Genomic DNA, 72089 nt, shown 5'->3' with positions numbered 1-72089 from the left:
CATTAGTTCCCTTGAAATTCTTAATCTTTTGTTCTTCCAGATGAATTTTTTTGTTATTTTTTTAAAGTCAGTAAAATAGTTTCTTGGGAGTGTGATTGGTATAGCACTAAATAAATAGATTAGTTTAGATAGTATTATCATCTTTATTATATTTGCTCGGCCTATCCAAGAGCACTTAATATTTTTCCAGTTGTTTAGATCTGATTTTATTTGTGTGGAAAGTGTTTCATAGTTTTGCTCATATAGTTACTGACTTGACAGATAGATTCCCAAATATTTTATACTATCAACAATTATTTTAAATGGAATTTCTCTTTGTATCTCTCACTGTTGGATTTTGTTAGTTATGTATAAAAATGCTAATGATTTATGTGGATTTATTTTGTATACTGCAACTTTGCTAAAGTTATGGATTATTTCTAATAGCTTTTTAATAGGTTCTCTGATGTTCTCTAAGTATAGCATCATGTCATCTGCAAAGAGTGATAATTTGGTTTCCTCATTACTTACTCTAATTCCTTTAATCTCTTTTTCATCTCTTAATTGCCAAAGCTAGCATTTCTACTACAATACTGAATAGTAATGGTGATAGTGGCAACCTTGTTTCACTCCTGATCTTATTGGTAATGGTTCCAGGTTATCCCTATTGCATATGATGCTTACTGATAGTCTTAAATAGAAGCTATTGACTATTTTAAGGAAAAGTCCATTTATTCCAAACTCTCTAGTGTTTTTAACAGAAATTGGTGTTGGATTTTATCAAATGCTTTTTCTGCATCTATTGAGATGATCATATGGTTTTTGTTAATTTGGTTTAGTTTTCCTAATATTGAACCAGCCCTTCATTCCTGATATAAATCCTACTTAATCATGATGTATTATCCTGGGAATGATTTTCTGTAATCTCTTTGCTTATATTTTATTTAAGATTTTTGCATCAATATTTATTAAGGATATAATTTTTTCCTCTGTTTTCAACCTACCTGGTTTAGGCATCAGTACCATGTCTGTGTCATAAAAGGAATTTGGTAGGACTCCTTCATTCCCTGTTTTTTCAAATAGTTTATATAGTATTGGGGTTAATTATTCTTTAAATGTTTGATAGAATTCACATGTAAATCCATCTGGTCCTGGGGATTTTTTCTTAGGGAGCTGATTAATAGCTTGTTCTATTTCTTTTTTCTAAAATGGAACTATTTAAGCAATTTACTTCCTTCTCTGTTAATCTAGGTAACTATATTTTTGTATGTATTCCTCCATTTCACTTAGTTTATCAAATTTATTGGCATAAAGTTGGGCAAAGTAACTCCTAACTATTGCTCTAATTTCTTCTTTATTATTTGAAAGTTCTTCCTTTTCATTTTTAAGACTAAAAATTTGATTTTCCTCTTTCCTTTTTCTAATCAAATTTACCAAAGATTTATCTATTTTGTTGTTTTTTTCCATTAAAAAAAACTTTTGGTTTTATTTCTTAATTTAATAGTTTTTTTTTTACTTTCAATTTTATTAATATCTCATTTTATTTTTAGAATTTCAAGTTTAGTATTTGATTGGGGGGGTTTAATTTGTTCTTTTTCTAGCTTTTTAAATTGCAAACCAAAATCATTTATCTTCTTTTTCTCTATTTTATGCAAGTAAGCCTCTAGAGATATAAGATTTCTTTTTATTACTGCTTTGGTTTTTTTAATCAGAAATAAATGGAATTCGCCTGTTTCTAATGCCCATATTCTTCCCTAGAAGAAAATGCTCCCTTTAGTGGGATAGTTTATTCTTAGTTGCATTCAAGTTCCTTTGCCTTTCGGAATATCAGATTCCAGGCCCTTTGATCCTTTAATGTGGAAGCTGCTAGATCCTGAGTAATCCTTATTGTGACTCCTCTGTATTTGAATTGCTTTTTGTTTTTTTGTTTTTTTCTGACTGCTTGTAAATTTTTTTCCTTAGTCTGATATTCCTTGGAGTATTCATTTTGGGGTCACTTTCAGAAGGTGTTTGATGAATTCTTGCGATAGTTATTTTACCTTCTGATTCTATGACATCTGGGCAGTTCTCTTTGATGATTTCCTGAAAAATAGTGTTTAGACTCTTTTTTTCATCATGATTTTCAAGGAGTCCAATAAACCTTAGATTATCTCTCCTAAATCTATTTTCCAGGTCTGTTGTTTTCCCAAGTAGGTATTTAACTTTTTTTCCTATTTTTCATTTTTGGGGGAGTTTTGTTTGATTGATTCTTAATGTCTCATTGAATCATTCACTTCCATTTGTATAGTTCTGATTTTTAATGAATTATTTTCTTTATGTACTTTTTTATTTCTTTTTGTATTTGTCCAATTGAGTTTTTAAATGAGTTGTTTTGTTCGTTGGAATTTTTTTCCATTTCACAAAATTTTTTTAAAGAGTTTTCTTTTTCCAATTCACAAATCTGTTTTTCTGGGAATTCTTTACCTTTTCCATTTCACATTTCAGGGAATTGTTTTCTTTTTCCACTTTATCAAATCTTTCTTTTATAAATGCCTTTTCCAAACTCTCTTGCACAGTTTTCATTTCCTTTCCCCATTCTTGTAGCTCTCTTTTAATATCCTTTAAAATTTCTTCTAGAAGAGCCTTGTGTGGTGGGGAGCAGATTATATCCCCCTATGGAGATTCATCTGGAGACAATCTGCTTTTAATCTCCTCAGGTTTTTTTTTTAATTAATTTTATAATTATAACATTTTTTTTGACAGTACATATGCATAGGTAATTTTTTTTACAACATTATCCCTTGTATTCCCTTCTGTTCTGAATTTTCCCCCTCCTTCCCTCTACTTCCTCCCCTAGATGGCAGGCATTCCCATACATATTAAATATCTTATAGTATATCCTAGGTACAATATATATGTGCAGAACCGAATTTTGTTGTTGTTGTTGTTGTTGCAAAGGAAGAATTGTATTCGGAAGGTAAAAATAATCTGGGAAGGAAAAAAAAATGCTCACAGTTTACACTCATTTCCCAGTGTTCCTTTTCTGGGTGTAGCTGATTCTGTCCATCATTGATCAATTGGAATTAGATTAGTTCTTCTTTATGTTGAAGATATCTACTTCCATCAGAATACATCCTCATACAGCATCATTGTTGAAGTGTATAATGATCTCCTAGTTTTGCTCGTTTCACTCAGCATCAGTTGATGTCTCTCCAACCCTCTCTGTATTAATCTTCTCAGGTTTTGAAGTCTGTTCTCTTTCTCTATAGAAGTTGTCTATAGTTAGAGCTCACTTTGCTTATTTACTCATTTTTTTTTTAAGTTGGGATTTGCTTTTTGGGCAGATTCTAAGCTTCCTCTACAGATTCCTAGAAGCGGCAATGGCTGTTCTGGGATGGTGCTGAGTCACTCCCAGTGGTAGGTGGATGTGGCCAGGTTCTAAGAGACTCTGGTATTTTGGGGTACACTTTTTACCCTCTGTCTTTGTGTTGGATTATTTTATAACTTCTCTGCTGATTTACTGGGTTACAACCAGGGCAGAGTAGCCAACACTGTGGTAGAGTCCTCTCCATAAATTCTCTGCTTTGCAGAGCAGATTCTCTGCTCAGCCTGCAATGGCTTCCATGCTTTGTCTCTCTGACTGTGCCTAGCCACCTCTTCCTGTGTCCACATCCAACCTAAAAAGACCTTTTATGGTGATCTTCAGAATTATCTTCTGCTGGTAATTTGCTGCGCTCCCAAAATTTGTGAATTCTGTCAGTCTAGCACTAATTGAAAGACTGAAATTTCTTAATTAGTGTGAGGGTAGCAGGAGAGCTCAGAAAGAAGCATGTATCCTCTCTGCCATCTTGACTCTATCCCTGAAGCATTTTTAAAAACTTTATTTTTCTTGAGTTTTTTGGGGGAGAAGGAGCAGAAGAGGGAAATCTATGTTTTCTTTTGCAACATGAATTTTATGGAAATATTTTGCCTTATTTCTTGTGTGCTTTCTCAGTGAGGTGGGGAAAGTATTAGGGATGGAAGAAGAGAGAATCTGAAACTCAAAAATTTAAATCAAATCTTAAAAATTGTTTTCCATGAAACTGGGGAAAATAAAATATTAAATAAATGCACTTTATGATTCAATTAAAATGCTGTTTGGTGATAAACAAATATAAATCAAAGTCATCAATAAAAAAGAAAGAAAAACAAAATCCTATTAAATAAAAAGAGAAAGAAAATCAATGCTTGCTAATAGAGGAAAAAGTAAATAAAAGTTTAAAAAGTTAAATTAAAAAAGAGTTTGTATGTACTGTAATATAATATTGTACCTAATGTACCTACCCATTGATCTATAAACAAAAAGTTATAAAGAATATTCATTGACTTGAAATGAGTAGAATCAGGAGATCATTATACATGGCAACAAGAAGACTATACAATAATCAATTCTGATGGATATGGCTCTCTTCAATATTGAGATGATTCAAACCAGTTCTACTTGTGCACTGATGAAGAAAAGCCTTCTACACCCAGAGAGAGAACCATGGGAACAGAGTATGGAATATAACATAGTATTTTCACTTTCTCTGTTGTTATTTGCTTGCATTTTGTTTTCTTTCTCAGTTTTTCTTTTTCTTCCTTTTTGTTCTGATTTTTCTTTTGCGACAAGATAACTGTATAAATATGTATACATATATTGGATCTAACATGGATTTCAACATATTTAACATGTATTGGACTACCTGCCAGGAGGTGGGGGGAAGGAGGTGAAAATTTGGAACAAAAGGTTATACAAGGGAAAATTACCCATGCATATGCTTTGTAAATAAAAAGCTTTAATAAAAAAAATATTCACTGACAATAATACTTTTTCAGTGTTACTGGTAAAAATTGATCATCAAACCTAAGATAAAATTTTGTATTTACTAGCAAACACCCTAGATTCAAAATTTCTCTGTTGAAGTTTATCTTCTAATGAGCACTAGCTGTATCAATGTCCTCTTGAGTTCAAATTTACAGCATTATTTATAGTTGAGGTCCTCTTGCCAGAGGAAAATCTTGAGGATTATTAGAGTCAAATCCCCTTAAAAAAATTCCCAGTCCATATAATTCACAATACTTACTGAAGGTCCAAATTTCTCCTATAAACCATAATTCTGTCCTTTGCGTTTCTTGATTCTCTGTCCCCTGCTTGGTCCAGAAATTCCTCTCTAGTCTCTCCAGGTGTCTCTGAAATCATCCTGCTGGTTGTTTCTTCCAGAACAATAATATTCCATAACATTCATTTACCATAATTTATTCAGCCATTCTCCAACTGATGGGCATCCACTCAGTTTCCAGTTTCTTACCACTACACAAAGGGCTGCCACAAACATTTTTGCACATGTGGGTTCCTTTCCTTCCTTTAAGATCTCTTTGAGATATAATCCCAGTAAATACACTGCTAGATCAAAGGGTATGCACAGTTTGATAATTTTTAGAACATAGTTCCAGATTGCTCTCCAAAATGGTTGGATCAGTTCACAATTCCACCAACAATGCATCAGTGTCCCAGTTTTCCCACATCCCCTCCAACATTTGTCATTATCTTTTTCTGTCACTTTAGCCAATCTGAGAGGTATGTAGTGGTACCTCAGAGTTGTCTTTATTGCAAGCAATACTCTTTGCCAGAGGATGATATCATCCCCAGCACAAGCAGATGTTGAAGACTGACTGTATTAATACATTAGGGCATTTTGTTATATAGTTGTTGATAGTTTGTGATAGTTGTTGAAAACTATTAATATCATTTTGTTTAGTTATTGTATTAGTTTTATATGATATATAAAATGTCATATTAAAATATCATTCTTCTTATTACTTTTAGATATTTGAAGTAGTTCCCTTTATATCTAAGAAAAGATTATTGCAAAAATATGTTTGCCAAGTTTTCTGTTTCTCTTCTTATTTTAACCACATTGGTTTTACTTGTGTAAAAGCTTTTTAAATTTTATGTAGTCAAAATTGTCCATTTTATATCCTGTGCATGTCTCTAATATTTGGTCATGAAGTCTTTCCCCATCCATAGATCTGACAGAAATTGCTTCCCTGTTCCACTGATTTGTTTAAATTGCTATCATACTTTAGATCTAAATTATGTACTCATTTTGAGGTTGATTTGGTATTTGTTGTGAAATATTATACCGTGTTAATATTAACAATGAATAATAATTTTTACAGTGGAGATATTGAGCAGACCACTCTCTCTACTTTCTAGTTTTCTTTTTAATTAAATGATGTGATTAAACTGGATGATCTTTAAAGTACTTTCAAATAGTGATTGCTCTTTCTGTAAGACCTAAAGTAGAAGAAAATGGAAAATCAGATGACTTATTCATGCTGTTGCTGACAAAACATATTCTTATGTTTTATTCTGTGATATTAATTTTTAATATCTTAATTTATTGTATTGACTTTTGCATGCTGATCTTATGGAGTGGGCAGAGTATAGTAGGTACAATCTGGCAAGACTGTTAGTAGAGATCCTCCAGTATCACTGCTCAAGAGAAACTTATCTCTTACCTTTCTTACAATTCCTTTGCAGTTCTTTTTTTCCCCCCTGCGGTAATTGAGGTTTAAGTGATTTGCCTAGGATCATACAGCCAGGAAGTATTAAGTGTCTGAGGCCACATTTGAACTCAGGTCCTCCTGACTTCAGGGCTGGTTTTCTATCCATTGCTTTATTTAGCTGCCTCCTTTGCTGTTCTTATTTATTCTCCAGAAGACTATGAGGTTGGTATTCCCCTAGGTTCAGACTTCTTTTTTTCCTATAGATTATCATGATTTCAATTATAACTTCCTTTTAAATGACTCTCAAATTTACTTCTCCAACTCTGATACTGACCTTTTTTTCTGTCTACTAAACATCCACATTTAGATATCACAGTGATATTGCAAACACATCTCAAGAACAGAAATTACAATAATATAATTTACCAAATATTTATAAATTATAAACATCAGTATAAATCAACTCATCACAGCTTTCCTATTTCTGTCAATATTACCACCATCCATCCAGGTACAGACTTGAAACTGGAATGTAGAATCAGAAGTATATGCCACCTCAGAGGTCATTCTAGTAGAATATAAAATATTTAAAGACAGGGACTATTTTATTCTTGCCTTTGTATTTCCAGTAACTATCATTGTGCTTTGCAGAAAATAAACATTTAATAATATATATTGATTGAAATGGGAAAATCTCGTCCAGTGGCATCAAATTCAAATAGAAACTGGGGCCTTTAAACTGAACATAAGGGTAATTAACTTAGGAACCCACATATAAAATTATCTATCCTTTATATATTTTATTTATTTTATGAAATATTTCCCAATTACATTTTAATCTGATCCTTCTCATATGAATGGCTATCTAGCCATATCTATACCTCACTAGAGGTTTCCAAAAAGATTGGATGACTAATTGTTGGAGAAATTGTTAAGATGAGTCTCAAGTTATGGATTGGATGAATCTGTGATTTTATAGAGATTTATATTCTAGTGAGATTCCCTTATTTTACACAGGAAGAATCTGTGTGCCAAAAAATTTATAACTTAGTCAACATTCAATTCTTGGTAGGGTTGGGACTTGAATCTGTTTTTTTTTTTTTTAAACACTTCCAGATCTTCCTTAAGTTAGGTTCTCTGTCACCACTCCATCCCCTCCCCCCAAGAATACAAAGTTGATATACCCAAATGAGCAGTCTTATGTAGGAGGGTCAAGACAAGTGTTATGTGGCTCCAAAATCTCTTTGCTCTCTTTTATATACACATTGAAAAGTCCAATTCTTTGTAGTCTCTCCTGGTATCTGTAAGGTGAGAAATCCCAGTGAGTCTTGGAATGCCTTTGTGTAAATTGTTTGCTGAGAATATTGGAATGTATTTGCAGTTATCTGATCAGGAAACACAAAAGAAAGGTCAGCCATCTTTCTGGTCCCTTAATTAACGAGTATTCTTTATTGTAGGTCTCTGTTTACCCCAGAAACCTGACCAATTCCTGGAATAAATATAATCCTCCTAAAGAAAATAATGGGTTTCCTTCCCCACCTAACCTCCAGAGAAATGAAAAGATCCTCTCACACAAATGGTAGTACCTCTGCTTTTTCTCCTTCTTCTCAAAACTGTAGTATCTTATTGTCCTAACTTTTGAAGCTGATTTCAATTTGGTGTGATAATCTCCTGGTCCATTCCATATTCCAGTTAGAATCACAACTAAATTCTTTTTTTTGGTATTAATTTTATAATTATAACTTTTTTTTTTTTTGACAATACATACGCATGGGTGATTTTTTACAACATTATCCCTTGCACTCCCTTCTGTTCCGAATTTTCCCCTCCTTCCCTCCACCCCCTCCCCTAGATGGCAGGCATTCCCATACATATTAAATATACAAATAAATTCTTAACAAACTCCTCCTAAATCCTTGATCTTTTAATTCACTATTCCTTTTAGATCCTCATTTAAACAGAAATTTGATTGTCCCAAAGGATACATCTCTTATAAAGCATAAGTCCCACCCAATTCCTTTGCTACTTACAGTTTTGATTTAACTATTTTGGCTAACTATTCATGCAACTCATAGCTTTAACCTTTTTTTGGTATAACTATTATAAACCCAACCAATAGTAAAACCATTTAAGATGTGAAAAACTTGTACATAAGAAATAAACCATATAATCATTTTTCTCCCTCCCTACATGCAAAAGAATACAGGAGAATTCTAAGCCCATTTCTCCTTTATCTCCTAAGAGCTTCCCAGAATCTTAGGATAGGAACAGTTACTTCAGAACTCACAGCCACAGCAGTATACAATTAGGTGATGTGTCGTCTGTCTGTGTGGTTTCTGTAAGGTTTGGGGGAGGCTGGAGAATGATTGAAGTCTCTTGCCTTAGAATTATAATTAATAGAACACAACTGGGAGTCTTCTGTCTCAAAATCTCATTCTCTGATCATTGCCCTAGATTCTGCAAATATTATGGCCAGGTTTTTCTCCACCTTCCCATTTCTTATTTCCTTTTTATTGATTTCCAAATTCTTACCTGATATCTTTCCAGCAAGGAAGAACTCAAGGCTGTACTAGTGCAGTCTTCTGAACGCAGGCTCATCTCCTTGCCATGATGATGTAATCAGAGTTTAAGGGTATGTCTTGTAGCTTGATTAACTTTTCCAGACTCTCCTAATCATCCATCTATACTAGTTCTGCCTTTTGGGATCAAGAAGAATAATTCTAATCCCTCTTCTACACGATGGACTTTCAGTTATTTGAAAACAGGTTTGGTTTTTTTTTTTAATTAAATAGTAATTTTCAAAACATATGCATTGATAATGTTCAACCTTCACCCTTGTAAAATTTGTGCTCTAAATTTTTCCCTCTCTTCCCCCCACTCCTCCCCTAAATGGCAAGTAATCCAATATATGTTAAACATGTGCAATTCTTTAATACATATTTCCATAGTTATGCTGCAGAAGAATAATCAGGTCAAAAAGGAAAAAAATGAGATAGGAAACAAAATGCAAGCACACAACAACAAGAAGGTGCAAATACTATTTTATGATCCACACTCAGTCCCTACAGTTCTCTGTTTGGGTGTAGATAGCTCTGTTCATCACAAGACCATTGGAACTAGCCTGAATCATCTCATTGTTGAAAAGAGCCACATCCATTAGAACTGATCATCGTATAATCTTGCTGTTGCTGTGTACAATGATCTCCTCATTCTGCTCATTTTACTTAGCATCAATTCATGTAAGTCTCTCCAGGCCTTTATGAAATCATTCTGCTGGTCATTTCTTACAGAACAATAATATTCCATAACAACTCCATCAACAATATATTAGTATCCTAGTTTTTCCACATCCCCTCCAACATTTATCATTATGTTTTTCTGTCATTTTAGCCAATCTGAGAGGTGTGTAATGGCACCTCAGAGTTGTGAAGACAACTCTTATGAAATCTTCTATACAATGAATATTCTCAATTCTTTCACCCAACCTCTCCTAACATTTATAAATGTGCTGGATCCAGAGAAATATTCTAAGAGAAATTTCCCAAAGACTTCATTTCTAATGAAGTTTGGGATTAAGGTAGAATAATTTGATAGAAGGAATTCTCCAGGCCATATTTCCCAGAATACTATATGCTTAGTTGAAGAACAATGGCATTAGTAAGTGGATAATGTGAGAAAAAAGGATGAGTTTATTGAGTTCACCAGCAAGAAAGCCCCATTTCTACAGGGAGATTCCCTGAAAGAACAAAAAGACAAAGCTCATATAAATTTCAATTTGGGCAGGAAGTGAACTGGGTATAGGTTACCACAGAATTAGGGCTTGCAGGGTAGGAATAGGGGATGTATATTCCTACTCTTTTTGGAGTTAGTAACAGGAAAGACATCTTCAGATTAACTATCTCTTGTAATCTCATCCTAATAGAATGGATTGTCCTTGTTCCAGCAATAAGGAAGATGGTAGACAAGGCAGAGTGTTACTGGATCAACTGACTAGTGGCTGCTGGGGATCTAGGATCCATTCATGTGAGAGGATGATAACAATACAAGGAGTCTAAGAGACTGTGCATTCTCTGACCTTTCTCCTCTTCCCTCATGTCTCTAATTTATTTCATTCCCAATTCACAAGCAACATTTGCGTTAGTAAAGGCTGCTTTGCTACTGCTTCGGATGTTATGATCCACAGCTGTGGGGGCTTTTGGAGAATCATCTTGCTCCTTCACACTTAGGTGTGGTCCTTAACATATAGGCATCTTAGAGAAAGCAATGCCTTATTGCCCCTAATAGTAGAGGTTGCAATTCAATAATAGTCAGGGGTAAAAGAGAGGAATTGCAGAAAACATCGAGTTACTTTTAGTTTTCTTTGTTTCTCATAGTCTCTAAAAGGACAGAGTGGTCAACACTATAAACACTATACTATAAAATATTGCTAAAAGATCAAAGCATGTGAGGACTACTAGCATAGTAGGTATGCAATAACTTTTTGAAATGAAGATGTTGGTAGGAATTCATCAAATTAATTGTTATATAGTTAGGGATTACATAGAGTTTCAGCTTAAAATTTAATTGATATAAATTTGCTCAATTTTTCATAAATATGTTTTCATTCTTAAGAAATCATTTAAATTAATATCATCACCTGTTTTCCCTTATTAGTTTGTCTCTATCAAAAGGAAAAAAGAAACTTTTTAAAGCCTGAGGAGTTAAATTTATTCCTCTGTCAGATAAAAAGTTCAAAGGGTAAGTAAGTGAGTCAGCATTTCTAGTGGTCACAAGCTTTCTTCAAAGTTCAGCTTATTATTAAACTTGCAGCTCTCCTTTCTTTGTAAGAAAGTTACACATTACACCATTCATTACCATGATGCTATGAGGGGTTTAACTCTGTAATTAGAAAGAAAAACCTTCCAGTTTTTGTTAAATTTTAAAGGAAGGGATATTTTAATGTATTTATTCATCCTTATCTCCTCAACTAAATGACTATCTCCTACTCGTTTATATACATTTGAATACAAATTTGAATCTCCAGTAACTTTTTATATCTTTAGTTTTGCTATCTTTAAGAATGGTCACATTTGAGTAGTTTCCAATGTTTTCCTTAAATTCAACCAAAGACAATATTCCATACTATGTCAAGGACAAAAGACTAAGATAATGACTTGGGCTTTGATGTCTACCTGTGAGACTATGAGGGTGCTAACAAAGCACTCTTCGTGCTTTTCATCTTTCATTAGAGTTTTCTCTACTGAACCAAACAATTTTTCTGGTTCATTTATTTTGAATAGTTGCTAAAGGACTTAATTTTTATACTTCTTAGTCACTGTTAGTCCAGTATAAATTGGGTTTTGGATGACAAATCTTGTACACCCTTTTTCCACCAACACCAATGTCAGTCCAGAAAGTCTGTGTTAGAGAAGAGATTTAGAGAGGGGAGAGATTAGAGAAGGGAGAATGCAGAGGATCACTCACATGCTAAAATCGTGCAGATGCAATTGGATATGCAGAAGGAGACTCTATGGAGCATCATAAAGATCTTGTAAGAGATCCTTTGAGCTTGAAAAATACAGAAAAAAGGAAGGAAAAGCACTAATTCTGCAAAAATGAGTTAAAATTCAATGATTTATGACAGTTTATTTTACTTTTTAGACAATTGGGGTTTTAAGTAAGTGACTTTCCCAGGGTCACATGGCTAGTAAGTATTAAATATCTGAGAACTGATTTGAATTTATGTCCTTCTGACTCTAGGGCCAATTCTCTATCCATTGTGGCACCCAGCTGTCACATTATGACAGATTTTAATGGCAAAAAATCTTTGTATTTTAGAGAGCTCCACAGTCCCTCCAAGTTCTAGTCTACACGGACATTCTTAGGTTTTTCTTCTTAAGGGAAATCATAAGCTACCACAAAGGAATCCTTTTCTCAAGGGAAGTTGTATTACTGTATAAATTACTGTATAGTATTACATAATCCTGATATAGTAGCATATAGTATCATATATACATATATATATGCCATATATTAACAAATGTAAATATATATGAGAAATACAGACATTTTAATAAGAAAGCATGATTAAAAATCAAGATTTAGTAGTTCCATGACAAAACTTAGAAGTTCATAATAAAAAAAGGAAAAATGAACATTATTGTTCTATTAGAAAATTACCAAATAAAATTGTTGTATTTGAGGAATGTTTTGTTGTGCCACAATTTCCTTTTATCGTCCTTGCCTAATTGTCCTACCTGTTTCCCTAAATTGTTCTGCCTCAGTTTCCCCAATTGTTCTGCCTCAGTTTCCCTGAATTGTTCTGCCTTAATCTCCCTGGTTTACAATCCCCCTCCTGATCATTAGGGCAGTGGAGATCTGGCATTCCAAAAAATAACAACAGATGACCTCTTTCAGATACCTAATGGGCATTGTTTATACTTTTAAGTTTCCTGGCTCTAGTTAGACTCCTCCTTAACTCCCAGTTAGTAAGAATTTATGGTCCTACTCTCAACCTGTCAGAACTGGGTTGATAGTCCCTGCCTGGACATTCCCAATCACCAGAGTTTGGACTCCCCCCCCCCCCCTGCCTTGTTTTTAGCTACTGGAGCTTAGAGCCATATGTCATTGAGAACTCAGCTGGATGCTTTGGACATCAGCCCTGGGGATATCACGCCCCCAGCACAGTCTCTCTCTCTCTCAGAAATCCAAATAAAATATTAAAAACTCTCTAATCTTTATCTTGCCTCAGTTTCTCCAGCATTACATTATCATTTGTTTTACTTTTTTTTTTTTTTTTTTTTTTTGAATTACTGAATCCTGCTATATCTGCTGGAAGAGCACTTAAAAAACAAAACAAATCAAAACAAACAAACAAACAAAAAACCACTGGTAATTTGTGTTATTTAGGAGTTTAATTATCTTTCTTCTTCCATATTTGATAGAATTTGTTTCAGTTATCAGTCTTCTTTAGTCAGTAGAATTCTTTCCTCCACAAAGATTCTAGATCAATATATTATAATGGTAAAGGAGGTGAGCCTGGGTTTCAAAGGTTGCACCAACATGGTCTGGAGTTCTTCCATATTAGAAAGGCTTTAGGTAAGGGCCTGGAAATGAATTCTTCATCTCTTATGCAGGGACCAGTCTTGCTGCTCAAGGAAGCTAAGCATTAGAGGAATGACCACCAAATGATGACTTTTGGAAGGTACAAAGGAAGGCAGGAATCCATTAAGTTGCTACTCAGGAATAGTGCAGCTATAGATTCTTTGATTTATTGAATTATAAGAGTCTTATCTTAGTGCTACAAAGTGATTAAGTGCCTTGCAGCCCTGACTCTGTGGCTATCCCTTTCCTTTAGGGGGATCTATATAATGAAAAATATATGATTAAAGAGACAGCCTAGTATTTTTGTTTATATGAATCCCATATTATTCTGGTCAATTATGAAAAAAATGCTACTAAGAAGACTGAATAGAAGAACAAATCCTCCCACCCCATACAAAGAGCAACCTCAAGTTGCCATTTTAGTGGTCATAGGACTTACACTTTTCTTTTCCTGAGCATGTCTGTAATTGAAAGGAAACAAAAATTAGCTAATACTTTTGAAAATTCTCCTTTTAAGTCTCCAGTTAGTTGAACTACAGAAAAAAGTGGGAATACTTAAAATTTATTTGTAGAATCCCTTTTCCCTTTTTAATAGGGAAGATAATACATAAAAGGAAGCTGGAAAGGGGACAGAGGAGAGAAAGGTATTTGTTGTTTACCAGACTATATCCTTTCCAAGTTGTGTTCTCATTCAATTGGAGATCTCAGCCTGACAGTCCTCTGTTGAGTGGCTCAAACTCCCAGTTAAGTAATCTCATTCAATTCTGAATCGAATTGAAGCCCCAAGCTTCACATGGCTAATAAAAGACAACTCCGAACCCTGAATCTTCACAGATCCTAAATAGGACCATGCCCACTGTTGAAGATATTTTCTTCTCAATGTAACCCACCTTTGCTATATGCCCTGTCCACTAAGAAGGTTGACTTCCTAGCAAGCTGTCTTCTTAGGGGAAATAAAATTCCTTTTTCCACAGATTTCAGGCTTGTGAATTCTTTAGCATAGGACCTGAGGCTCTGACCAGAAGGGATCTCCCACCCCAATTCTCACACTTATCAGGGAGGGTAGGTAGCCTAGGGTTTTTAAAATTTTTTCTACTCTCAACCACTTTTCATCCAAGACATTTTTATTTCTTATTCCAAGAAATCTGAATATTTACATATTCAGATATGTAAGTATATAAAATAGGTATACAAATAAAACATTTACTGATAATACATCATAATTTCACCATTTCAACATTGTTACAAGACCTCATTTGAGGTCACAAACCACAATCTAAGAAACTGGGGATAAAAAGAGTCAGCAGATGAGACCTGAGAATGTGTGGAATTAACTGAGTGAAGAGACTCTCATAGGAATATAGCCTTAAACTATAGCTTAATTGTGATTTCTAACTTTATAATAACAAGTAGAGCTATAAAGTTGTAGGTATTTGTCCTCTCCTATTTCCCACCACCTTTTAATGAGAGCTTAAATTTCTCTTTTAAAGGAAATTATTTTATTTCTGGAATAAATTTCATTGATTAGAATGGAAGTCCAGATTTCCCCAAACAATGGGAGAAAATGCCAGGTGGGAGTGAGGGCTTCTATGTTCAGGCTATTTAATCTTGTGCTTTGAAGTTTTTACTTTGCACTCCTTTTACTGAGAGAGAGAAAGGAAATGTACCACAGTCCAGGGGTGTGGTGAACTTTTAGGGTCAAGGAGCTGTTTTGGCATGGTAGAGAAAATACTGAGTCAGTCCTAAGACAAATGAAGACATGGCACTTGTATAAATGTTTCAAAAGTATTTCTTGTAAACAACATATCACTGGATTCTGTTTTCTAATCCTTTCTTCTCTTTTTTTCCATTTTATTAGTGAGTTTATCCCATTCACATTCTTAGTTTTGATCATTAATCATGTATTTCCCTCCATTTTATTATCTTATGCTTTTCTTTCTCTGTGTTTTCTACCCCATCTTTATTAAAAAAAAAAAAAAAAGAATATGGTGAAAAAGGAGTATGCTTAAAATTAATGGTCTAGATTGGGTACAGCCTGTTAATACTTTACTATCATTCTTATCTTTCTTTCACCCAGAGTCCAATCACAGATTCTTATCTCAAAGGATATGAATAGACAATTTTCAGATGACTATGTGACTAATCTTTTTTTTTTTTAAGCATTTTTCTATAATGTTTCAAATACAGATTCTAAGATGTCTGCACACTGTTCATTCTGGTTTATCATTTTCACATCTTTAAAAATGTTAATATTCACTGTTTAAGAAGAAATATGACTTTAGAGTGAACATCATGTTCTTTTAACTTGAAGCTATCATCATAGTAGAAGGTACTAATTATCCTAGTTCCCTTCTTGGAAAAAAAAAAAAAAAGTAATAGATAGCATATATATATACTATATATATATATCAAGATTTGTAAAACATTTTACAAATATATATATATATATAAATATATATATATATACTTGATATATATATATATATATCAAGATTTGTAAAACATTTTACAAATATTATGTCATTTGATATAACAATCTTAGGAGGCTGATGCTATTGTTATCCCTATTTTGGAGGAAACTAAAGCAGAGATCCATCCAATTGAAGTGGGTTGTGGTCCCTTTAAGAAACTGTATTTTCTATTGATCTGTGATTCCTTTCAGATTCTCAGCACCTCCTGGCTGAGGCATATCCTCCCCAGACAAGTTGTCTTTCCAGGATGCCAGAGTCTTTGATTCAATTACAAATCCGGCTCAAAAAACATCCCTTTGAGTTCCAATAGGAGATCTGGGCTCTCTCAGCCCCTACTAAGACACTCAATATAAAAGAGCCAAACTAAAATCCTCTATTTGCAGAGGTTCCAAACATGCCAGCTATGCCATGCTTGGGATGCCAAGGAGCTTCTGTCCAGAGGAATATTTTTTCCAGTGCCACACTCTCTTTACCGTCACCTATATCCTAACCAGACTTTATGCCTCTATCAGGATTTCTAATCTCCAATCCCCATAATAAACCTCTTTTATCAATCTAGGCTTTCGAGTCTGTAAATTCCTTTACAGAGAACCTCTGCGCTGCCAGAAGGGAGTCCCCAAAGCTCCTACCCTTGCGCCAAATCCCAAGGAGTTGCAGGGGAGCCAAACCTCTCCATTTGGTTCCCTGAACCCTGAACCTGCCACTTGATCTTATCATTTAACTTTCTGACCATCAGAAATCCTAATCTCATTTTGTTCCCTAAACCTAGACTTTATCATATTTTGGTTTCTTGACCGGGAACCCCAAAAAACTAGACATCATTTGGTGACCAAACAGAATCCCAAAACTCTGGACACTCAGAACCAATTTGGGTTTTGAGCTGTTGGAGTAGTATTCTCCCAGGGAGATTATCTGCATTTTCCTCCTTTTGTCACATCACTCTATCTCTAAAGATAGTGGGCATCCAGTCTGGGTCTGGGTTTGTAGGCAGTATTCTTCCGGGAAGAATATCTGCATTTTCCTGGTAAAGGGCCTCCTTTTGTCATACTCCATTTTTTAGAGATAGTGGGACCAGGAAATCTGGAACTCTGGACAAGGTAAGAGACCTTTTTTTCTTTCCCTATTCTGTAGTGGACACTCAAGGCACCCGGCTCAGGCTTGGGTCGTTTTTAGATCCCTGCTCTCGTGCACAATGCTTTCTCTGGGGATGACCCATAGGAATTGCTGCGGATTGACAAAAGGCCTCCTTTTGTCTTACTCTCTGTCTCTAGAGACGTCTAGACACAGGAGAGATGCTGCAAGAATTTGGGAAAACTAAAAGCTTTAATCTTTCCACAATCTAGAAACACCTCTACCTCTAAAGATCCTTTCTTGAGCAGAGATACTTGGCTTGAGGAAACTCCCTCTGTGCAGCCCCTCCAGAAACAAAAGACCATCCTTTGCATCTTAAGGCACTCCTAAACTCCTTTTTCTCTCATCAGAAAGCCCTGTCCTCACACAGGAACTTTTGAGACAAGAGAGGAAATGTCTCTAAAAAAGCTGAAACTCCTCCTCCCCCCAGACCAAAGAGACACATGGCCATTCCAGGGACCCCTCTCAGGGGTCTAAGGCCAGCACTTTCTTTGATCTGTCTTGGGGAGATAAATGGAGAAACTTAAGAGAAGCCATGCTTGAGTCCTCCCACTCCACTGTTATATACACTGGGGTCTTTAATGATCAGGTTGTAACCACGAGGAGAAAGGAATCACAGATCAATAGAAAATACAATTTCTTAAAGGGATCACAACCCTCTTTACAATGACTTGTCTAGTGTAATACAGCTAGTAATTATCTGAGTAAGACTGTGAACTCAGCTCTTTCTGACTCCAAGCCCAACATTCTACCCACTGAGTCACCTATAATGCTAAATTTGGGAAAGATTAATGCTAATCTAGTCCAGCCTTTCTATCTTATATGGGTGAAGAAGAAGGCCCAAGAAAGATGAAATGACTTTTTCTAAATTTATACATCCAGAAAGTGGTGAAGCTGCAACTTGATTCCAAGTCTGCTATTCCATCTTGGTGATCTTTCTAGTGCAACACAATGCCTCTCATGTTGGATTATATTTAGTTTTCTGTTAATTTGCAGGATGGGTTTTCTGGGGTGTAGCAAATCAATTGCAAAGTATTGCTCTAATTAGGCAGTAGTCAGTTTTGTTTTTTTTTAATGCATTATATAGTTAAAAATCATTCTTCATTCATTGATCATGCTTTAATGTTTAGTATATGCAAAGAATTCTCACTTGATTTTCACAATTACCTAATAAGCAGACTGGATCCTTATCCACTACATGTTTTTCAGGTTAAGAAAACTAATGCTTAAATTATTCACTTAAGATCAGTTTGCTAGTAATAAAATTGGACCTAGAATCCAAGTGTTTTATCTCCTAATTCTGTGCTCTCTTAGTCTGATGATTTTCTTTAAGAATGACCAACATCCCTCCACCCTCCAAGATAAGACAAAGCACTATAATCTCACTTCCTTGTGAGTTGTTTTTGCATGCTCCTGTGCTTTCTTTGGCATGGTGAACTCCAAGTAATGAAATTCTCTCTTCTAATATAGATTGACATCTTTTCTGTAATTTAGCTTTAGGAAGTTGCCTAGGGGCACTGAGAAGTTAAGTGAGCTGCAAGAAGTCACACAGACAGCATGCATCAGATGCTACACCTAGAGATTGGCTTCTTTTCCATTACTATTACGTTGCTTAATTTTTTTGGTTGATATAGTAAATCAGAGATTTCTTTTTTGCCCCTTTTTGTTGAGAATCTCAAAAATATGTTAGCATAGATGTTTGCCTTAATAAAGTTCGATATGAAGAATTTAATTTAATATTTTACACTATTCCAAAGGCTGCATGATCTCTTCCATGCATTGTTGTTCAGTCATGCCCAATTCTTTGTGACCTATTTGGGATATTCTTTGCACAGATACTGGAGAGGTTTAGCCACTTCCTTTTCCAGATCATTTTGCAGATGAGAAACCAAGGCAAATAGTGCCTTGCCCCAGAGTGAGTAACATTGCCCAGGGTTACACAGATGTCTGGGACCAGATTATAATTCAGGTTTCCCTACTGCAGGCCTGGTACTCTACTGCACCTTCTTTATGGGGACTCTTCCCCATTGAGATAGCAGTGCATCCATGTTTTCTTGTGCTTTGAAATTCTTGTTCATATGCTTCCATAAATCTGTCCCTAGGGTTTCACACTACATACGAAAGATATTTTGATTCTATGGAATTAATGCTCATTCTGTGACAGACCCATTAAATTTCTGATCATACATTTCTCCCATGACATAAATCCTTTATGTTGCTTCTCCTGCATAATTTTTAATTTTTCATGTCCCATGTCTTCTCATGGTCACCCCAACCTTTGGGTCATTATCAATTTCAGTTCTTAGGAGACTATGGTATAGCATGACTCATAGCTACACAACATAAACACTGATAAATTGGGCCTTTATTTCAAGGAGAAATTTGGGATAATTAAGAGAACTGTGTAAGATTACAAAGTCAATTTAGCCTGTTCTCCCACAATCGTGGGCCATACTAAATGTCCATTTGTAATTTTATTCCAAATATGTGTACTGATGGAAAAGGATGTGTGGTATATTCAAGAAGAATTAGCACCTCGGCATGAGAATTGCTGAGCCCTTTTCAGGACTGTTCATCTATCTTTGCTGTCTGTCTGGTACTCATCTCTTATCTATGGCTCCAACACAGCTGTAGTATGCACAGCAGCTACATCTTGGTAAATCATTTTGCCAAACAAGTTTGAGGATAATCAACAGTCCTCAAACCCATTGGTAAGTTAGGGTTGTGTCAAACCAAGCAGTTGAAGACTTCCTCCTGCTCAAATGAGCACACAAGAGTAGTTTGTTCCATGAAAGTAGATAAAGCAGGAGATATGGAATCCACACCAAAGATCCCAAGGCCATCCATTACATCCTGGACCATTCTGACTTTTGTTTTGCTACTGTATTTTGATGATTTTGGAAAAGAGAATGAGGTTGATCACTATGCACAATTCTGCCTAATTTAAATCTGTGATGCTCAAAAAGTTTGAGAAATATGATTTCTGGATATATTAGTCATTTTATTCATGATGATAGAATTTTAAAAAGAGGTCAATATCACTCTTGAATCTCAAAGACTCTTATGGCAATGGGCTTACACTTATATGTCCTTGGAAGAGAGGTGTTCCTGAGGATGGCAGTCAACTCTAGCTGGAGGAATATGAATGAAGTGGCTCCTCAGAATTGTTTTAATTTACATTTCTTTAAGGAATAGTGGTTTAAAGTAGGGCCTCTTAAACTTTTTCTAATTTCAATCCCTGTTTGCCTGAGAAATTTTTATATGATTTGGGTTATATTGGTATATAAAATAGGAACACAAACCAAATATTTACTGAAAATAAATGATAATTTTGTGACCCCCCACATTCAACTATGATAACTTATGTGGGGTCACAATTCACAGTTTAAAAAGCTGGGGTTTAGAGCATTTTTTCATATGACTATTGATAAGTTTGAATTTTTCCTCTGAAAACTGTCTGTTTGGATCTTTCAACCATTTATCAGTTGGAGAATGGCTCTTATTTTTGTAAATTTGGATCAGTTCTCTTTGTTTTTGAAAATTGAAACCTTTATCAGAGAAACTTGCTGTAATTTCCCCCCCAATTTATATTATTATCATAAAAATGTTATGTATATGGGAAAATTGAACATGGAATAATAGTTATAGTTATTCTCTTGGTCACATTCTTAATGTAGTAATCAAGTCCCAAATTTTTTTCTTTGCCTTTGGAATCTTCTTTTTGAGATATACCTACTGAGGATCAGTCCTTCAATAACCTCAAAATTGTGTTACCTTTAGCACATATCTCTTATGCATATATTTTGTTCATCTTCATTTTTAGTACTAAGCCTATTTATTTTCTTCATACAGCACATTTGGGCTATGATGATAGGACCAAATGAAATGACTCTGTCTTCTGTTGCATAAAAAGAATCTGTTGTAAACATTCTACATGGATGATCTCCCTCCATTTTCAGTATTAAATATCCTCAGGTTGATTTGTTTAGTTGGATATCTCTCCAAACTTATTAAAAACTTTTTTCCCCTTCTATTGCTTCTTGCTATTATCTAAGCAGTAATGTTTATAATTTTTCACTATCCTTGTCAATAAGATTTACATATAATCTTAGTCTAAAAATTGGTGCTTGTTTTTGGATTCCACATTTTCTGTTTAATAAAGTACTAAGTACTTGATGACTGATAAGTAATTTCTGATCTATTTTGCTTTCCAAATTATGGAAGTTAATTTACACTTGGGCTTTTTAAAGAAGTGCTTGCAATCAGTATTAAAATCAATTCCTTCATTTATTATTATATTTTCCAGATTAACAATTTAACTAAATAGGTTAGGTTGGAGTTGTTTCTAGTCATATGCTTTATATTTATCTTATTTTTGTTCTTCAATTTTTATGTGAATTCTAAATTTTGCTTTAACAAATTAATGACTTGACTATAAAAAAGCAGATAACTAATTTGGTAATAACTTCCATATCTATAATGAATGATTACTTCTCTATTAAAATATAACCAATTTAATTAAAAATGTTATTTGGTCCTAGCTATATCTGTTATCTCTCAATTCTTTCCTTAAAGAAAGTATTCATAATCTACAAATGTGAAGCTTGAAGCTTTCTCATTTCTTATTCTTAAATCATATTTTTAAAAATATTTTTCATTGTTTTTCCCTATACTCATCTTTGTCAAGTGAGATATTTGAAAAAAAAATTAGTACAGGAACAGGTACATGTTAGGTGCAAGCTATATAAAAAATGCCTAATACATTCTCCCCTTTGTTTTGAAATCACTGTTATCAAGCATATATTGGTTTAATTTGGAGGGTCTTATCAAGATGTCATAGAATTTCTTTTCCTCTTCATCTTCTGTAACAGATGTTGGCAGGTAAATTTCAATTCTTTCATCACTAGGAAAAAAGGTTATCTTTTATTAAGACTTTTCATGAACACTACGAGAAGAGTATTATTTGAAATGATGGCTTTTTATAGTTTTTTAATACAAAATTAAATTAATTTTATTAATCCTTCTACTTGCCTATCTAAAAATGATCTCTGGGACATCCTATTATTTACCTATGACTGCCTTTTGTCTTTTAGTTTCAACTGTAGAGTGAATGTGAAGATTGATACTATTTGATTTCTCCATTTATAGATACATTTTTTTTGAGGCATTGGACAAAGATTTCATGTAGAGCATAGGCTTCCAAGTTAATATTCCAAGTTAATAATCTTTTCTGTCATTATCACAGTTACAGCAGCTAATTCATAAATCACTGATATCAGTGATTAAGATATAGTCAATTTCATATTTTGTGATCTTCCTTATATCCAGCACTTTCTGACACTCTTCTTTTTTCCCCCTTAATAATAGCATTTTATTTTCAAAATACATGCAAAGATAGTTTTCAACATCCCCTGTAAAACCTTGTGTTCCAAATTTTTCTCCCTTCCTTCCCCTTTCCCTAGACAGCAAATCTATATATGTTAAACATGTACAGTTTTTCTATATATTTCTACATTTATCATGCTGTGTAAGAAAAAATAGATCAAAAAGGAAAATAAATGAGAAAAAAAGCAATCAAATAACAAAAAAAGGTGAAAATACTATGTTGTGGTCCACATTTAATCCCAACAGTCCTCTCTCTGGATGCAGACAGTTTTCTCCACCACAAGTTTATTGGAATTGGCCTGAATTACCTCATTATTGAAAAGAGCCATGTCTATGACATTTGATCATCACATAATCTTGTTGGTGTATATAATGTTCTCTTAATTCTACTCACTTCATTTGTTATTAGTTCATGTAAGTCTTTCCAGACTTTTCTGAAATCATCCTGCTTACTGTTTCTTATAGAATATTCTGTAACATGTTATAACTTATTCAGCCACTCCCTAGATGAGGGTCATCCATTCAGTTTCCAGTTTCTTGCCACTACAAAAAGATTTGCCACAAACTTTTTTTGCACATGTGGGTCCTTTTTCCTTTTTTTGTGTTCTCTTTGGGATACAGACCCAGTAGAGATACTACTAGATCAAAGGCTATGCACATTTTGATAGCCCTTTGGGCATAGTCCCAAATATGCTCTCCAAAATGGTTGGAACAGTTCATAACTCTACTAACAATGTATTAATGTCCCAGTTTTCCCACATACCCTCCAATATTTATCATTATCTTTTCTCATCTTAGCCAATCTAAAGGTTACTGATACTCTTCTTGAAGAAAATATTGATGACTCCTTCCTACACATGTATTTCTCTCTGCATTAGACATTTCTTTTCTTGAAGTTCTTTCTTTCCAGCAATACATTTTAAAAGTATAGGAGATGAGGAAGAGTTTTATTGGGTTGTGGAAGGTATTTTATTTTATAAGTCAATTCTCCAAATTATTCTATAGATTATTTTCCTGATGAAGGCAAGGAGATTTACTGGTCCATGAGGGACTAGCCCTTAAAGTATGCATAGATATTCTCTTCCTGTTAAATACTGAATAGATAAAAGTAAAAACATTGACTGGTTATAATCATTCCTCTGATGTACACAACAAGAAAGCTGAAACCTCCCCAAACCATCTGAGCCTGTAAATAATTACCTTGTCAAACAGAGAAATAATGCAGCTAACAGCAAGACTAACTTAGTTTCTTTTTTTTTTTTTTTTTTTTTTTTTTTTTTTGTATTATAACGTTTTATTGACAGAACATATTCCTAGGTAATTTTTTACAACATTATTGCTTGTACTCACTTCTGTTCTGACTTTTCCCTTCCCTCCCTCCAACCCCTCTCCTAGATGGCAGGCAGTCTTATACATGTTAATTATGTTATAGTATATCTTAGATACAGTATATGTGTGTAGAACCGAACAGTAGAGATAAGTTTCTTAAACTGATTCACATCCTCATATAAGGCCTTGTAACAATGTGGGTGGTTGTGAAATTATGATTTATTATCAGTAAATGTTTTCTCTGTATAACTATTTCATATACCTACAAATCCAGGATTGTATAAAAATTTCTCAGGCAAAAAGGACCTGTGAGTGGAAAAGGTTTAAGAAGCCCTAACTTAAGAGTACATTTGAAAAAACTATGTAAGATGATGATGGAAAACTACAAGAAATAAAAGATTCAAACAGAGTCTATGTTTGATTCAAATAGAGTTAAACAGAGGGAAAATAGTAGATGGAATGATTGTTCTGCGCTGGATTTCAAATTAAAATCTCAGTTCAAATTCCAGTTTTGTGAATTGCTACTTGTCAAGGAGATTGGATTAGATTATTTCTAAAATGCCTTCTAGATCTTAATTCTATTATTCTAATTTGGCATGAGAAGCTAAACCGGATCATCCCAATCAACCAATCCAACCCACAAGCACTAAGACTATAAGCCAGCTCCTGTGCTAAGTGGACACAAATAAAGTCAAAATAGTTCTTTCCCTCCAGAGCTTACATTTAAATGGAAGAGATAGTATATGTAGCACATATCTTAGAATTTCTCTTCCAACTCCTCATTTTACTGGCAGATCAGGTGCCAAAAAGCATCAACTGTATCTACTCTCAGGGTTATAGGGGTATCCCTGGAGAGTTAGAGCAGCTTTCTATTGGTGGTATTCATAAGCCCCCACCTCCAGGCTTCTGTGCCATTATTATCAATTCATATAAGTCAGCCGGACTTAATAACATTTAGAGATATATATTTACAAAGTAATATAGTAAGAACTGTTGAAATGTATTCCTGAAATATCCATGACCCATTCTCCTATAATTAAATAGCAAATCCAACAGAAAGTGGGTTCAAGTCTAGCAAGTGCATGTAGCAAATGGATAGTTCCTGGAAATACTTTTCCTAGAGTCCTTAAGATGCTCTCTTTTGGTAGGATGTAGCTTTTCTTCTGAAATCTTTATAGAGCCTTGAATTTGTCGCTCCTCATCATATCAAGTCTGTCTTTGGGTCCCAATGCAGGCATTGCCCTCAGCTGTTACTGAACTGGGAACACAAGTAGGACAGTTGTGTCCCTTGTCCACATTGATTTCTCTCATGGATGATGGCTGAACTGAAAGGAATGATATTCTTGAGAGAAAGGTATCACCACTCCCAAAGCACCTGAGTTTTGGGTCCTGGACTATCTCTATCAGAGTATAAGGAGAAGTAGTGGTAGTAATTTGATTTACCTGAGATAAGCTACTTTTTTCTCCCTTAGGGTGCCTTGCTTCTTAGAGCTAAGTTAGCTTGTCTGTCCTTTTTGTGCCATTGGTTGGCAGTTGTTGGATACGGCTGGCCCATTCATCACAGGGCCAGCTCCAGGAACTGCTTTCAGGGATGATGACTACAAGGGCTAGGTTGCAAGGACTGGTGATCCCATTGTACATTTTTGAAAGTTTTTTATTCTTTGCTTTCATAAAAATGCCCTTAATAGATGATAACTCAGTAAATAATTCTCATGAAAATTTTGTAGAGTTGAGAAAGTAGGCATCCAAGCCAGTTTTAGTTATATTTTGATTTCCTTTTTGGATGAAAATGACATCTTTGTTTTTTTTTCCAAGTTGGTAGTTTCTTATCTTTTGATTATCTTGGGAATCAATTTCCCATGCTTTCCAAATTATGTCACCTCCATACAGATCTTTTCTGTGTATACTTGGCCTAGTACACCTTTTCCCCCATATATTAAAAATGTCTTTTCTACCACTTCATGTAGAGATCAGGGTCTGTGATAGGAGAATTCAAATGTGATTACTTCACTGCTATTTATGGGAGGGAAAGTTTGCTTAAGAAATCTTTACAGACCTTTTCTATTTTGGGTTTGTTTATTGGAGTACTTTCTAATTTTATCTTTACTCTCTTGGGATAATATGAGTTAATTGAATCTTTATCCAGTTTCCTCTGAGGGTACTTTCTTACCCCACTAATTCTTGCAGATAAATATTCATAATATTTACAACACAGGTAAATTAGATAAATTCACTTTACTGAGGGAGTACTTGTAAGATTTCTTAAAATCCAGCTCCTTTTAAATGTAATTTGATTTATTAAAATGTGACTTGATTTCCTAAAATCCAATTCCTCTTAAATGTGATTTAATTTATAGAAATCTGATTTTCACACACATTTTCAGGAACACATTGCCAAGAAAAAGACAAGCATATCTTCTGTGCAGAATTATGAAGTTTTGTTGCAAAATTAGAGATGTATTAAACACAATTTTCCACTAGGTGGCAATACTATATAATTAGTACCAAAATTAATGAGCTTTAAACTAGATATCAAGAATTTTTCATATTTATTTTCTCCCCCCAAAAAAACAGATGTAAATTGTGGGAAAGAGACATTCATGAATTAAAAAACAATGTCAAATTACTTCAAGAGATATATCTCTTTATGCCTGATGTAATAAAATTGGTTCTCCAAAAATATTTGAGAGTGTAGAAGAATAAGACCTCAACTAAAAGCCTGTTTTAGTATTTTATCTTAGTATGAAGGTAATCCTCGATTCTTTAACAGCATGCTAGTTGAATGCAAGGTCTATAAAATCCCACCAAAATGAGAATACTCTGGGCATGGACTGAGTGATACACTTATCATTAGAAGCTCAACCTTCTAGAATCAGAGAAGCCTAACTAGAAGTTTAGCTATTAGTGATAGGATTGATTTTTATTTCCCTTCAGTTACAGAAACTTTCAAACTTACTTCTATTAAGACACACAGCAAAAGAAGAGTTCAAGATAGCACTCAGCTGAAATCTCCCAGCATTCCTCTCTAAACAAATGTAAAATGTAAAAAAGAAATTTGAAAGAAAGGTCTATAATATAAAGAAGCAGGGTTCACAATTCCAGGGGAGCAGGAGCCCTTCTTGGGTAATGAATGACCAAAGCACAGACCAAGAGAGCAGTGGCTATACCTCTCTCAAGATAACATTTTCAGGATAACTCTCAGGATAAACCAAAAACTTGCAGACACCTAGAACTAAGTTTGAAAATAGCACCTGCATACACACACACACACACACACACACACACACAAACAGTCCTCAAGCTTAGCCTAGTGTTCCCACCCTCAGGTGAGTAGGATCCAATTTAACAGAGTTAAAAGTGAAGAAACAGGCTGAAAAAATGAGCAAATACCAAAAAAAGCACTTGACCCTAAAAAGCTACTACAGTGGTAGGAAAGACCAATACAAAAACTTGGAAGAAGAGAACAGTGTGAAAAAAAAGTTACAAGAAAAGCTTCAAGGAAAAAATACTATTTGAACTAATTAAACAAGAATTCAGCAAGAATTCTTGGAAGAGTAAAAAAAAAAAAAATAGAGATGAGTGGTAAAGAAAAAAATGGGGAAAAATAAGATGCAAGAAAATTATGAAAAAATAATTGACAGCTTGGTAAAAGAGGAAAGATAAAGAAAATATCACCAAAAGAATTGGCCTAATGGTTAAAAAAAAAAAAAAAAAAAAAAAAAAAAAAAAAAAAAAAAAAAGATACAATAATTCACTAAAGAAAAGATTTCTTTAAAAGCAGATTAGGTCAAATGGAAAAAAGAAGTACAAAAGCTCGCTGAAGAAAAAAATTCTTTAAAAATAGAATTGGATAAGCAGAAGCTAGTGACTCTATGGGACTTTAAGAAGTAATAAAACACAATCAAAAGAATGAAAAAAAAGAGAAAATTTGAAATGTCTTATTGCAAAAAAAAAAAAAAAAAAAAAAAAAAAACAACCAAAAACTGATCTGGCAAATAGATTGAGGAAAGATAATTTAAGATATTTTATACTACCTAAAAGCCATCATTTAAAAAAAAGAGCCTAAACATCCTTCAAGAAAGTATAAAGCAAAACTACTCAAATAACTTTAATTCAGAAGGTAAAATAGGAATTTAAAGAATGCACCAATCCCCTCCCCAGATGAAAACTCTGTGAATATAGCCAAATTCCACAACTGCCAGGTTGAGGAGAAAATATTGCAAGCCACAGAAAGAAACAATTTGAACATCATAGAACCATAGTCAGGATCACACAAAAATGAGCAATTTCCACATTAAAGGAGTGGAGAACTTGGAATACTGTATTCTGGAAGGTAAAGGATCATAACCAAGAAAAACCTACCCAACAAAACTGAATATAATGCTTCAGAGGGATAAATATGTTTAATGAAATAGAGGACTTCCAAGCATGCCTGATGAAAAGACCATAGCTAAATAAAAAAAATTAACTTTCATATAGAAGACTCGACAAGCATAAAAAGGTAAATATGAAAGAATAGCTATAAGGGACTTAAACAATTAAATTGTTTATATTCCTATATGGGAACATGATAAATGTAACTCCTAAGCTTTATCATAAGGCAGTTAAACAGAGTTTACATAGACAGGAGACAACGGTATTAGTCAATTATGTTGGATGATCTCCCAAAAAAGAATGTAAGGGTGAGAAAGAAAGATGTACTAGGAGAAGGGGAAAGAAAGATGTAGAATGGGACACATTTTCTCATATGAAAAACTCAAGATGAAAAAAAATGCTATCTACCTATAGAGAGAATTGAGATTCTGAGTACAAAATTTAGGTATATTTTTCACCTTATTTTTGTATTTTTTTTTTATATGGCTACTATGGAAATATATTTTGCACTATTTAACATGAATAATTGATATTGTATTGTCCATGTATTCTCCAAATCCTTACAATTCATACACTGATTACTTTATAAACTAACTTTTATAACAAATTTTATAATTTATGATAATAAATGCCCCAATAAAAAAGTTTTAGAGAGCTTTTTTTTTTGGGGGGGGGGGAGGTGTTTGTTTTGTTTTTGTTTTTTAGTAGTTGCTTCTTTTTTTTTTGACAGCAAAAGCAACTGACATGGCAACTGCATTCATGAGTTCCTTAACCTCTCTATAGAGAAGAAGGTTTACTCTAACATAAGTCTTCTGGAACTAACAATGATAATTGTCTTTTATTTGACTTCTATTTACATCTTAATGTTCTCCTACTTCACACTATTATAATCACTGTATAAATGTCACTTTGTATCATGTTTCCCCATGATTCACTGAATTAATCATATTTGTTATTCTTTAAGGTGGAAGCCATCATGTATATATATATTTCACAATTTGTTCAGCCATTCTCTAATTAATTGAAACCTTCTTTGTTTATTTTTTGTTTTGTCACTAAAAAAAGTACTGTGATGGCTATTTCAATACATACAAAACTCGTTCTATTATTGAACTCCTTGAAGAATGTGTCTAACAGAAGGTGGAATTATTGAGACAACAAATATATGCAGTTTAGTAATTTTTCCTGCATGAGTCTGATTTTATTTCCAAAATGATTGGACTAATTTGCACTGTATAATTAATTGATGAGTATTTACTAATCATTTGCTATATTCCAAACATAGCACTAGGAATTCAAAAGGAAAAAAAAAGAGATTCTTTCTTCCAGTAAGAAGCCTGAACTCTACTGAGGGAAACAACATGTAAATCCATATGCATACTGTACATCAAATCTGTACATAATGAATTCAAGTCAGCTTTGGGAAGTCAGGAACCAGCAACTGGAGATAAGAAGAAAGATTTTATGTAGAAGATGGAGCTTGAATTGAATCTAAAAAGTAGACTTCCAGGAGATACAAATCCAAGATATCTAAAATATTGAAGGAGTGCATTTTAGACAGAGGGGACAACCAGTGCAAAGGTAACAGAAGGTAGGTGAGGAAGAGCAAGGAGGTCAGTAGGCATGAAATCACAGCTTATGTAGAAGGGTGTAATGCATATGAAGATCAGATAGAGTGAAAAGGGATGAGAGATTTATGAAGAGATTTGAAAACTTTAAATCTTTTTAAAAATTTTTTTTAGATTTTATATTTGATCCAATAAGGTGGAGGGGTGACATAGTCTAATTTCCTACAACTTTATTTCTATTAATTTTTTTACTGTTTTTTTTTTTGCCAGATTTGATAGTATGACTTCATATTACATCTTAGTTACTCCAGTTGAAATTTCTTTTATAAATAATTTGGAACTTTTTTGTTGGTAGATTACATTTCTTCTTACAAGAACTTATAATCTTTGACCACTAACTTGAAATAATACATTTATTAGAGATATTTACCAGTATCTAATTTTTCTTTTTATTTTAGAAATATAGATTTTCTTTATGCCAATATATTACAAGTTTTTAATTTAAAATTTTCATCTTTTGAAATGCCCTATAGCTTCTGTCAAGTTCTTATTCAGTAATATTTATTAAATGTACCTCTATCCAATAGCTTCTCTTTTTTTTGCCCTTTAATATTAAGGTCACTTACCCTTTGGAGTTTATTGTGGCATACGTGCTAGTCTAAAGTATTCTACTAAAACTTTTTCCAGTGTTCCCAGAAATTTTTTCTTCCAGAGGGGAGTTCTTTTTTTAGGAAAATGTTCTTGGCAGTTTTTTTTTCTTTCACATATAACTTTGATCTGATAAACTCATCAAATAACCATATTTCTAATAATACCTTATCACAGTCACTCAGGAAAGGATAGTTGGGGAAGGGGAATGCCAGGACCCTGTGGTACTGATCTACTTGCTTCAAAGCTAGAAGGCAAACTACAAACCCTCACTAAAAACCCTGCTCTACTCTTTTCTACATCTTCCTCTCAGAAATCTCTGCAAAAGAATCTCCAAAAACTATCACAAAGAGTCTTTCCCAGGAATCTCAATTTCAAATGTCAGTAGCTAGTGGATTTATGAGGTGTATCTCCATAGCAACCTAGGGTACACTTAGAAAATTTTCTCACTGAGCAGTATGATTTCAGAGAGGACTGGAGAGAGATACATGAACTGATGCTAAGTGAAATGAGCAGAACCAGGAGATTACACATAGCAACAGGAAGACTATATGATGATCAATTTTGATGGACATAGTTGTCTTCAACAGTGAGATGATTCAGGCCATTTACAATGATTTTGTGATGATGAGAGCCATCTATACCCAGAGAGAGGACTGAGGGAACTGAGTGTGGATTACAATAAAGCATTTTCAACTCTTTTTATTGTTTGCTTGTATTTTGTTTTTGTTCTCTTTTTTTCCCTTTTTGATCTGAGTTTTCTTGTGCAGCATGATAATTGTATAAATATGTATACATATATTGGATTTAACATATATTTTAAACATGTTTAACATATATTGAATTACTTGCCACCTAAGAGAGGGGATCGGAGGAAGGGAGGGAAAATTTTGGAACACAAGATTTTGCAAAGATCAATGTTGAAAAATTATCTGTGCATATGTTTTGAAAATAAAAAGCTATAATAAAAATTTTTAAAAGAGAAAAAAAAGAAAAAAATCTTTCTTGTTGAAATCCTTTAAGTCCTCATTCAGATTATATTTCTTGAATAAAGTTTGTGTAAGGTCCTCTTTACCCATTTCCCAGCACTCCCAATCCTCAAATTTTCTTAGAGTACCTTATCCCTGTCACATTCTGCCTTGCATCATAATTATCTGGGTGAACATTATATCTTTCTACTGAAGTGTAGTCTTGTTAGGACTGAGATAATTTGCTATTCCTAGGGTCTAAAACAGGTTACTTAATAAAAGCTTGTTGAGTACAAGAGAATGGAATGAAATAGAATTGATTGTTTTCTTTTTATTAAATTGACTAGTTAACTCAATTAACTAACAATTTTCAAGTTGCTTGTGTAAACAAAAGATAAAATTGTGACAAAGGGGTGTTTTTCCCTCCCTCCCACATACAATATGTATAACATGTTGTCTATTATAATTAGCTTTATAGTATGAATTTTAGCTTTATAGTATGAATTTATTTGTTTGTTTGTTTTCTTTTCTGGTTTGCTTTGCCATGATTTTATTAGTTTAGTCAGACACTTGGAGTATTTGACTCAAATCTTATATCTTTCTGAATCCTAGAATAGTTTATATTTACTGACTGACTGGGTATTTTAGTAGCAGCAGTACTAGTGCAGCTGAAATTATAGGGGTACTAATTATATTGAAATTCATGTATACCTAATCATTTGTCCAGGTTTTTAGCAAGTAGGTTCTTTAAAGATTTAAAAAATAAGAATGCTTTGTTTTTCTGTCATCCATTTAGCTTGAGGAACGAAATGGAAAACCAGTCCAATATCTTTGCCCAGAAAAGCCCAAATGGGATCACAAAGAGTTGGACACACAGAAAAAGACTGAACAAATTCATTTAGCTACCCAAAATGGGAATAGCTAATGAAAAAAAGTCCTCTGGGTAGTTAAAAGAAATATCACAAAATCCTTGCATGAAATCTCATGTAAGAGAGCTCAGAGAAAGAGGATCAGTTATCTTGGTTTAATTTAGCTCTTAGTTTATTGTTTGATTTTTTTTTTTTTTTGGTTAGGCAATTGGGATTAAGTGACTTGTCCAGGGTCACACAGCTAGGAAGAGTTAAATGTCTGAGGTCAAATTTGAACTCAGGTCCATTCTGACTCCAGGGCCAATGCTCCATTCATTGTACCCTTTAGCTTCCTCCAGCTCTTAATTTAGACATAACTCTGACTTTGTTCATTGGGAGATAGATAAACTCTAAGAAGTGATACAAAAACTCAAAAATCACAGCATTCTGGGGCCATCATGGAGAGTCAAACAGCTCCTCTTAGCACAAAACCCTGTAATTAAATCATTGTATCATTGCAGCATTTGAATACATTATTAGGGAACGCAAGTTTTTGTAATTAATATTCAACAATGGGCCACATCTTTATTCTGTTCTTATAATTAACTGTAAGTTATAATACATATTTCCATTGTGCTTATTGTTTGTTGATTACAAAAAATCAATTGAAAACTGCAAGGCATCTCCCAAACTATACATTGAGAATACCTTGGAAGATGTCATAACAGAAATAACTGTTGGTTGATTCTCTGATAATAAATATCAGAGAAGGCATAAAACAGGTGTGCTTGCCAAAGGAATTTGTCATTGTTCTGGAAGAGATCCAGGTAAGAAATACATTGAGGTGGGTTTCTTGGGGGATGAAGTAAAATGAAGTCTTTCCGACATTTATTTCCTACAGGACACTGTAGAATGTCCTGGTGCAGATACATAATTACCCAAAGGAGTTTGACTTATTCATTCATGCAAGAAAGACCAAAATTTGAAGAATATCTGTTGTCTGATTCCAACGTGCAAATTGGGTTGTTTTTGGGAAACTGACCACATGTTTTCCATGAAAGCAACGATCCCCATATTCAATAGCAACATTTTACTGGTATTGCTTTATATTAGTTAGATAAAATAGCATTGTGTCCAAAGAAGCATAGAGGTAAAAGAGAGGCTCATAGCAAGTATGAGCAAGCTACAACAAGAACAACAACCAGCACTTGTATAGTACTTTAAGATTTGTAAAGTACCTTACACTTATTATTTATTCCCACAACAACCTTGGGAGATAGGTGCTATTATTAATCCCATTTTATAAATAAGGAAGTTGAGGCAACAGGGTTAAGTGACTTGTCTGGTGTCACACAGCTATGTTTGAATCTGGATTTGAATTCAAGTCCCCCTGATGCCACAGAGAGCACTCTATCTGTTGCGTCATCCAAGTACCTCATGGGAACTTTAAACAACAGGAGTAAAGGATACCCTAAAGAATTGTATGACAGGAAAAGCAGATGGGCTAGATATGTAGCAAGAATGAGGGATGCCAGATAAATAGAGTGCCCCATTGAAATGTCAAAAGAAAGCCGGAAACACTTCTAGCATTGTGGGCAGACTTTCTATGGCATACTGTTAGCAGTATCTGGACTAAAGTCTCAAAAGGTGGTAATGGCCAGACATAGAGTGGGATTTGGGAAAATACCAAATCAAGAAGATCATAGATTCAATTGAACATTTGAGCATATAATGATTAATGATCCTAGTAATGACTCCAAATCACCCCAAAAGTTAAGTTCTGAGGGATTCATCAACAATAGTTTAGGAGCAAATAGGTGCCGCAGTAGGTAGAGCACTGGCCCTGAAATCAGGAGGACCTGAGTTCAAATCTAGCCTCAGACATTTAATTCTTCCTAACTACGTGACCCTGAACAAGTCACTTAACCCCAATTGCCTCAGCAAACAAAACAAAACAAAACAAATAGTTTAGGCTTTGGGTTATGAATATATCTAGGCATGGCAATTCATGAAATTGTCTATTACAGTATGAAAGTTTAGAAATCTGTGTTGATAGAAGTTTGACATGCATCTGTGAAATAAAAAGTTTTTGAAGCTTTAAAATGAGGCAGGGAAGTATGGGGCATATTTTTAAAAGATTCTGATTAAAAATGTTTTGCTACAACATGTTATCCCAAAAAAAGCAAAACATTTTGTGCAATATAGTAAAATGTGTTGATAAAAATTCATTAAGGAGAGGAAAAAAAAAACATGTCACTGAAATATAGACACATTTCACTAAGTTCTCTTTCCTTTGAACTTGACCACTAACTCCCTTTGGTCAATCAGATAAGACATTTTCTTACTTAAAAATCAAAGGATTGACAAGTCAATCTCCAATTGATAAATGGTCAAAGGATATGAACAGACAATTCTCAGATGAAGAAATTGAAACTATTTCTAGCCATATGAAAAGATGATGAAATTAAAACTATTTCCATTCATATGAAAGAGTGTTCCAAATCACTACTGATCAAAGAAATGTAAATTAAGACAACTCTGAGATACCACTACACACCTGTCAGATTGGCTAAGATGACAGGAAAAAATAATGATGAATGTTGGAGGGGATGTGGGAAAACTGGGACACTGATACATTGTTGGTGGAGTTGTGAAAGAATTCAGCCATTCTGGAGAGCAATTTGGAACTATGCCCAAAAAGTTATCAAACTGTGCATACCCTTTGATCCAGCAGTGCTACTACTGGGCTTATATCCCAAAGAAATACTGAGGAGGGGAAAGGGACCTGTATGTGCCAAAATGTTTGTGGCAGCTCTTTTTGTTGTAGCTAGAAACTAGAAGTTGAATGGATGTCCATCAATTGGAGAATGGTTGGGTAAATTGTGGTATATGAAGGTTATGGAATATTATTGCTCTGTAAGAAATGATCAGCAGGAGGAATACAGAGAGGCCTGGAGAGACTTAAATCAACTGTTGCTGAGTGAAATGAGCAGAACCAGAAGATCTCTGTACACTTCAATGTTGTATGAGGATGTATTCTGATGGAAGTGGAAATCTTCAACATAAAGAAGCTCCAACTCACTTCCAGTTGATCAATGATGGACAGAAACAACTACACCCAGAGAAGGAACACTGGGAAGTGAATGTAAATTGTTAGCACTACTTATCTACCCAGGTTACTTATACCTTTGGAAGCTAATAATTAATGTGCAACAAGAAAATGGTATTTACACGCATATATTGTATCTAGGTTATATTGTAATACATGTAAAATGTATGGGATTGCCTGTCATCGGGGGGAGGGAGTAGAGGAAGGGAGGGGATAATTTGGAAAAATGAATACAAGGGATAATGCTATAAAAAATTACTCATGCATATATACTGTCAAAAATTATAACTAAAATGAAAAAAAAGAAAAGATGCTCCAAGTCATTATTAATCAGAGAAATGCAAATTAAGACAACTCTGAGATACCACTACACACCTGTCAGATTGGCTAGAATGACAGGGAAAGGTAATGCAGAATGTTGGAGGGGATGTGGGAAAACAGGGACACTGATACATTGTTGGTGGAATTGTGAATACATCCAGCCATTCTGGAGAGCAATTTGGAACTATGCTCAAAAAGTTATCCAACTGTGCACACCCTTTGATCCAGCAGTGCTACTGCTGGGCTTATATCCCAGAGAAATCTTAAAGAAGGGAAAGAGACCTGTATGTGCAAGAATGTTTGTGGCAGCCCTCTTTGTAGTGGCCAGAAACTAGAAACTGAGTGGATGCCCATCAATTGGAGATTGGCTGAATAAATTGTGGTACATGAATATTATGGAATATTGTTGTTCTGTAAGAAATGACCAACAGGATGATTTCAGAAAGGCCTGGAGAGACTTACATGAACTGATGCTGAGTCAAATGAGCAGGACCAGAAGATTATTATATACTTCAACAACAATACTACTGATGATCAATTCTGATGGACGTGGCCCTCTCCAACAATGAGATGAACCAAACCAGTTTCAATAGAGCAGTAATGAACTGAACCAGCTACACCCAGTGAAAGAACTCTGGGAGATGACTATGAACCACTACAGAGAATTCCCAACTCCTCTATTTTTGTCCGCCTGCATTTTTTATTTCCTTCACAGGCTAATTGTACACTATTTCAAAGTCCTATTCGTTTTGTACAGCAAAACAACTGTTTGGACATGTATACATATATTGTATTTAATTTATACTTTAACATATTGAACATATATTGGTCAACCTGCCATCTGGGGGAAGGAGTGGAGGGAAGAGGAGGGGAAAAATTGGAACAAAAGGTTTTGCAATTGTCAATGATGTAAAATTACCCATGCATATATCTTGTAAATAAAAAGCTATAATAAAAAAAATCAAAGGATTGAGTTCATTAGGCTGCCAAATAATTTATTTCATTCTTCACTCCAAGTGTTATATTCTACATCTCTACTGAATATAATTCAATCTAAAAAGTATTATTCACATTTATTTGTATTTATTAGGTTAAATCTGTACTGTTAATTACAGTGGCTAAACTTAGGTGATAGGTCAACATATTTCAGAGAGACCTTCAATTTATCAAGTATTGCAGCTCTTTGTTTGTTTTGGAACCTTTCCTTATACCTATGGACTTAGTTCAAGGCCACTCTAGTAGTAACTGTCCAGCAGATACAACTTTTTTTTTTTTTGATCCAGATAGAACAAGTAGTAAATTGTTTGCTTTGGCCATTTAAGTTCAGGTTAATGAATCTATGTTCTCCTGTATATAAAAAACTTATGCTGAGGTCTTTGTCCAACATTTTCTTATTCATTTGAATTCAGGTTCTTCAGCTTCTCAGAAGTTCTCTGTAGGATTCCAAAATGTTGACAATATCAATATCTTTGATCTGGGGCATTGTTGTAGCAATTTGCTGTTGCTTATGGCTTATTATTGGAATAAGGAGAAGGTAAGTAGTGTTTTACTTTTATGTTCCATTTAAGTTTATTTCATTTGAGACTTGTTTATACTTGAGATCATATCATGTTTACTTTTTTGCTTAGACACCAGTGTTTTCTAGCTTTTGTTCATTTTTAAAGTCCTTTTTACTAGCTTCTAAAGAGTCATAGGTTTTCTCTGGGCAGTCTTCACAGTCTTTGGAGTGATCTCAATAAGGTGAGAATTCCATTTTAATTATAGATATGTTCAGTGGAGGTGATGGAAAAAGAAAATATATCAATAAAAATGAAAAACAACTCATGTACACATGCATAGATCATAAGAATATATAAAATTAGCATGAGATAGTGAATAAAGTTTGGCCAAAAATAGAGGCAAGAAGATCTAAATTCAAATCCTGCCTCTAGCACATACGACCTATATGCTGTGGGGAAAAGTTATTTTTCCCCTTGGATCCCAGGCAGTTCTCTAGGATACAAATTATAGATTATTTGCTGATCTGAATTGATTAAGGGGTTTTCCATAAATAGTAGCAATTCTCTACACTGAAAAAAAAACATGGGTCTGTGTTCTGGATCATAAATCTACATGTACAGTCATATTTACATATTTACCTAGAATATATTAAATGCATTGGGTAGAGCTTTATAGAATGTTACTTTTTTATTCCAAAATTTCTTTTGGTAATAAGAAGAAACCAGAAATATGTTAGCAATTTGTTTGGGATATAGTGCAAATGATAGAAAATCAGTCTTGAAGAATCACAGGGAAGGTTTTCTTCCTCTGTGATCATAACTTGTGAGTAACAAGAATTTAATAAATGATTATTATGTCCCAGGGACTGTACTAGGTGACAGAGATACAAATACTATCAATTAAACAAGCACTAATCACAAAGATCTTGTATTCCAATAATGGAGATAATAAGGACATAAAGAAGCTGATGGAGAATAAATAGAAAATAAGTACAAAATAGCTCAGTATAAGTTAGTTTGGGATGGAAAGTACCAGCATTTAAGGGGATCAAGAAAGATTACTTTAGAATGTAGTGGTTGAATTGGTGACTGGAAGAAGAGAGGGATTTTATGAGATTAGAGTTCCTTTATGAGGGGAGAATTCATTCCAGACTCAGAACAACCAATGCAAAGTTTTTCTATTTCTATATAGATCTAGTGATATATACTGAGACTTGACAGATTTGTACAAGGTCATGGAAGCTTTAAAAATTGAATAGAGGAGTTTATATTTGATTCTAGAGGTAATAGGAAGAAGCAGGCATGTTACATAATTGGATCTATATTTAAGGAAAATCATTTTTCCAGTAGTGTATAAAGTGGACATAAGTGAGAAGAGACTTGAGGTAGAATAACCTATTAGAAATCTAATATAATAATCTAGGTAAGAAATAACGAGAGCTTGAAATAAAGAGGTAGCTTTATAAGTTGAGAGAAGGAATAAGTTACAAGATGTGGAGGAAATTACAGCAAGATTTGGATGTGTGGGAAAGCCAATGAGTAGAAGATTTTGTTAAGGTTACAAATCTGAAAAACTGGAAGAATGTTGGTACCTTTGACAGAAATAGGTAAGTCTGGAAGAAAGCTAGATTGGGGGGAAATGATAATGAGTTCAATTTTACAAATGTTGAGTTTTGAGGCAATTCTAGAACATCAAGTTCAAAATGTCTAATAGTCAATTCTAAGGCAAGTTAAAGATCAAAAGAGAGGATGGAACTGGATATATAGATCTGGCAGTGGACACGGAGATGTTAATTAAACCCATGAGAGCTAATGAGGTCACTCAAAGAGAAAGCATATATGTTAGGTCAAATACATATTTTGATACAAGAATAGTACCACATTTACATACGAGATCTTCAAGCAGATTTTTGGAAAGCTTATACTGAATTTTATGGTTTGAAAAAATTAATTGGCCATGCTCAACCTCTCTGGTATGTATTTTTCTCTTGCAGGCGTGTAGGAGAACCACCTCTGGATAATGGACTAATTCCATATGTAGGCTGTGCTTTGCAGTTTGGAGTCAATCCACTTGAATTCCTCAGGACAAAAAAAAGGAAATATGGTCATATTTTTACATGCAAACTAATGGGAAAATATGTACATTTTATTACTAATCCTTTTTCATACAATACAGTATTGCGGCATGGAAAATACTTTGACTGGAAAAAAATTAACTACGCTACCTCTGCAAAGGTATCAATTTTTAAAATTTCATTTCAATTTAGCATTGTTCTTCATATACATCCAGTTGACTATGTGACTATGTGACTATTTCTATCCTTTACCACAAGAACCTCTTCTTAGGTTTCATCCTAACATTATGGAGTCTCTGAAATCAGCAAAGTAGAAGCTCTAACATGGTCCATCAAGCTAGAAGTCTTTGAGAAGAGGCCGGGAAATAAACTGGATTCTCCTAATCTGAAGGCCCACCCAACTAAATTTGGAAAGCCTTCTTATAGGCAGGCTTTCTACCAGTGATAATTTAAAAAACTTTTTCTTAGTCACAATGATTTACAAAGATGGAACAGTGGCAGGCTTGTTTCAAATTTTATTTTTGAAATTGACTAGATTTATGAACACAATCAAATCACTTAACTTCTCTCAATCTCAGTTTATTCATCTGTAAAATGGTAGACAGAAAACGCCTGTGGGTAGATACTAGAATTTCATTAGGGAGCTTAAAATTCATTGATGAACAGTTTGCCATCTATTAGATAAAGAGAATGTCCTCATTGATGAAATCCTTTGAATTATTGAACTATCATATATTTAAAATATTGCTAAAATCTCTTAAAGTTCCCTTACTCTACCACTAATTTTTTTAAACTTCCAACTAGGAGTAATTTCAATCCTTAGGAGCAAATAATAAATATCACTGATCACTGTGATACTGATCCTATGGTTTTGCCAATGTGAGTATTCTTTCCATAGATACATACCTCAACCCTTTCAGATCTTTACATGCTGTGTAATTTTTAATTGATGCATCCTCTGACTTCCAAGATTTTGTCATGACAACATTTTGGGGTTATTGAGTTTTTTGTCATGATAATATTGAGATGATGAATTACATGACATCTTCATCGCTATCATTTATAATCCACATTTATGCAGTGCTTAAAGGCTTTGTAAAACATTTTTTTCATTTTATAAGTGAGAAATTTAAAGTTTAGAGGAATTGTGGTTCCACAGTCTCATATTATAACAACAATAATGAGCATTTAATAGCATTTTAAAGTTTGTAAAGCATTTTATAAATATTAACTTATTTTATATTCACCATAGTCCTGGGAAGTAGGTGCTATTTTTAACACCCAAATTTAACAAATAACTCTGAGGCAGAGACTGATAAAGTGACTTACCAGGGGTTGCACAGTTAGTAAACGTGTGATATCAGATTTGAATATAGTTCTTAATGACTCCAGAACTAGGGCTCAATCCACTGCCTCACCTGGCTTCCTTAGAGTCTAAATTCTAACCCAGGCCTTTTAGCTACTGGTCCAACACCCTTTCCACAACATCAAGTTGCTTATAAATAATAAGTCAGGCCTTACAGAAAGTTGAAGGCAAATTGCTTTACACGAAAAAGGGTGTAATCTTTTTTATTTTACTTCTATGATGCCTGATTGCTAATTAAAAATAATAACAGCAACAGTAACATAAAGCCTTAAATGTAAGTTTATTGGGTTAGGTGTTGTAAGAGATATAAAGAAGCAATCTTGACTTCAAGGAGCTTAAAATGTAGTTGAGGACAAAAGACATATGCAAGACACATAAAAGATAACTAACAATAGAAGACAGTGTATCCCAAGTTCCAAATGTTTTTAAGCTTTATTTAGAGGAAACAAAGCTGCAAATAAATTCAACAAGAATCTAAAAACATTGTCTAATATTGCAGGCACTGTCCTTAGTGCTGAGGACTCAACCCTCTTATATTCTGCCATGAGAAATTCAAATAAGGAAAGGCAAAATATAACACAGCAAATTCAAAGTAATTTGGCAAGATGAAGACAGAAACTAAGAATAGTTAGTAATGAGGAATAGGCATAGCAATGGTATCCAAGGGAATAAAAAATCATGGATGACAAGGATATCAGAATAAAGTATGACTAAGAATCAGTAGGAAGAGCAGTTTAGCTGTAGTAGAGAATATGTTGCACAAAGTATGAGAAATAAAATTGTAAAGGTAATGCCTTTTGAACAGTATAAATTCTGAGCAAAATTATAATTTACTAATTCTATAACCTATATAAAACATATGACCTTGCATGTTCAGGAAATAATTTACTTACATAAAAGAATCACTTTGACTATAGAATATTTGGGGTTCTTAATTTAAAGACTCCCCATCTTTACAATATTTGTAACCTCTGAAACTTTATGCTTTTCATGCTTTGTGTGCAAATATCCTTGGCTATCATTTCTACTTTTAACTTATTTATTCACTGGTATTATGTTAGGCTTTCATTTTCTCACACATATTTTGTTTGATGACAGGCATTTGGGCACAGAAGCATCGATCCCAGTGATGGAAATACTACTGAAAATGTACATGAGACTTTAATTAAAACCTTGCAGGGGGATGCCTTGAATACCCTTACTGAAGCCATGATGGAAAATCTCCAATATGTCATGAGGCCATCAGTTCTTTCCAAAACAAATTCTGACAGCTGGGTAACAGAGGGCATGTGTTCCTTCTGCTACAGAGTAATGTTTGAGGCTGGTTATTTGACTCTCTTTGGCAAAGATCTTACAAGGCAAGAAGTACAGAGAACATTCATCCTAAACAGCCTTAATAACTTCAAGCAATTTGACAAGATATTCCCAGCCTTGGTGGCAGGGCTTCCAATCCATGTGTTTAAGAATGCTCATAATGCAAGGGAGAAATTGGCTGAAACCCTGAGGCATGAAAATCTACAGAAGAGAGATAATATCTCAGAACTGATTACTACCCGCATGTTCCTAAATGACACCTTGTCAACCTTTGATGACATGGAGAAGGCAAAAACTCACTTGGCCTTACTTTGGGCAGCTCAAGCTAATACACTCCCTGCCACTTTCTGGTGCCTATTTCACACAATAAGGTAAAATAACATCATTGATGCAGAAAGAAGGAAATTGACCTTTTCAACTATTAGCATTATACTTAGAATTCTTGTCATAACATCAATCAGGGACTGAAAGCCATAAGCTAAATAAGAGTGCCTGCATTTAAGTCCATGATGCATTTTATAGCATTTACTTTTTAAAACCTTATGTTCATCTTTTTTAGCTTGGAGGGACTGGGCTAGATGCTCTTGAAATCTTAAAGGAAGGGATATTTCAGACAGGTACTGGGGTCATGTTTCATTTTTATAGGTTTTCACTTCCCCCCCTCAAATATCCATTGTGCTCTTATCATTCATTCTGTTAATTATATAACTCTTGATTCATTATCATCTTTTAGTCAATCTTGTAGAATTTAAACAATCTTTTCCATATATATACATTATCCTCTTACATTTTTGTTATATGTTATTCCTTTATGTTTATGTATTATGTATGTTGACATATATGATATAGTCATCATATATAATATGTGCTTGCTTACTACCCAAGGAAATTGGCAGAGTTCTTAAATTCTATGAAAATACTCTGTGTCCAAATATCAGAAAGAAGAACTGACTCTTCAGTAAAGTAAAATCATGAAATGAATATTGTATAATTAACACAAGTAACAACTTACATTGATATGGCACCTTGAAATTCACAAAGTGCTTTTCTGATTACATATTTTACATTGATTGTCTTCTTTTTTAGGAGAAAGAAAACTGGCTCCAAGAAATTAAATGATGTGCCCTAGGGTCTCAGCTACATTATGCTTTCTCCTGACACCAAATCCACTGCTCTTGACCATGCTGCAGTTCCTTACAATTGCATAGGCAACATATAATACTCTTCAGCCAAATATATCTTGTCAACTAACTTCTATTTTATAACACACACCCTTAACATGGAACTCATGCATAAAATGAAGCTATGTGAGAAATGTTGTGTGTTAGTTATCCTTTGGCAATTCAGAGTGCTGTTGCATAATAATTTTGTAACAGCAGAAAATTTCTTATTCTGGATGAAACCATAGAATCATAGACTTTGAGAGGCAATGAGGCATGGTGGATTGAGTTCTGGATATGGAGTCCCAAGACTTTTATTTAATACTCTTTTTGGCACTTCATGGGCAAGTCATTAATGTCCCTAATCTTCTGTTTTCTCATCTTTAAAATGACAACAATAACAGCAACAATAGCTATAATACCTAGCTCAGAGTTGTTGTGAGGATTAATTGATATAATATTTATAAAGTGCTTTAAAAAGTCTAAAGCACTAAATTGATATCTGCTATTTTTATTCCTATAAATTTCTAGGAGGGGAAAATAACCTTAAAGATTTTAAGATCTAGCCCAGTCTCTTCATGCTAAAAAAAAAGATGGAAATAGGGTTTTAAAAGTGAATACTGTTTTCTATTTGAAACTTCTGCAGAATAATATAGGACATATAGAATGACATTCTTATAGGGTTTTTTAAAATCTTAAGTAAGACCTTTTCATAAGCTACTTAGCTTCTCCTACCCCTTATGAGAAACAAAACATTTCAATGACGATACTATATTACTATATTACAAAATTACTTCTAGTCAATGACAACTAAATTGGAATATCATGTATTTTCCCAGGATTCGCTTAGTTTTGACCAAATATTTTAAAGAAGACAAAAAAAAAAAACAACCCAATTTAAATCAACATTTCAATATACATTTCATTTTGACATAATGAAAACTAACATTCTATCATCTTTTCTTTCTTTTGTTTTTTAATAGGAGTCCAGAAGCAATGAAGGCAGCTACTGAAGAAGTCAGAAAAACTTTAGAAAATTCTGGCCAAAAAATTAGTTTTGAAGGCAAACCTATAAGCCTGAGCCAAATGCAACTAAATGATATGCCAGTACTAGGTATGCTGACCATTTGCATTGCCAGAACATTTTCCCAATATTTTACTTTCTATCTTATTCAGCTCAATGAACTGGACAATGATAAGAAAAATTCTTTAAAAGACAAGACCTTTGACTTTCAACCAAAAGCAATCAAAAGGCAACCAACAGATAAAAATGAGAGCAAAGGATTATCTGCCAAGGCTTACTTTTTCTGCTTAATATAGAATAACCTTTAGTTTTTTATTACCTATTTCTTTTTTACTTTTATTGCTTTTTTTAGGCAGGAAGAATTCCTATATGACTCCAAATATTCATTTGTAAAGCCTGTAACAAATTAATTTTCCAAGCTTTAGGTTAAGCACATGCCAAAATATCCATCTGTATAAAAATGGAAAAATTCAGTTTTTTTTTGTTTATCCAGGGCCAAACAACTGGATATTTATAAATACTCACAAATAATTGGCTGAAATTTAATTTTTTATCCAGATGTTTGATATAATGCACATATAATCATGTATTATCATTCCATATATTATTAAGTCCAAATTCTTATTGACTGGAATTTTGTCTTTAAAGATCCAAAGATCACACTGAACCTTGACTTTCAGATTCAAAAATTCATCCAAATGATGTTGTACAATAATCACTAACAACAGAGCAATGATAAAGAGGAGTCAGAAAAGTCTGAGGAAAAGCTTATCTTGTCATATTCTGTTTTTAACTTCAATCTTCTATGTTCATTTGCTTTTTATTTTGTCTAAGTTTTGTTATGAATTTGCAGACAGCAGGACCTAAATAAATATTCATAAGATTGTAGAAGTACAGTTGGAAAGGACATTAAAGGATATCTAGTCCAATTCCCTCCTAGATAAATTAACTGAGGCCCAAAGAAGTTAAGTGATTTGTCTAGAGCTGCATAAAGATTGTCAGAGCCAGGATTCAAGCCAACCCAAATAATCTCTTTCCAAAGTCAGAACTATTTACATTGCAAAATGCTTGAATTGAATTGTTGTGTATTATATGAGATGATTATACCTTGTTAAGTTCTTGAAACACTTGGTTTCTTTATTATACAGATAGTATAATCAAGGAGGCTTTACGACTTTCTAGTGCATCTTTGAACATCCGAGCTGCTAAGGAGGATTTCACTTTGCACTTAGAAGAGGGGTCATATAGCATACGGAAGGATGACATAATAGCTCTTTATCCCCAACTGCTGCACTTTGATCCAGAAATCTACCCTGATCCTTTGGTAAGTAATTTTTCCTTAAAGCTACTATCAAAACTGATCACGGAGCAAAAGCAAATTGAGAATATAGCATTGCATAGATGATTCTTTAAGATATTTGATTTGTGTGATGCTAAAAATTTGGATTATGAAAACATCTGAACAATTTTCTCCCTGATTTTTTTTCTGACAGTCAGCTTTCTGCATATAAATAGTTCTGTCATAGATGTAGTACTGGTGATAAGATTGAAACTTCTTTGTTTTCTCCAAAATGGGAAACATCAATCAATTTTTATTCACAATATCCAAGAAACTGTGTTTACTTTAATAGTATCATTTGGTTTTTGGTCATGATTCCAATCTCTTAATTCAATCCAACTCAGAAAGCCAATCTACCAGGAAAAGACAGAATAGGAGAGTGATTTAAAAGGCCTTATTATCTATCTTTTCTCATGTGTATTTGTCCTTGTCATTGGATAAGTTTAGCTCCATTGTAATATTCTTGAGTTAACTAAAATACCATTGTGAAGTAAGAGATAAATATAATTCACAACCTTAAAATTCAGGTCAACAAAGTGTGATTAAAGATAATCTAAAGTTATTTCAAACTAGTTCTTGAGATATTTTTTTTCTCCATTGTAATTGCAGGTTTTCAAATATGACCGTTACCTTGATGAAAATAGAAAACCAAAGACCAACTTCTATTATAATGGCATCAAGCTAAAATATTACTATATGCCCTTTGGATCAGGACTGACATTGTGTCCTGGAAGATTGTTTGCTGTTCATGAAATCAAACAATTTTTGATTCTCATGCTTTCCTATTTTGAAATGAAACTTGTTGATTGTCAAGTTAAATACCCTCCTTTAGACCAGTCTCGTTTAGGTTTGGGCATTTTACCACCAACAAATGATGTTGATTTCAAATACAAACTAAAACACCTATGATTGTTTTACTGCTAGAAGGGAACACTAAGTGATGTTATAAGTCTAGAAAAAGCCATTGCTTCCAGCCGATCTGATGGCAGGCAGAATGAACAATGTTAGACTATAGTACAATAGGAAAACTATAGGATGTGGAGCTGGATCCGTATTTGAGCCTCAACTCTGTTATTTACTACTTGTTTAGCCATCAGCAAGTAAATTATTCACTCTCTAATTCAATTCCCTCATTTGCAAGAGGAGGGAAGGGATATTGCAAAAAGTGATTTCAAAGTTTTCTTCAAGGTTTAAATTTGGGTGACAAGGTGGGCTCAAGTGTTTCAATAATTCTGTTTTTATTTACTAGTACTTGCTAATTTGAGGAATAATTTTAGTTATAGTATAGAATTGTGTTTCTACAGAGAGTAGTTTACAACTATTCTTGTTTAAATTGATGAATCAACTTTCTTTCAACCAAGGCCTATATTTTATTCAAAGGGAGAAGGAGCAAAGAATTAGTATTTTTTCAGGAGGATGGAATTGCAGTTGGTTGAGGAATTTTTTTTCCTAAGGAAACTCCTTTTGTTTTTACAAAATCATTTTTTAAATAAATTTTTTGCAAAAATTTTTACAAAAATCAGCCAACTATTATTTAGAAAAACAAAAAACAAATTTGAAAAGCAATTCACGTTTTAGTGAAACTAGCCATCTGGCACACTGGTTGCTTCTTCAGTTGTGAAAACAGTTTTTACAAAGGTTAAAATCAGATACTAAAACTAAGTGAGAGAATATCTTTCAACTGTCTTTGGATCTTAAAAATTAAGGTAACATAATTTTACAGTTTTAAAAGATTTCAATGTACTGATAACATTGAACTTTGTTGTAACATATTTTTTTTCATTATATATTAATTTATTTTTTCAGGAATACCTAGTAGTGTAAACAGGTATAAGTGATAACATCTCACTTATTCTTATATTTGAACCAATTTTGGCAAGGAGAACTCTTTAGAAAACAAAAGATAATTTTCATTTTTCTCTTCAACGAAAAGCATGTGACTTTCAAATAGTGTTTTTTGAAGGTGAATAAACCAGTCAAAACCTGCCATTTTAAGTGTGTGGTTATAAAAATACCATGAAGATAACAATAATTTATTTTCAAAAACTTAGTTTTTAGATTTCATTTTATCATTTTCTACTGCTAAGTGAAAAGATGTAGTATAAGTAAAAACATGATAATTTATGACTATGGATAATAGTGTTTTAACTATTGTGTATAACCTACATTTGATTTAATATTTTAAGTATCAGCTATTATCTATGATAGTGTTATTCCTATATGTGTATATATATATATGTATAATTTATACTTAGTACATTTCTTGTATATTGTATAGAAAATATTAAGTGACAAAAGTGTATTTTTCTGAAATGACATTCATTTTAACTTGTATGAGTTCATTAAAACTCTTTAAAAATAAAAACTACTTCAGGAGTGCTTTTTAAAAACATTTTTTATATTTTGTATATTAAATTATGTATATTTATATTGATTTTAATATTTAAATAAATAGCTTTAGATCTGCAAAAACAATGACTGCCTTCACAAAAGACATCACAAGATAAAAAGCAAAATAAGTTGACTAATAATAATAAATATTTATATAATGCTTTCTATATGCCAAGCAATGTGCTAAATATATCATAATTTTATCTCATTTGATTCTTTCACTGTTACTATTATCCTCATTTCATAAATGAGGAAATGGACAAGCAGAGGTTAAATGACTTGGGTAGGGTCACACAGTTTATAATTGTGAACCTGAATTTGAACTTAAATTTCCCTAATCTAGCACCCTGTCCATTGTGTCACCTAGCTCTTCCTATCTATATCCTATGAAGGCAATGCAGTAAAAAAAATTTAATGCCTCTACATGATGCACAATTTAATAAATATATCATTTCTATTACAAAGCAGTATGTGCTGCATTGGAACCTTGATGAAACAGAGTTTTCAGTCATGAGACTCTCTTTAGAAGAAAGTTCATTTTCATGCAATAATAGACTTGTAGAACTGAAAGTACCTTTGTCAGCCAGATAGATACCCAAAGGATGATTACCCCAAAGTAATGGTCATTCAGGACAAATACAATGTTAGGAACTAGTTCATTAGGATATATTAGAATCCATTTCATTTCTCGTTAAATCCCATAGCTGAGAAAGTCTTCCTCATGTTGAGTAAAAATATGCTTGTCTTTTCTTTCAACCTGTTTACCCTAATTTTTCTGCACTAAAGCAGAATATTTCTAATCCATGTTTTATGTGACAGTTTTTTTTTAAAACAATTGATTTTTTAAAAACAATAGTCTCCCTCTATTTTATAGGCTAAATGGTATTAAATGTTTCAAGTGATCATTGTATGACATGGTTTCCAGTATTACTCATTATTCTGTCTGTTGAACATGCCTGAGTTTTTCAACATGTGGTACCCCACAATGTGCCCCCCAGAATAATAATGATAAGACTAATATTTATGTGATACTTGAAGGTTTTCAAACAACAAAAACCAACAAACCTCTTAAAATGCCCAGAATAAAAGTAAAGCTAATTTTACATAACACTAAAAGGTTTGCAAAGAATATATTATATTATTCAATACTTCTACCAACTCTGTGAGGTAGCCATTAATACTCCAAGTGGGGTCCACTCAGGAAAAAGGGATGGTTCTAATTTCTTGAAGATAAAGTATAAACAACCATAAATAATCTAAGACTTGAATGTCAATCAAAGAAAACTTTTCACCAAAATGGCTGCCTAAATGGATACTTTTGCACATGTACTTCAATAAAACCCTAAAGTTCACACAAGATCAAATAATGATCAAGAAATCCAATAAAGAAAAAGTTAAGCCAAATGCCAGAGGGCAATAGGAAAAAACGTGGTTAACAAAGCCAGGACTAGTACAGGGTAGCTTCATTATGGCCAGAGACATGTGTAGCCTACTAGTCTATGTGACCAAGATTGAAGAGCCTCTTGAGAAAACTCTAAGGTGGTTAGAAAGTCTCAGGTTGGGAACCTTGAAAGAGTTAAAGTTAAGGAACAGGAGGGAGCAGCAGCTCTCAGACTGAGGCACAAGTTTTTCAATGTCCCTAATACAAATCTGAAATTCCAGAAAATGGCCTTAAAGGTCAAACCCTTTGAATCTCAAAGATCTAGTATTATACAATCAGGACATAGAAGCTAGCAAAGAAACTCAGAAGACCCAAGCCAGGTCAATCACACTAGTGGTTGGCCTAAAAATATAACTAGAGAAGAACCTGTCCTTGGCACAAAGCTCTAAATTAGAAATTAAAGTTGGAAAGAAAATATTGACTTGTTAGTATAAAAAACTATTGCAGGCCTAGAGATATCTAAAAATTAGTAGAGAGTAATTCTCTGACACCAGCAAAAACTAATTCATCAGGGGAAAAAAGGGATATCCATTTGAATGGTCACCAGATTAGAATCCTAAATCCTAAATAAGGGCAATGCCAAAGAATCTTCCAACTATAGAACAATTGTGCTCATTTCACATGACAAGTTTATGCCTAAAATTTTGAAAGCTAGGCTTCAGCAATATTGAATACCAGCAGTCCTCTTTCAAAGAGGCAGAGGAACTAGAGACCAAATTGCCAATATTCACTGGATTATGAAGAAAACTAGGGAGTTTTAGAAATAAATTTTCTTCTGCTTAATTGACAATATTAAATCTTTGCCTGTGTGAAGCACAACAAATTGAAGTGAGTCCTAAAAAATGGGAGTACCAGATCATCTTATTTATATCCTGATGAAATTATATGTGTGTCAAGAAGCAACAGTTAGAATCTCAAATGGAACAATTGATTGGTTCACAACTGGGAAAGGAATATGATAGGTTATTTTTTGTGAACTTAGGTAGAATTGTCATTTTTATTATGTTGGCTCAGCCTACTCAAGGGCAATCAATGTTATTTCATTTGTTTAAGTTTGTCTTGATTTGTATTAAAAGTATTTTATAATTGTCTTCATATACTTACTGTGTACATCTTGGTAGTAGATTTCCATGTGGTTTATATTATCTGCAGTTATTTTAAAAGAAATTTATCTTTCTATTTTAAGTTCTGTTTTATTGATAATATGTAGAAATGCTGATGATTTATATGAGTGTATTTTATATACTACAACTTTATTTTCAATTATTTGATTTTTTTTAGTTGATTCTCTTGAGTTCGTTAATTATGTCATATTTCAGAACAGCAATTTCCTCATTTCCAATGATTATTTCTTCAAGTTCTCCTTGTCTTTTTTTGCTATAGCTATCATTTCTAGTACATTGGTGAATAATAATGATAATAATGGACATCCTTGTTTTACCACTCATCTAGTGGGAAGGCTTCTAGTTACAAATAATTGCTTTGGTTTTTAATAGAAACTACTTATTTGGAGAAAAGCTCATTTTATTCCTATGCATTTTAATATTTTTAGTAGGAAGGAATAATGTGTTTTATCAAAAGCTTTTTCTGTATCTATTGATATAATTATGTGACTTGTTATGGGCATGGTCTCATATTTAATTAGTTCCATATTCTTGTCATAAGTTTTACCTGTTCATATTATGTGATAGCTATGATACAATCATGTAGTCTCTTTGCTAGTATTTTATTTAAAATTTTTTGTGTTAATATTCATTAGAGAATTGAGCTATAGTTTTCTTTCTGTTTTTGCTCTCTGTGATTTTGGTATCAAGTTTTCCCTCAAATATTTAGATTGCCAGGATATCTCCCTTTTGCCTTCTATTGTTCATCCTAAATATCCCAGTTCTTTCAACCATTGTATTATATACACAATAAGAAAAAAGATTCAAATCAGGAAGGGACCTTAGAAATAATCTAGTCCAACACTCCATTTTAAAGCGAAGGAATTTGAGGCTTAGAGACATGAAATATCTAATAATAAGAAGGGGGAGCCAGTTCTTCGACTCTAAATTCCCCATTCTAATTTCCCCTTGTCTAATGATTAGGTTTTGTGGATTTCTCTAACTATCCTTGTCAATATTTTTTTGGATATATTCTACCTTGTCAATGCTTCTCCTGAATGTAATACCCAAACCTGGACCCAATATTCCAGATATTCTCCTAGCTGGTAATTATACAGTTAGACTAATTCTGAACTCATACCAGACACTATAACAAGTAATCAACAAAACATTTCATCCACTTCTTTTGACTGCCAAAATCACACTATTGGCTCATAGTTTCTAAGGAAAAATAATAAGTTTGATTTAAGAGAGGATGAGTCTGAGATGCTTCTAGGACATCCAGAAATATAGATGCATGGACAAATCTGGACCTCAGGTCAGCAATTTCCTTACCCATTTTAGTCCGGTCTATAGGATAGCAAAGGGAGAGAACCAAAATGATTTAATATTTGTGGATTCCTGTAAAAATCAGTATACTCTACATGTCCCCATCCTCTCCATCTCTTGATCATTTTGGTCTCCCCAATTCTAAAATATTGGGAAACAACTACATATGGAAACCAAAGTACATGACTAACTTGTTCAGCACCAAATTGCATGATGAAGCGGGGTTTATTATTTGCTAAAACCTACCAGAAGGTGGACAGGTTCACAGACTGTACCTGGCAAGGTAAATTGTTGACTATCTGAAAGAAAGATAAAGCTATTTTGATTAGGTCAATATTGTTACAAGGTTCTATGTTGTACTAGAAAGAGACAATGTAACAAGGGGATGGGACTTTGTAAGGTCAGAATTTTCTCTTAGTATTGTTTTTCTGTCACAGATGCACTGAGCGGCTTTGGGTTAACCATTTAAATTTTCTTTTACCACTAGTTTGGATATTTTTTACCTAGAAAAGGAAATGGACTATCAAGTATTTGCTTTATGGCAAATGGAGCTAACCCAGTCATCTTGTAATTTTATGTTGATTAGAGTAATAACAGCAGTGGCTAATCACCATTGGGAACTTTTCCTAGTAACTATTTCATCTGGGAATAGCCCAGATTATTTCCAAGTATAGTTCCTCATCTCTTCCCTATTTCTTAAAAGAAGCATTAAAGTGAAAATACTACCAGCAACTCCTAAACTCTTTTGATCTTTTTTTGTGATCCTTTTAAAATCTTGCCTCAGAATTTTACTTGGTACTGAAAAGCTGTTTATTGTTGGTGCTTTACACTTATATTGTACAGAATTAATGAAGGTTGAGAGAGATACTGGTCTTCTAGCTTGTGGCTTTGATAGAGAAGACAATTTTTTCTTTAGGTTTCCTTGGGTGAGGTTTTTAGATTCTCTCTCTCTTGGTTAGTTTTCTTGGTTTCAATGGGAAAACTCATTCACCCTGTATATTATCTGATATGTTCTCATGTGATTCTTGCTCTGATTTCTGTTTGAATGCCATCTGTTTGGATGTTTGGATGAATGGATTTATTATTTTGAATGTATATTCATTGTGGAACTAGCATTTGGTTGGAAGGAGGTCAAGCCTTGGATTTGTAACTTGGGATACTTCTACATCAATAAGTAGCGTTCAGGGGCATAGCTTGAACCTAGACTAGCAATATTTAAAGGAGCAGATATAATTCTAGCTCTGTACTCTCTATTTCTCCTCAGAGAACAAAATACCAGTTTTAGGTCCCAACCTCCTGCTTTTCCTCCTGGCAGGAATCAGTCTCCTTTGGAGAAGGGTTGGGGAAGGAGGGAATATTCAAGAGATATCATTCTTGCCTCCCTGTGAGAGCTAACTAGATAGATCCATGTGGGGACACAGGTCTACAAAGGCAGAAGACAGCACTCATTTCTTTAGAAAAATACATTTAATGTCATAGGAAAGAACAACACAGCAGGATGTAGAGGCAGGAGAATTACAGGGGGTGGAGAGTAAGGATATTCTGGACAGAGGGGCCAGTTAATTGCTTCTACCCTTCTTTCTAAAGGGGTTGCATCAGAGATTTATGGGAAACAAATAATGGGAAGTCTGCAGTAAGCTGTGGAGAGCTTGAAAGTGAGGATAGAATGAAGCAATTAGTTGCCAGGTAAGGCTGTGGATGTGGTCATATAGCAGAGCTCTTAGGACCCTTGCCCATGGCCCACTTATAAAGTATGATGCTTTGGGGAAGAGCTTTAGAGAACTTTTGGTCCTTGTGATCCTGAAGCGCCTGGGCAGTTTTTAGTAACATTGCCATTTGTTCTGGTCCATTTGCATCCAGAGGAGAGGTTGAGATAAGTTGGGAATGAGGGTTAGTAAATGCTGCTACCCTAAACACTTTTTGTTTTAAAGCCATGGGCATCAGAGGTCACTAGGGCTCAAATATCTAAGTCTACATTGGGGGATCATAATGAAAAAAAAAAAGGACCCATTAAACATTTTTAATGCATAAAAGAGAACAGAGGGCAATTCAAAAGGAAGCATAGACAAAGTCAGTTTTGAAAAGAATATTTAGATTTTATTATATGCTTTGTATATGTGGTGATATTAAATGAAGACCCACAATTTCATAAACTTTCTGTATTTTGCTATGTATATAGAAATGCCTTTGTTTTGTTTTTGTGGGAGAGTGTGTTAAGCTCAGAATGAAAAAAAATTTGGAGGGAGGAAAATGTCTTTATTGATTTCTCTTATTCTTAAAGCAAATTTATTTCTTGATATAGCTTTCCTACTCCCTTACACAGAGTTATTCATTACAACAAAAATCCAAAAAAAAGTAGTTCAGAACAATTAAACAAATTATCAACTTAGTCTGACAGTATATAAAAGATACCATCCCCATAGCTGTACCTCTGCAAAAAAGGGAGAGAAGTACTTTTTCTTAACTCTCTTTTGGGTCTAAGTTTGTACTTTGTACTTATACTGCATTCAGTTTCAGTTTTGTTGTTCTTTCTCTTTGCTCTGTTGTGTATCTTATTTTCTTGATCATTTTTATTTCACTTTGCATAAAGTTATGTAAGTTTTACCATGCTTCTCTGAATTCTTCATATTAATCATTTCTTGCAGGTACAAAAATATTATATTAATATACTACAATTTGTTTAGTTATTCTCCAAAAGATAGGCAATATTCTCCTTTCCAGTTCTTTGTTAATATCAAAATTAAAACTACTGCTATGAATAATTTGGTACTTATGATATCCCCTTTTTGCTTAATCTTTGACCTCCTCAACTAACTGCAATTCCATCCTCCTGAAAAAAATACTAATTCTTTGCTCCTTCTCCCTTTGAATAAAATATAGGCCTTGGTTGAAAGAAAATTGATTCATCAATTTAAACAAGAATAGTTGTAAACTACTCTCTGTAGAAACACAATTCTATGCCCTAAATGGCAGATATCTTGGTAAGAAGATATGAACATTTGGTTCATTTACTTAGCATAATTCCAAATGAATTTCAGAATGATTGGATATTAGTTCCCTTTTATAATAGATTTGATGTTAAGCTTATCTCCACTTTCATATTTTAATCTACAAAGTTCAATGCATTAGAGACAACTTAATGAAATAATAGAACATCTGAAAATTCTTATCCATTGCAGTTTTATTTTTCTTTTTAAATTTTTAAAATGTTTTTATTATTATTATAGCATTTTATTTATAAGATATATGCTTGGATAATTGTTCAGCATTGACAATTGCAAAACCTTTTGTTCCATTTTTTTCCCCTTCTTTCCCCTACCCCTCTGCCAGATGGCAGGTAGACCAATACACGTTAAATATGTTAAAGTATAAATTAAATACAATATATGTATACATGGCCAAACAGTTATTTTGCTGCACAAAAAAAATCAGACTTTGAAATAGTGTACAATTAACCTGTGAAGGAAATAAAAAACGCAGGCGGACAAAAATAGAGGGATTCGGAATTCTATGTAGTGGTTCACACTCATTTTCCTGAGTTCTTTCTCTAGGGGTAGCTGGTCCAATTCATTACTGTTCAATTAGAACTGATTTGTTTCATCTCATTGTTGGAGAGGGCCACGTCCATCAAAATTGATCATCAGATAATATTGTTGAAGTATATAAACATCAGTTGATGTAAGTCTCTCCAAGCCTCTCTGTATTTCTCCTGTTGGTCATTTCTTACAGAACAATAATATTCCATAACATTCATATACCATAATTTACCCAACCATTCTCCAATTGATGGGCATCCACTCAATTTCCTGTTTCTGGCCACTACAAAGAGGGCTGTCACAAACATTTTTATTGCAGTTTTATTTCAAGATGGTAGATTTGCCTACTAGTCAAGAAAGTACATCTTTTAACAAAAACTGAATTTGGTCAAAGTCAAACAAAGTTCTAAGATATTATGGAATAAATAAATAGGTAAAGGAATAGATTGCAATGTTGAATTGAAAAAGACTATAATTCAGTTAATTTATTATTCATAAGTTCTGATCTATAAATCTGGCCAGAGCAAAGAAATTTGTTGCAAGTGAAAATTGTTTAATAGTTTGAAAGTAGGCCCCACAGTTCTAATAATATCTTTTGTTCTATTTTATTCACACAATCATTGAGAATAAATGCTTGCTGATAATGTCCAGAAATAGCACACCTGCAGTACCTAAAGGTTTAGGATGGCTGAAAGAATTCTTCATAATTACTATGGCCTTCAGAACTTTCAGAATTCATCTGCAAAGCTGATTGATTTAAAGTCACCTTCATATGAAAGAGAAGGACTGATTCTCTGTCTCTGGCCATCACTAGACATAAGAAACTAAGATTATTGTTACAGGATTTAAGAAGAGGGGCATGTGAATATTCTGGCTATAACTTATGAAATAAATAATTATTTCTCTCTTGTATCAATATCTAATTATTGAATCAGAACCAAGGTTTTTCCTTTTTTCTGTTTCCTCATGAAGAAATCAACAAGTCCAAGAAATCTTTCTCAAAGATTTACTCAGACCAAGATCTAATCAGACTGTAAAAGAAATTCTAAGTTTGGGTTAATGGGAGGATTCTCATTGTGTTTACTCAAAACAGGTCTGGAAAAATGATGATTCTTCCTTTTGTCAGACAGGAGACTTATCTCTCTTTGCCCATAGTATCTTTGACTAAAATGTGGGTGATCTAAGTCATATATATCAAAACCTTTGTAATATTCTTTCTCTCATTAATTTTTAACCAATCAGAGTTGATGACCACCCTCAGGACTATCTGCACTTCCAAGGGCATATAAACTGGAAGCTCACTGCCATGAAGGGTTTTTGGTTTAAGAGAGATAGCCAAATGATCATCTTTTTATTAATAACCATGCTAGCATTATGTCTTTTGAACTTTTCTAAATGCAATAGCTATGAATGAGAATGTATTTTTAAAGGCAAGGTGAAAGTGGCTGAAACCTGATGGGTTTTATAATTTTGCCTATTTATTTGGTCTGCCTTCATGAAAATTAGACTCATCTACTTTGTGGAAGTAAGTAATGTCTCTGAAAATAAGACTGTTCTTATGATATCTAATAACAGCCTTCAGCCCTGCATGTACACACACACACACACACACACACACACACACACACACGCACGAACACACACACAAGTATTGGCAAATAAGGGAATAGGAGGCCCTGAAACTCTGCCCTAACAGAACTCTGTTCTGACTATATCTGCCAACACATTCTATCTGGCTACCTAGGAAAAGGGAAGAGTTGTAGTCATACCCCAAATTGTCCCTTTCATTGGCAGTTAGATTATTAAGCTAAAATGTAAGTGGGGATGAGACTCCCAAGGTGACCAAGCAGACCCAAAGGGAAGACTAAGGTTTCTGCAGGTTATCACATTTAGGATGATTTTCAAAGTCTTTCAAAACAGGTAGCATTACAGTAACATTGTGCTTTTGAACCAAATCCAGTGTTTTTTTTAGACTGACATTTCACAAATCTTGACATTGCCACCATTGTAAAGTTAGTCTGCAATGCCTCCACTGTCCCATTCTCATCTCTCCCCCACCTCTTTTTGATATGTTCTCTCTCTCTACTTTGTAGATGACCAGTATTATCCTTACTGTGAGATCTACATTTAGAGAGGCTTCCAACTTAGGATAGAAAACCTCCTTATTTATACCTGCAGAAAAGTATTGGGGTATAATGGAAGAAATACTAGAATGAGAGACAGAGAAGTAGATTCAGGTTCAAATTCTGTTACTTAAAAAAAAAATGTGGTTTTAGGCAATTGCTTTACCTCATTGAGTCTCAGTTTTCTGTATAAAATTAGGGCAGAAGACTTGAGGCCTTCTAAAGTCTCTTCCAGCTCTCAATCTATGAATCTATGCTTACTCCTCTTTGGTCAAACCATTGAATAAGAGAATTATAAGACTGAGAACTAGAAGGAATGTTATTAGGTCCAGTCTTTTCATCTTTTCCAGGTGAAAATTATTCACAAATTTTCAATAAAATTAGCATGTCTCTTTACTTGTATTTGTCACTCAAATTATGCACAAGAAGCCCTTCTTCCCCCTCCCCACCACAGTAAAACCAACTAAAAAAAACTTCATTGGATCACTTTGAAGTGCTGTCTCATGGTGTTTGTGATTTTGGCAGGATTCTATAAGTCAATAGTGATTTGCTAAGTGTTCACCTTGGTTTCATCTGTTGAATGATGTAACTTAGTTATATCCAAGGATAAAGTGAACAACTGGTAAATCTGGAGTCACTTAGGGGCAATGCTGAATAGTAGAATTCTTAGAAATTGGACTTTTCCCCAAACAGAGCATGGCCAAAGAGCAAGTGAACACAATGTTGTATGGATAATCCTAGTTACCTGAAAATAAATGCAGGGGGGAAAATGTTAAAAAGAAAAAAACCCACCCCAGAATAGTGAAGAATACAGAGACCAGGAAACCCAGGAATTATAACAGATGGAAATTAGCAATTAGGCACAAATAAATATATATTTAATCTTTAAAAATGCTACAAATACATACATACATATATCATAGATACATAATCTATCTATCTATCCATACATAGATTTTTAAGGTATACATATTTCTTCAACAAAGAATATTGATAAAATATTGCCTTTTTGAAGCCAGGAAATATTTAATTTTTCTTTTGAATCACTAATACCTAACAAAATATCTGGTAGATCAGAATTACTTATTGAATGCTTGATTCTTTTCTTTCACTGAGACTGGACTTATGATTTCATTGGGATAAGGAATTCTTACAAACTCTTTATCAAATACATTTCAGCATATAATCTGCAATGTTTAGTCTTAGAGAGTTCCCTGGGTCACAGAAAGGTTAAGTTAATTTGGTGGGGGGGCACACTGTGTCAGAATATATGTGTATGTCAGAGATAGGAGTTGAAGCTAAGATGTTCTTTTTTTTGAAACTAATTCTTTGCCCAGAGTCTTCTTCTCATGCCCCATCTTTTTTTCTTTCCTTCCATCCTCCATATCCCTCAATCTGCTTTCTCTTCTATCAGCACCCACTTTTCTTTCCCCCTTTCCCTTCTATTTCTGTCCTCCTATCAATCTTTCCTTCTCTTTTCTTTCCTATATGGAAAAATAAATTTCTATACCCAGCTGAATGTGTAAGTTATTCCCTCTTGAGCCAAATTCATTGGAAATAAGGTTCAAACAATGCTCACCCAATCCCTTCATTTTCTATATAGTAATAGATCTTTTTCACCTCCTCATGTAATGTAATTTACTCCATTGTTATTCCCTTATCCCAATGTAATCTGTTTCACCTCTTAATTTTTTATCTCATCATATCAAAATCAATTTATACCTATATCCTCTACCTGTCCTAATAGAAATACAGTTCTGAAGAGTTATAAGTATCATTTTACCATATAGGGATGTAAACAGTTTAACATTGTTGAATAACATATTTTCTTTTTCTTTTTTTCCTGTTTACCTTTTTATGCTTCTCCTGAGTCTTATATTAGAAGATTGAATTTTCTGATCTGCTCTGGTCCCCTATTTCCTTGAGTGTCCATCTTTTCCCCTGAACGATTATGCTCAGTTTTACTTGGTAATTGATTATTGGTTGTGATCCAAGCTTTGGTCCTTCGTTTTCTCCTTTTTTCTTTCTGTACCCTCTCTTAGGAATTGTGTGTGTGTGTGTTTGTGTGTGTGTGTGTGTGTGTGTGTGTGTGAGTGTGTTGGGATCTGAATAAAGCAAAAAGTGCACAACAGAGAACAAAAAATAACCTTTAAAGGAGCAAAGAAAAAATTGACATTCATGAATATAATTTCTTCTATTATTATATATGCTCTCTCATATGGAAATTTATTGTTATATATTTTGAGTTTATGGAAGTAGGGTGATGAACCAGCAAAGCTGCCTGAGAAGGATCATCAGACAGATAGAAAATCAAGTGAGAGCAATTATAAAAGCAGAAAGAAGGGGCAGCTAGGTGGCACAGTGGATAGAGCACCAGCCCTTAATTCAGGACGACTGGAGTTCAAATCTGGTCTCAGACACTTAACACTTCCTAGCTGTGTGACCCTGGGCAAGTCACTTAACCCCAGCCTCAAAAATCAATCAATCAATAAACAAACAAACAAACACATAAACAAACAAATAAAAGTAGAAATAAGAGAATTAAGAAGGATGAAAATGGAGGGAAAACCATTGAATTTAATAATTAAAACATTACAACCTTGGAGGGAGCAATTTCAGTGGAGTGTTGTTATCAGATTATAGTTCATAAGGCAAAGGAGAAGAGAGTAGAAGATGAGAGAGTAGAAAGCATGAAAGGGTTTACATGGCTTTGACTTAATGGGATACCAGAGTAATGTAAAGGATGTTTAAGGATGGAGAACACTTAAGTGTATTTGTTGTTAGTGGGGGTTAAAAAAGCAGACAAGGAAATGACAAAGAGGAAATGATCAAAGGGTCAGCTTTTAGGAGAGAACAAAGAACAAGAAATTAATGGCACAAAAAGAGAAGTTATCCCTCATCAGGAAAAAGGCCATTAATCTTTATCAGAACTTAGAGCAAAGGAAGAGAGAATTGAGGGGTTCTGAAATATAGACTAGAAGGAATTCAGGATGAACGACCTCCATTTTGTCATTAAAGAGGAAGGTGAGATTCTCTATTAGGAAGATAGTAGGAGACTTGAATTGATGGGAGGAGGTCTGGAGTAAATAACATGATGAGCACAACAGAGAATTGCACAAGGAATAACAGAAGGATTTTGTATAGAAGAAGTGTGTGTGGGGGGAGGGACACCTGAAATTAATAGCTTACATACTTAGTGGATCCTGTCAGGAGAATTATGAGAATTCTTCCAGTGGTTTCAATAGCATACAACTAGAAAAAGCAAGTGATGTTGATATCCCACGTTTGAGCACTGGCAGACAAAAAAAAGCAAGAGGACAAGCTGGAATTAGGATGAGGCAACAAGAGCTTTGCCCAGGACACAACATTTAGAACTCATTTAAAGCCTACAAGAAATAGAGCTTAGCAACAAGCTAGAAAGAATGATTAGTTAAAGTAAAAAGATACTAAAAATTCGTACTTATAGCTCTAAGGCAAGGGATTCATGGGTAGAAGACAATTTATAGTTAAATTGAAAGGATGGGTTTTGAAGTGAGTAAAGTCAATGGAATGCAATGGCATTGAACTTTGGGTAAGCCATCTAAATTATTCTCAATTCTAATTCTGTCAAACTGGAAAATGAATGGATGTCCATCAATTGGAGAATGGTTGGGTAAACTATGGTATATGAATGTTATGGAATATTATTATTCTGTAAGAAATGACCAACAGGAGGAACACAGAGAGGCTTGGAGAGACTTACATCAACTGATGCTGAGTGAAATGAGCAGAACTAGGAGATCATTATACACTTCAACAATGACACTGTATGAGGATATATTCTGATGGAAGTGGATATCTTCAACACAGAGAAGAGCTAATCCAATTCCAATTGATCAATGATGGACAGAATCAACTACATCCAGACCACTGGGACCACTGGGAAATGAGTGTAAACTGTGAGCTTTTTTTGTTTGTTTGTTTTTCTTCCCAGATTATTTTTACCTTCCAAATACAATTCTTCCTTTGCAACAGCAGCAACAACAAAATTCAGTTCTGCACACATATATTGTACCTAGGATATACTATAAGATATTTAATATGTATGGGAATGCCTGCCATCTAGGGGAGGGAATGGAGGGAAGGAGGGGAAAAACTCGGAACAGAAGGGAGTACAAGGGATAATGTAGTAAAAAAAAAAAATTACCTATGCATATGTACTGTCAAAGAAAATGTTATAATTATAAAAATTAATAAAAAAGAAAAAAATTCTAATTCTGTCAAATGTGGGGGGATTTGAATAGATGATCTCTAAAGTTCCTTTCAACTCAAAATCTTTGATTTATGATCTGTGGGAGAATGGTTATATGATGAAGTTAAGGTGAGGACAAAGAATGGGTTTAGGAGGAAGGGGACAGTGGAAAAACAAAAGGTTGTGATCTGAGGGAAGAAGTTTAATTAGTTAACAAATTTTCCATACAGTAAGCATTTTCTGTGTGAGGCATTGAATTCTGAATCATCCAGATAGAATACTTATGGATAAAGATAAGACCAAGGGTGTGCCCATTCCTGTAGGTTGCTAAGGAAGAAGAAGGGTGCTGATCACGAAAGTTGAGCAGACTGATGAAATTGGAGGTCAGGGTGTTTGGAATGACATTTATATATATATATATATATATATATATATATATATATATATATATATATATATATATATATATATATATATATATATATATATATATATATATATATATATATATATTTATTTATATGTTGAAGTCCCAACTATGAGGGTGGGGCCTGCAGTGGAGGAGAAGATTATGAGCTTGGGACTGAGCTCCATGAAAAAAGAGGGGAAATGATGTGGGATTTAGGTTGATGACTGCAATAAAAACCAAGATAGGAAAGCATCACCAATGAAGCACAGCTCAGAGAAGAAAGTGCTGGGGGAATGGGAAAAAAATTACATCTGCCTTTTTTCCCTTTTGTTCTTAGTGGTAGCCATCATTGAGTTAATAGTTCTGTGAAGGAACAGATTCTCCTGAAAACAAATGAGGGAATTACACATGTATCCATATATACTTTTTCCCTTGAATGTTCCTTCTTCACTCCTTAAGTAGCATTTCATCATCAATCCCCTGGTGTTCAGGACCTGGAAAGTCGACTCTTCTCTTCTACTGCATTTCACTATTCCTCAAGGAATGGAACTAGTAAAACCTGAATTCAGATCTAGCTTTAGATACCAGTGCTCCTTGAGGGGGAAGATGAGGTCTTCAAAAAATCACTCTGGAAAATGGAAGGAAGGGAATAATCATTCAGTAAACACCTACTGTGTGACAGGAACTCTGCTGATACATTTGGTTAAACAAATAATGTGTCATTTGAACCCCAAGGGAATTATTATTCCTCTTTTTCAGCTGAGGAAGCTGAGGCAAACAAGGTTAAGTAATTTGTTCAGGATCACATTGTTAATGAGTATCTGAGGCTATATTTGAATTCAGGGCTTCCTGACTCTAGTGCTCTTTACACTGGGTCACCTAACTGCCCATAACCAACCTAAGACCTCCCTATAGGGGACCTTCTCAAGAGCAAGTTTCCACTCACAATTCCCTTTTACCTGAAAAAATTTTATAGGATTCTGTACTATATGTGTATATATGGGACTGTATATACAGAATTCTGTATATACAAGGTATATAGATATATAAAATAGGCATATAAATCAAACATGTACTAATAACAAATTTTAATTTTGTGAACCCCATATTCAGTTATGATACCCCATGTGTGGTTGCAAACCACAGTTTAAGGCTCTAGAGAAAGGGAAGGTAAGAGGATTATTAACATTAATGCAATTTTTCTCAATTTGGGAATATATACCTCTCATTTATCTTGAATCTTTCATGGCCTGAAGACTAAGGATTGACTTTGATGATATTTTATTCCATTTTACAGTGCTACAACCCTCAAATTCCTGTATGGTTTGCACAGAGCACAGGATTGTAGATCTAGAGCTCAAAGAGACATCAGAGATCCATCTGGCCCAATCTTTTCTTAACACAAATTGACAAAATGAGGCCCAGGGAAGAAAATATCTTCAAATCCAAGTTTTCCCTCTCCAAATCAGTGCTTTTCCCACTAATCTTATGAATGTGGATTTCCCCCTCCAGGAATGTCACTCACAATCCATCTGTGCCTTTCAATTCTATATGATTCTTTCTTGTATCCTCTCATAAATTCATCTGAGAAGGTTCACTCAATACAGTGAGAACTTTCCTCAATTTCACCAGATATCACAAACACCTTCAAGAGAGCAATGGGATGTCCACCTCTTTTTGCTATTTGACTAACTTTTCCTTTCCAGGCATAATTTGTCATTAGACATCTTAGCTTCACTTCTAGAACTTCTGCAAGAAAAGGATATCTTTTGGCTTTCATAATAAAATAAAGGAGGACAATGAAGCTCCATCTACCTCTTGGTTCATGTTATTCTCTTGTGTCTCTTTGTGACATTGTTTATTCTTTCCAAGGAGCTTGGGTTCTAGATCTCCATATTTCTATATATTGTCTTCAAGGTAAATCAAAGATAAACTCACTGGGTCTTTTTTTCCCAGTGGTCTCTCATGTTGTTTTTGAGTGGCAGAAGTCCAGGTGGGTCCTAGAGTCAATAATGACTTACAGAGATGTGTTTGCTTTGATTTATGTCCTCTTGGATTTATATAAACTTTTTACTTTTTCCTTTTTTTTTCTTGAGGCAATTGGGGTTAAGTGACCTGCCCAGGGTCACACAGCTAGGAAGTGTTAAGTGTCTGAGACCAGATTTGAACTCAGGTCCTCCTGACTTCAGGGTTGGTGCTCTATCCATTGCCCTACTTAACTGCCCCAACTTTTTCTTCTTTTCAAATTATAGGGCATTTTCCTTCTTTCCATTTTCTCAATAGAGAGAGGCACAAAAACTATCAATAACAGAACAAAGCTATTTACTTGGAATCTTTAAATTTTTACTTGCAATATCCATTTCTTAGGAATTATCCTATTATATCTTCCAGCCAGTATTCTATTTTCAAAACTGGTACCAAGAATATCTCACCTTCTGCTAATATTGAATTTGGAAAAAGTTTGGTCATGGAAAGACTTGAATCTTTTCTGAATTCCTTCTAATATTGTCTTAAGACAATGGGTTTATGTACCATGTAGAAAGCACCACCTTCTCCTTATACCTTCAGCTCATCTCACTTTGTACTTGAAATACTGATGGATATGTCATCTATAAGGAGAAGCACTCTTTCTGTTGATGTATATCACAACTTCTCCAATCCTTCTCATAGCATTATACTTGTCCATATTTCCTTATAAATACTACTTAAGGACTTATCTAAAATACTAGCTGCTTTATCTCTCTCTTAATAACTCTAGGGTACACTCATAGCATTTGGGCTGTCCATCTAGTTTCTCTCACCATTTCCTTTTCTGGTCATATAAGTATTTCCTTAATAATTTCTGTGTGATTTCCTGGAGCCCCAGTTCATGTTTCCTATTTGGTCATTTGGACTCAGGCAAAGATACACAAAGCAGAAAAAACATCTGGAATCCTCAGATTCCAATTGAGGCTCTGTTAGATGAACATATGTTTAAATTGTCATGTGGGAACAGTCAGTATTTCTTCAGGTAAGGGAAATTACCTCCCTTCTGGGAACTTCCAGAAAAAAAATTACAGACTGTACATTCAGGAGAGAGAGAGAGAGAGAGAGAGAGAGAGAGAGAGAGAGAGAGAGAGAGAGAGAGAGAGAGAGAGAATACTTCTCACAGCCTTCCCAGTCTGATTCCTCCCAATATGTCAAGTCTTTCAGTGGTGAACCTGAACTCATGTGGACCCTGGAAATGGCTCAAGGTCCAGAAAATCAAGGGCCTTTTGTAATTACCCTCCATTATATTTGTAATGATAATAAATAAAACTGGTCCTAGCAAAGGTCTTTCAGAAGCCTTAATCTTTCCTTTTTTCCTTCTTGTTTAATTCTTATTTCTTGCAATAAGATAGTCTGATTAGCTATGACAATCCAGGGCACCTTAAATTTTTTAAAATAGTTTTTGGTGCAAAATATTGTCAAAAGGTCCTTGAAACCCCTTGAAATTCTCTATACACCTGTTTTCCTTCTCAGAGACTTTTAATTAGTCAGTTATTACTTTCTCTTGAAGAAATTATATTTTTTCCCTTCCCATTATTTATTTTTAGGATTAAGTTATATGACATATACAAGTATATCCAAAGCAGAGGTTATTTTCTTTCTCTCAAAATTTTCTCTCTTCCTAACTTCCATTTTTTTTTTGAGGGAACTCCAAACTTAGAGTAATCCTTGATTTTTTTCACCCCAAACCCTCACCAATACCTATTTAACTGCCAAATCTTGTCAAATGTCCATCTCCTCATTTCTAATCACAATAGTTGCCATCCATCCCTCTGGACTCATGCCTATTTAGAGTCAGCTAAGTAGTATAGTAGATATGATGATGAAGGTGAAGTCAGGAACATATGAATTCAAACCCTTGCTTCAGGCATTTAGTTGCTGTATAACCCTGGACAAGTTTTTCAACCTCACTCTCTTCATTTATAAAATGGCATAATAATACACCTACTTTATAGAGTTGCTGTTATGGCTAAGTGACATGTAAAGTAAGTTGCACCCTTCAACAGCTAATATCATATATGCTAGCTATTGTTCTTTCTGTTTTTTTTCCTCCCTCTCCAATCTATCTTCCACAAAGTTAACAAACTGATATTTCTAAAGTATAGACCTGCCTATATTACACCCTTTCCCTAAGGTAGACTCTCCAGGGATTGCATATGACCTCTCTCCTTTGGGCACCTAAAGTCCTTTACCATCTGGCTCAGGCCTACCTTTTCCAGCTTATTATGTATTTTATCCTTTTGCACTCTCTGCATTTCTACCTAGATAGCTTAATTTTTGTTCCCTCTTCATGACATACTATATAGACATGCTATCTGAGCTTTTGTACAGTTGTTGCTCATGTTTGATATGTACTCTCTCCTCATCTCACTTTGCCTCTTAGATTCTTTAGCTTTTCCCAAGATTCAGCTCAAGGGTCATCTCCTATGTGAGAGGCATCCTAACCCCCCTGTGTGTTAGTGCTCCCCCTCCTAAATAACTGCAAACACACACACACACACACACACACACACACACACACACACACACACACCCCTGTATAAATATTGTTTCTCTCCCAGGACAGTATAAGCTTCTTTAGAACAGGGATAACTTTTCTTTTTGAATCACTCACCTCTAGAACAGCACCTGGCACATTTGTTTTTATGAAATGCTTTCAGAATCAAGGCAGAAAGATGGGTGATTTATGTGCATTTGGCTTTGTTCATTTGGTTATTGATCTGATATTTATAAACTCTCCATCTTCTAGAAGACAATATAGGAATGAGAATCTCTGAATGCTTTCTTTCTTTAAGAATTCATTAAAGGAAAGATTCTGAAAAGATAGCAGAGTATGTCAGAAAATTTCAAGCTCTTTAGATTTCCCCCACAAACAAAACAAATGTGTGCCTCAGAGCAAATATAGACTTGTGAAAAACAAAGAGTTGGGCAGAACAGAGGTCCTCCTGGGACAACCAGCTGTACTGCAGAGATGTGGCTCTGGGCAAGAAGGAACCAGTACCTAGGAGGGGAGGGCTTTTGGCTTGGGGTTCCAAGTCAGAGGGGAGAGCTGAGGTAAAGGTAGAGGCACCATCCTCCCATGCCACAATTAGAGCTGTTTACACTAATAATTCTTATTCTTATAATTCTATAATATATAGATATATATGCATATATATATTCTTATTTTTTTTTAATGAACAGGCAAAGAAGAAAGAACCTAACCCTAGGAACTTGCTATGGCAATAGGGAAGACTGGAGTTCATCTTCAGAGGAAAGTGAAGTAAAAAAAAAAAAAAAAAGCCTCTTCTACCCCAAAGCCTAACACTAGATGGCTACCTGATCAGAAAGAATTTATAGAAGAACTCAGAAAAGACTTTAAAAATCAAGTGAGAGAGATTGAGAAAAAGCCAAAAAAACTAAAAATAAAATAAAAACCATACAAGAAAAACAAGATGATGAAAAAAAATGTATATAAACTAGATAAGGAGATCTCAAAGTCTTAAAGAAGAAAATAGTTCTTTGAAAATTAGAATTGGGCAAGAGGAAGCTAGTGAAGCTATAAGAGACCAAGAAATAGCAAAACAAAACATAAAGAATGAAAAAATAGGCCAGAATGTGAAACATCTTCTATGAAAAACAACAGATGATACGAGCAGAGTAAGAAGAAAAAACATAAGAATAATTGGACTACCTGAAATCTGTGACCAAAAAAACATACCCCAAAACTTTGACACAATAAGGCAAGAAATAATCAATGAAAATTGTCCTGGAGTGATAGAACAGGAGGAAATAGTAGAAATAGAAAAAAAAATCAACTGATCACCCCCTCAAAGATCAAAAGCCAAAATCTTGTAGATGACTCCCAATATGTTGTTTACAAGGAACACATCCAAAGCAGAGAGATATATACCCAGGGTAAAGATAAGGCACTAGATCAGAAAACTAAATCAGAAAATATATTTTTGTGGAAAACACATAGGAATATTATTGCTAAATTAAATAACTCCCAGATCAAAGAGAAAATTTTGCAAGATATTTTTAAGAAGTTAACTGCAAATTTAGGCAGATAAATTTGGTTGATCCAGAATAGAACCTTTACCATGTCATTCCCAACAACTTCTTTTCTTTGCCAGTGTTGAATTTCCACATAGTCTGGGTCCCCATAGGCTGCATAATATTGAGAGTAAAAAAAAAAAAAAAAAAAAAAAGAGGGAGACACACTAAGAGAACTGTTGAGTGGGGTGGGGATGAGGAGCTCTGGCAGGAGCATAGACAACACAGAGTATATAGCATGACAAATGGGTAGAACAATAAAAGTCTCAGATAGAGGTGTCAGATAATAAACTCAGATATAGGTCAAGAACAACCCATTACAAAAGCAAACAATGTTGGTCCTTTCCACTTTGGATAAAACAAGATGTCTCATTTCCTCACCAAATCCAATAATAAAATGTAGTTTAGCAATGCTCTTATGACCTTCCAAGATATTCACTTGTCAGGTTTTTTTTGTTGTTGTTGTTCTCTCTTTATCTGTGAAAAAGTTGTTCTTTTGCTATTTAACTTTCTGAAGTGTTTGATGCCTGCAAAAGAGATTCATTTATTTTTAAATCTGTTATTTAAATTTTATTTTATTCTAATTTATAATTTTTTCTGTTAACAAATGCTATATGAAACGAATACAAAGATATACACAGTGGAAGAAAAAATAAGGATTGTACATGAAATGATGTTTCTTTTATATACAACTTGCTTTAAAAAACAAAAACAAAAACAACCTGTATGTAACTTTGAAATAATTTATCCTGCTTCAAGCCCATTAATTTGAATGGGTATATTAACAAAGGAAAATAAAACACTTTGATAATATCAGGGGCTGCTACTTAATAGTAGCTGTGTTTCCTTAAATCACTTCAACTCTCAGGACTTCAGTTTCCTTCTTTGTACATTGAAAAGATCAAATTAGATAATCTCTAAGGTTCCTTCCAGGAACCTGAGAGCCTGCCCAAGAGCCTTTGAAATCCTATGAGCCTGACTCCTGGTTCAGAACCACTGAACCCCCAGAAGACATTAAAGTTTTAGGACTCTTTCTGTATGGGCTACTAAATGTTGGGGAATTGGGTTTGAAACTCAAAAGTACATTGGGATTTCTGGCCAGTGTTACAAGGTGTTTCAAAAGAATTTGTAGGCTTAGACCTCTGCAAATCAAGAAGCAAAGATTTCATTATTATACCATTGACTGGTGTGCTAAGCTTGAAAGGAGAGTTTTTGCTATTAATACAAGGAAAGACACAAATTAAGTTCTGTGGTAGAATCTGCTATTAACAAGGGTGTAAAAGCCATAAGGCAAGATAAGTCCCTAGAGAGCTTACTGTCATAAGGCATACATTTCCTAAAGAGCCCATAAAAAATGGGGGGGGGGGGGAATTATGCTATTGAGTGGCACCGAACAGCTAATTCTAAAAAGGAGTTGGGGGTAGGTACTGAGGAACAAGTAAGTTTTATTATAGGAGAGAAATAACCTTGGATGTTGACATCATAACTTGTCTTTCTGCAATAATAAGGGGAAATTTTATATCTCTAGATGCTTACTCACATAAAATAGAGAAGGAGAAAGTTGTTATGGGCCAAAACTTGAAACAAGGTACTCAGTGGAATTGATAAAGACAATAGTTGTTTAGCATGGTGCTTAAAAGTTCTTTAGTTCAGTACATGTACTTAGTACTTACTATAGTTCTACAAAATTCACACCTATGATAAGAGAGCATATAAGCTTGGACCAACTCAGCCAGAATCAGAACTGGAAGACAGAGACCATGGTGGCGGATCTCCTGCTTCCCCAACAGAAACCAAGACACATTCAGGAGGACCTCAAGAAACTGGCAGAAGCAGAAAAGACAAAGGACTGGCAGCAGGAGCTCAAGCTTTTGGAACCAAGGAGAGAGATAAGTCCCTAAGAAAGTTTACTGGGCCCCAGCAAAGGAAACAAGATTTGGAAAGAGATAATAAAGGATTTGGACTTTAATGCCTGGCTGTACTTGTGATTACTGAACTGAAAAGAAGGCTGCTGCCCAGAGACACCAAGAAAGCTTCAACAGTAAACATTACATTTTAGAGAACATTACAGAAAATCAATGAATTGGGCTTGCAACTAAAAAGCTAGAAAAATAACAAATTAAAAACCCTCAATCAAATATCAAACTTGAAATTCTAAAAATAAAAGGAGAGATTGATAAAATTGAAAGTAAAAAAAATTTGTGTAAATAAAATGAAAAGTTGGTTTTATGAAAAAACCAACAAAATAGATAAATCTTTAGTTAATAGATTAGAAAAAAAGTGGAAAATCAAATTGTTAGTCTCAAAAATGAAAAGGGAGAACTTTTCACCAATGAAGAGGAAATTCGAGCAATAATTAAGAGCTGCTTTGCCCAACTTTATGCCAATAAATTTGATAACTTAAGTGAAATGAAAGAATACTTACAAAAATATAGATTTCCCAGGTTAACAGAAGAGGAAATAAATTACTTAAATAGTCCCATTTTAGAAAAAAAGAAATAGAACAAGCTATTAATCAGCTCCTTAAGAAAAAATCCCCAGGACCAGAAGAATTTACATGTGAATTCTACCAAACATTTAAAGAACAATTAACTCCAATACTATATAAACTGTTTGAAAAAAATAGGGAACAAAGGATCCTACCAAATTCCTTTTATGTCACAGACATGGTACTGATACCTAACTGGACAAAAACAGAGAAATAAAATTATAGACCAATCTTCCTAATGAATACTGATGCAAAAATCTTAAATAAAATATTAGCAAAGAGATTACAGAAAAATTATCCCCAGGATAAAACACTATGACCAAGTAGGATTTATACCAGGAATGCAGGGCTGGTCCAATATTATGAAAACTATTAGCATAATTAATTATATCAATAACCAAATTAACAAAAACCATATGATTATCTCAATAGATGCAGACAAAGCATTTGATAAAATCCAACATCCATTTCTATTAAAATCATTAGAGAGTATGAGAATAAATGGACTTTTCCTTAAAATAGTCAGTAGCATCTATTTAAAACCATCAGCAAACCATCATATATAATAGTGATAAACTAGAACCATTCCCAGTAAGATCACGAGTGAAACAAGGTTGCCACTATCACTGTTACTATTTAATGTTTATTAGAAATGCTAGCTTTGGCAATAAGAGAAGAAAAAGAGATTGAAGGAATTAGAGTAGGTAATGAGGAAACCAAATCGTCACTCTTTGCAGATGATATGATGGCATATTTAGAGAATCCCAGGGAATCAACTGAAAAAAAAAAAAAACTATTAGAAATAATCCACAACTTTAGCAAAGTTGCAGGATACAAAATAAATCCACACAAATCATCAGCATTTTTATATGTCACTGACAAAATCCCACAACAAGAGATACAAAGAGAAATTCCATTTAAATAACTGTTGATCGTACAAAATATTTGGAAATCTATCTGCAAAGGGAGGGTTCAGGAACTATATGAGCAAAACTACAAAACACTTTCCACACAAATAAAGTTAGATCTAAACAATTGGAAAAATATCAATTGTTCTTGGATAGGTTGAGCAAATATGATTAAGATGACAATACTATCTAAATTAATCTATGTATTTAATGCTATACCAATTAGACTCCCAAGAAATTATTTTACTGACTTAGATAAAATAACAACAAAATTCATCTGGAAGAACAAAAGGTCAAGAATTTCAAGGGAATTAATGAAAAAATGCAAATGAAGGTGGCTTAGCTGTACCAGAGCTAAAACTATATTATAAAGCCACAGTCATCAAAACCATTTGGTAGTGGTTAAGAAATAGACTAGTTTATCAGTGGAATAGGTTAGATTCACAGGACAAAATAGTCAATAACTGTAGCAATCTAGTGTTTGGCAAACCCAAAGACCCAAGATTTTGGGATAAGAATTCACTATTTGACAAAAACTGCAGGGAAGATTGGAAACTAGTATGGCA

General features: G+C 34.0%; 1 protein-coding gene across 2 annotated transcripts; it reads left to right on the top strand.

Annotated features, from left to right (window-relative positions):
* The first annotated feature begins 37106 nt into the window (after window positions 1-37106).
* CYP7A1 (cytochrome P450 family 7 subfamily A member 1) lies at window positions 37107-47866 on the top strand. 2 transcript variants are annotated; one of them, XM_074285395.1, is made up of 6 exons: window positions 37107-37258; window positions 39218-39458; window positions 41763-42349; window positions 44122-44252; window positions 45311-45486; window positions 46111-47866. In XM_074285395.1, the coding sequence occupies exons 1-6, from the start codon at window positions 37173-37175 to the stop codon at window positions 46408-46410; spliced, it is 1521 nt and encodes a 506-aa protein (XP_074141496.1). In that variant the 5' UTR covers window positions 37107-37172; the 3' UTR covers window positions 46411-47866. The 2 variants fall into 2 exon arrangements, with proteins under 2 accessions (XP_074141496.1, XP_074141503.1); XM_074285402.1 differs by having other exon boundaries at window positions 37113-37265; window positions 39226-39458.
* The last annotated feature ends 24223 nt before the right edge of the window (window positions 47867-72089 follow it).

Source organism: Sminthopsis crassicaudata, chromosome 1 (genome assembly GCF_048593235.1).
Source record: "Sminthopsis crassicaudata isolate SCR6 chromosome 1, ASM4859323v1, whole genome shotgun sequence".
NCBI classification, from domain to species: Eukaryota; Metazoa; Chordata; class Mammalia; order Dasyuromorphia; family Dasyuridae; genus Sminthopsis; species Sminthopsis crassicaudata.
The sequence above is the reverse complement of the archived record's forward strand: the minus strand, read 5'-3'. Positions and strand labels throughout refer to the sequence as shown.

Excerpts from the sequence above, each read along its gene's own strand:
- CYP7A1 (XM_074285395.1), top strand. The coding sequence starts at position 37,173 with ATGTTGACAATATCAATATCTTTGATCTGGGGCATTGTTGTAGCAATT. Across the intron at positions 39,459-41,762 it reads ACTACGCTACCTCTGCAAAG|GCATTTGGGCACAGAAGCAT; the intron begins GTATCAATTTTT and ends GTTTGATGACAG. Across the intron at positions 42,350-44,121 it reads TGCCTATTTCACACAATAAG|GAGTCCAGAAGCAATGAAGG; the intron begins GTAAAATAACAT and ends GTTTTTTAATAG.